Here is a 50482-nt window from a genome sequence, read left to right on the forward strand (position 1 = left end):
TTCTAAAATGGAATAGTTATAGGATTATAACTGGTATTATAGTCTCCAGTAGCCTTGCAAGCAAAGGCGTAGGATTGCCAATCCGGAGTTCGATTCTCGGTCCGGTCTAGGATGTTCTCGGGTTGGAAACATTCTCGACACCCTGGGCATAGTGTATCTATTGTACTTGACACACAAAATACATACTCATGCAATGGCGGGCATAGAAAAGCTTTCAATTAATAACTGAGGAAATGCTAATAGAATACTAAGCTGAAAAGCGCAGGCCAAGTTCCAATTGGAATGTAGAGCCTTTGAAGAAGTAAAAGTACAAATTTGTTTTATGGAAAGTAAAGACATTCTTCGAAAGAAATGGTTGTCATCATGTAGCGAATGCAAATAAAAAAGATTTCTTTTTCAAATTTCACTCACAAAACAATTTAATCATTGGTACTATTTTGATCATTTCTATACCGAGGTAACAGGAGCTTTCCTCTAATTATCCTACTAACCAATACACCAATATAATTCCATTGTCCTTAACTGTTTACCGATTGCCTTTCATTTTTCCAGTAAGGAAGTAGGTATGGAGAAATGAATTGATTGTATACTAAATCAAAACAAGCTGGCAAATACTCAGTAGTATTGATGATGCTTGTTTTTAAATAAATTACTTTTAACTTTTGCAAAATGGAACTATTATTTATAAATCTAAATCCTTACTTGCATTTTCTTAAAAACAGTTAAACTATACAGCTGCGTTACTATCGTTGTTGGAGAGTATATTAAGCTTCAATTAATTATTTAATGAGTGATTCTAAAAACTCAAAATAAATGTTCAACCATAGACAAATCGATGTGGAACTCAGTATGTATACTAGGGTGGCTAAAAAAATCGATTTTACTCCACAACGATTATTCGATTCTGTCCCATATTTTAAATGTGCGATAATCAGCACAATGAAAAATTTGATTTCCCCATACCAATTTCCGTGCAAACTTCAAACGGCTTGTGCTAAGTAAGTTTTTACCAAAACCAGCCCAAGTTTTTGAAGGATACTCAGAATATGGAACAGAATCGAATGAGCGTTGTGGAGCAAAATCAATTTTAGGAACCACCCTATCATATACTTTTTATAACATATACTCATATTTTTTAATGGAACAAAATCTTTCAAACATATCCGACATTGCTCGATTCTTTTCATTATTTGATTTTGTGAGAATATCAATCTTCTTCCTTTCGAAAGTGCATACGAAAATAAGCAAGAAAAAGAATGATAATTTGTACTCGAGCGACAACTGGCGTCGCAATATGTTTGATCACTTTATAAAAAATATTATATTCATGTGGGCAAACTCGATCAAATATATTGTGAGTACCAATTGTGTACCTGAGTCTTTAAATTTAATAATGTAGATTATCGCTTGTCAATGGTTATAATGTCGAAATGCAACGCTTTTTTGAATTAAATAAGATGAGAATTGATAACGAAACACTTTACATTCAATTCACCTTGACCTTATTCACGGTCATGCGGCAAACAATGGTGTACAATTTAGGGAAATGGAATATGGCTAAATAAATCACGGCCAGGTACGCCACAATCATGAACGTCAGAAACAAATCGAACACGGCTGGCTTGACGTTATAGATGTTGAGCAGACCATCGCGCTCGTCGTACAGCATAAAATCTGGTTCACGGGGATCCGGTTTGTCGTAGCTGACTTTTACATTCTTAAGGTACTTCTCGAAGGCATTTTTGAGATCATTATTCTGTTGACTCGAACGGACGTGCAACCACGGCCGAATGCTGTCTTTGGTGATGGCCATTGACCCGGTGAAGATCTCGCCGCTACCGGCAGCATTGTCCACGGGCAAACTGTAGATGTAGCTGGCGAGGGTTTCGGCCAGAATTTTCACGTTTGTTTTCAACTTGTTCAGTTGTTCCTCTTCGTCTTCATCCTCGAAGATTGTGTTCCGGAGGTAATCTTTGTGAGACTGAAATTAAGAAGTAAATATGCTAAAGTTAACACAACCAAATTATTGTCTATGTGACAGCGAAAAATGCCACAAATGACTGAGGCACCTTTCATATGTTACAATGTAGAACAATTATATTATCAATTCAGTAAAAAATCGAATTATAGCCGCCAACGAAGTTGGATTCTTCTCACAATCCATACGTTAAACCCAATTTCGGAAGTGGTGCGCTGTATAGCCACAGATAACAGACAAACAGGCTAAAACAAAAATTACTCGAAAAGCTGTGTAAATCAAAGTACGTTAGGATAGTGACTGTGGCAATACGTCGTTTGGTGGCGATAGTTGTCATTCATGGCGTCTTGCGTACCAGCTGTTACATTTCATCAAACAAATATTGCGCGCCAAAATAAAACCAAGCTTGCCGCCTCTTCCAGCACGTGGTTTCTGTTGATGTTTATTGTTCATGCACTATGGAAAAAATCGACGAGATGCATTTTCGTTCTTCCAAGCAACCTAATTCTATTACCAAGTAGAGGTTTTCGCACTCATGCCACTTCCTAATTCCATATTTTTGAATAAATATATGCTTCTAGGAGTCTATTCAGATAACGATTAGTTAAAACTGCTAACTACCATCAAAAAAGGTAGTCTTCCGAATCAATTTACTGTCGGTAATGCTAGATAGTTTTGTTTGCATTATCCGAATGGACTAAATAAACGAGACTTGTCTAATTCGTTAAATATTTATGAACATCCTCGAGCACAAATTATTGCCTTTTCATCCCTTTAGTGCTTTGATGCTAACTGGGATGAATGCTGTGGCCGAGGCTGTAGCTAATGAAAGACACGGTAGAGATTTAAAAGAATTACAATAATGAAAATACAGTCAAAGGTGGTAGCTGCTGTTCACCAACGAACATCTCATCACAAAACAAACCATGCGCTTCTTATTGCTAGCAAAGTCGCTTGCGTTAGTGTGAGAAAGCAACTTCGCATGGAATTGAAACCAGAGTGAAGAGGAGTATCTATTGTTTATATCCTTCTTCTTCTTCTTCTTCTCTTCTCCTTCAACTGGCACAGCTACAGATGCTATATCGCCACCTAGTATTCTTTATAGTCTCTTGGACTTTATCTTCGACACGCAGCGAGTTGTTTATTTTTCAATCGTCAGCTGCGCGGTCGAGCATGACATTTGACGGTAGTTACCATGGTGTTACATCAGTGCTGTCCAATGAGCAGCTCGAAGTAGCTCGAAGTTGTTCCCGTCCTGCTCGTTCTTTTTTGTCAACAAACGGGCATGAGCGTGACAGGAACAACTTCGAGCTACTTCGAGCTGCTCATTGGACAGCATTATCGATTACATCTTAATCAGTGAATTTTGAAAATGATTATAACGCTATGTTGACTTCTTCCAGGAATCGTATGACATTCTTGAGTAATTGAGTATCTTTCTTTGCGTAGATTTCTTGAAGTGAGTTGAATTTATCTAAATCATACTTGGCTCTAGTATTGAGGTATTTGATACAAAACAGAATAACATGTTTAGCATTTTCAACATCGTCGCATAACTCGCATATGCATTCCGGCTCCAGTTTTATTCTAAACAGACCATATTTGGAATAGTCATGACCTGAGAAAATTCTGTTCAAGGATCGAACTTGTTTGTTGGTTAACCCAAGTCCGTGGAACCATGGCTTTCGCGGTATAGTATTTTGTAGTTCGAAGTATTTTCTGCCCTTTCCTTGTTCTGAAGTGTAGGCGACGTACCAGTCTTGTGAATCTTGTTCTGCCGCGACTTGGAAGTAATTAATTGCATCATGTTTGAATATTTTGTTTTCTGCTATTGCTGTTTGGTTCAGCGCCAGTTTCGCCAACGTGTCTGCCATTTCATTTCCGGCAACGCCAGTGTGTCCTGGAATCCATTGTATGTTGGTATTGGATTCAGAAGCCATTTTCAGCATTTCTTCGACTACTCTATCTCGTGTTTTATCTTCTTTGGCGTTCTGTAAAAATTCACAGCCCGATCGAGAATCCGTAAAAATCGCCGCATTTGATATCTTGTTTTTCTTTATATATTGCAAGGCAATATACATTGCTTCTATTTCAGCTGACATAATTGTTACTGTGTTTTGCAATTTAAGCGACAGTTTGAAGTTCCTGTTGGGATGATACATTCCAACTCCGCAGATGTCTCCGTACTTGGACGCGTCCGTATATATTATTTGATTTCCAGAGTACTTCCCGTGTATTAAACCGAGCGTGAGTTGCTTCAGCACTTTAACTGGAGTATTGTTTTTTATCCAAGTTCCCTCGTGTAGTGTTGTCTGAATATTTACTGCAGTGGTCCCCAAAGCGCGGCCCGCGGGCCGCATGCGGCCCTCCAAGCCTTTTCCTGCGGCCCGCGAAGGATTTCAAAGAATACACTACACGTGGCCCATTGTTAGACGTTATATGACCAAAGAAGCTTTTCATTGCGTATTTTTTTTTCGTTGCATTCGGGTATTCTATCAAGATTGCACCATTGTTGACAAATATAGCATGAATCGTGTTATTATCATGATTTATTAAATTGATCACTACATCAATATTATGTAGGCCAAGCCCGACAGCAAATATGTTTCATTATTATTGTCCCGGGATATAAAAAATAGCAAATATGTGTTTTTTCTCGCTTAGTGTTGAACTTCATGTAAGATTATTGTTGCCTCACACTGCTCCGTAAGAAGAATGCTTTTACTCATAAAAATAAATTATGGTTCGGCAAAATTCAACTGGAAAATTGCTGGATTATTAACTCCAGAAAACACGCTGACTATCACTTGACACACCAACGTACTTTAAGCTACGGAAAATATAGAACTTTTTTTTTACTTTTTTCCAATCTCCGATATTGTTGAAGAAAAGGTTTCAGAAATTGATCAAGCAATTTGCACGAAAGGCTCGGAATGCAGATTCGATTTCGATTTCTATTCAACACTGCTGGCATCATTATCTGGATTCAAAAACTGTTTTAAAACATGTTGTCGTTATTGGCAGAAAAATAAAATTTTCATAAAAAATTTTCCTTAATAAAATAGGAAATTGACAAAATATTTATTTTATGTAAATTTGTTCAAATCTTTTAATTCATGGAAATTTTGTATTTTTTGTTCGTGGAATATTTAGATATTTTTTTATGGAAAACTCTTCTTTCATAATTGCAATTTTTGCTTTTAAAAGTGCTAATTTATTTTTGTTTTATGGAAAATTTTCAATTATTTGTGGAAATTGTATATTTATTTATTGCTCATACACTGATTATTATCTTATTTTTTTATGAAAAATTTCAATTTTTATTTTAGTCGTTGTCATGCCCGACAACTTATAGTGAACAATATATCCTTAAAAATAAATACATAAGGTCATATAATCATTTGGAAACAAACAGCTTAGAATATTTTCTGCTAACTGAACCGAAAAGATGGTGTTGCAAAATAATTTTCTCGTAAATCAAGTCTGAATGAGCAGAAACGGTCAGTCAGCTACGGCGATAAAACCTGCAGAATTGAATGTCCTTCCAAGTATGTTAGTCGAAAAAAAATTACGGGAATAAAATATTTTGTTTAAATTTTATTTTATGTATAAAAATCATGTTGCACTAAGATTAAATTTGAAATAAAAAAACAAATATTGTAAGAAAAATATATAGAGCTCTTTTAGTGGAATGTATTTAACCGTCTAAGACGAATTAAGCACTCTTCATTTAATTCCACTAGTTAATTTTCGTTATCTTTGCAGATACGTATTTCGACCACAACTGTGTGGTCGTCTTCAGTGTCTCGTACTTGACTCGACTCGACATACGACTTACTAAGTCGAGTCGAGTCAAGTACGAGACACTGAAGACGACCACACAGTTGTGGTCGAAATACGTATCTGCAAAGATAACGAAAATTAACTAGTGGAATTAAATGGAGAGTGCTTAATTCGTCTTAGACGGTTGAAATATTGTAAATATACTGCGGCCCGCTTCACCAGTTCGAAATTGCAATGCGGCCCTCAATAGTGAGTATGCTGGGGACCACTGATTTACTGAGTCCCAATTCTCGGTTGAGATTGTCAGGTTAGACATTATAGTGAATATTTCCCTATGCGTACTCAAAATTTCTTCAAGAAAGGTTGTTTTCTGAGCATTTTGTACAACGTGTTGATCCTGTAGCCATACTGCTGTTCGATTATAACAGTGTTTAACAAGTTCTTTGCCTGCTATAAGAATCCGACGACTTTGCGGCCGATCCTGTGCAGCTATTGCGTGGAGGGTATTTAGAGGAGTGCTTTTGGTGCAACCAGTGATTTTGTGAAGACACTGATTATTGATGGTGTTCAACGTATTTAATTAGCTCTGGCAAGCCATACTGTAGATTGTCGATCCGTATTCATAGTAGTTTCTAATCAAGGCATTGTATAGCAGATTCATCATTTCTGGATGACCACCTGATTTTACCCCGCTAATCACCTTCAACATGTTCAATCTTTCTTCTGTTTTTTGTTTCACTTCCCGGATATGACTTGAAAAGGTTAATGTTTTGTCTAGTATTATGCCCAAATACTTATGTCTTCTAACTGTCTCCACTATCTCGTCGTTGATCTTAATTCTCAGTTCCTTTCTATTAGCTTGAAAGATTATGCTTTAAGTTTTGGTTGCATTTATCGTGAAGTTCAAATTTTTGGTTTTTGCCTCAAATTGATTTAAAAAATCCTGTCCTTCGAGTCTAGCGTCTTCTAAGTTCTTACCCTCTATAATAACAGCAAAATCGTCGGCACATTGAACGAGTGTAACGCCTTCCACACATATGTGATGTAGGACGCTTGTGTATGCATTAAATAGGGTAGGTGATAGGGTATCACCCTGTGGCAAGCCATTACTTATTGTGCGCTCTATAGTATCTGAACCTACCTGCATCAGTAGCCTCCTGTTTGACAAGAAGGCGGAAAAGTAATTTATGAGGTCTTGGGGAGTACCTTGTTCGGCTAGAATTTCTATCATGGTATTCAGCTGAACCATATTGAAGGCGTTAGACAAATCGATAAATACCACTGCTGCAACTTTATTGCATCGTTTTATCCTTAGTATTTCATGAATTACGAAATTCAAGCACATTGTAGTCGACATTCGCTTGCGAAAGCCAAACGATAACGTAGGTAGTATTTGATGTTGTTCTATGAATTCCTGGTACTTATGTAGTACCGCTGTATTTAAGATTTTCAGACTGCAGTTTATTAACGATATGGGTCTCGCTCCGTCTACCACTTCGGGATTCTTCCCCGGTTTGGGGATCGCTACTATTCTGATATTTTTCAAATCGCATGGAAAACGCCCCGTTTTCCAGATGTTGTTCAGATTTTTGATTAGTTGCTCTTGTACCTCGTTAGGTAGCAATTTGACAATATCGTAGCTGATTCCGTCTGGCCCGGGTGCGGATGTTCTTTTTTTGCGTAAAAGGATGTCATTCCATGTTGCCTTGGATATTATTTCGTTTTTATTTTGATATTGTAGGGTTTCTATGTACTCTGTTTTCTCGTTTGGGAAGTGTTTGTTCAGAAATTGCTGCGCCATCTGACTATCCTCGTGTACTACTACGTTTTCTTTGTTTGATTTTTTTCTTCCAGTGAGCCTTCTAATGCTATCCCATATCACCTTCGATGGAGTGTTTGGATCAATTGAATCAACGAATTTTCTAAAGTTTTCTGTTTTGTTCTTCCTTTTCAATTGGTTGAAAATGCATTCTGCTTTTTTGAAGATGATTAGGTCTTCCATTCCACCGGTTCTGTTGAATCTCGCTCTCGTTTCCTTCTTATGTATCCAAGCCTTCTCAACTTCATCACTCCACCAATGCTTCGGAATATGTTTGTTTCTTTGTAGTGCCGTTTTGTTAACCGTTTTTATCCTGTCTTGCAGATCATTTATGGTTTCTGTTTCCGACGAAGTGATTTTTCCCAGTTCCTCTTTGAGAATCCTTTTGTTTATGAAGTATCCCGTTGGTTTGCTGTTCTTCCCTGCATACTCCGTTGTTATTATAAGATGACGACTGCCACCTATACCGTATTCCAAGACCTTCATTTTCAGATCCTGGAAGATAATTGGCGTTGAAAGCACTAGATCAATTGTCGATGGATTCTTATTGAGTTCTGTTGGCCCGAAAGTAGGTTCTCCTTGATTCAGCAATATGAAGTCAAATTCGGTGATTAGGTCCACAATTTTTGCGCCTTTGCGATCCGAACGGTTCGTATCCCACGTGTAGTGATGGGAATTAAAGTCGCCTCCAAATATATCTTTGGGATAGGGTTGAATTTCTTTGAAAATTTGCTTAAGGTTATTTTCTAGGTCATTGGCGTTAATACTAGGGGATATGTATATAGAAACTATTACAATATCTATGCCTAGGATTTCCCTTGCTAAACATTGTATTTGATCGTTACTAGTTATTCTGATTTCCTTTGATTTGTATCTTTTATCTATGAGTATGCCAGCTCCGCCATACCCGTCTGTTCTAGAGCAAAGGTAAGTATGATAATTTGTTATTGTATATTTTGTTTTTTCCAACTCTAACTTACTCCATGTTTCTGATAAGATTGCTACGTCAAACTTGTCTTGTAACAAAATTCTGCTTAGTTCCTCTTTGTTTTTATACATGCTTTGTATATTGCATTGTAGTATTTTGAAATTATTACTCATTGTCATTACGATTACTTACGTGTCTGCTACGATTCGTTTTCTATAGTGTCTGTTGCATCTTCCCACTTCGAGTATGTGTATATGTCATCTTTCAATAAACGGCGTTTTGGCGTTGTTCCTGTTTCTGCAATTGTTGCTGTTCCCTGCTGGAATTCCTGATTAAGAGTTTGCTGTCTGTGCTTTTCTACCTGGGTGGCGAGTCTATCGAATTCCGATACACGGTAGCGATTGAACAAGGCTACTCCTGTTGTCTCCGGTGCACCATCGCATGTTTTCTTCTTCTTCTCCGCGTAGATTGTCACTGTGTCAGCAATGTTGATTTCTTTGAGCGCTCTTTTACTTTTTTGTACTGCCTGTGGTTTGTATTGTTGTAGATCCTTTGGCTTGTAGTTGCCTGCCGTCATCGTTGCGAAACTCTCTGATGGTGTTGGGAAATCCGCTAGATTTTCCAATATGTCATACCGATTCTGCGTCATGATTGGATTAATCTCGCGTGCTTCTAGGTAGGTCATGTTGGATTTGGCCATAATCTTCTTGATGTTCCGTTGTTTCTCTCTCTCTGGGCAATTAGGGTCATTCGTGCGGTGATCTCTCTTGCAGTAGAGACAAGCGTTTTTGTTATTGCAGTCACCTGTTTCCACCCCTTCGTGATGTGTCGCGCAGACTGGACATCGTTTTTTGGACCGGCATGTTTCCGTTTTATGACCGTAGCGTAGACAGTTTTCACACAGTACGGGTTTGCTGATGAATGGTTGAACGCTATTGTTGCAACAGTACAATTTTACTTCGGCGGGTAATTGGCTTGTTCTGAACATGATGCTGATGCGGTTGGTTGGTATTTTCATGTTGTTAACGAATCGATGCAATCGGTAAATGTTCACGATTGGTACTTCACTTGTCATATTCTCCATAATTTCTTCATTGGACATTTCGACTGGCACGCCTGATACTACTCCAGTGAACGTTAGAAAGTTTTGCGGTACGTAGAAACTGTAGTTGTTTTTCTTCATGGTTTCATCCTCTTGTAGTCGGTTTGCAATCGTGTAGCTCTTGACGAAGACAAGCAGTCTTTTCTGGCCCATGGGTCGCATGTTAATGATATTGTCCTTGTACTCCTTACTCTTACATAGAAGTTTGCCGACTGTTAATTTGTTGATGCGAATTTCTCCTTTTTGATCGTCGATTAGTTCGGCAATTAAGCGATATGGTCCTTTGTCATTTTTGGTGTATTCGAATTTTTCGTAGACTTTTCGTTTTTGATTAGGGTCTCCTGTATCGGGGTTTTTAACCCCCGGCGGCATGTTGAGGTTATGTTACTCGCTCAGCGAGTAACTTTCGGTCTATTATGGTTCTATTTGATGTCTCGAGAAACTATCTACAGATTTACGTAGTCGATATATTTGTTAAACTTTTAACACTAAACGTTAAACTTGATTTCCAATTAAACAATTCCAAATTTATTCTCAATTCAGTTCACATGTGAACAAAACACTCAGAACTCTCCAACGATGTTTTTCCGAATGATTGATTATATCCATGATGGCTGGAGCAGGGTTGCCAAATGAAAATCTGTGTTTTTACCAAAAAAAATCTTTTCATCTGTATTTTTCATTAAAAAAATCTGTATCAATATCTGTATTGAAATCAAACTGTTAAAATTGACAATTGTTAATTGTGACAAAAATTCAATTGAGTGGGCACAAAGTGTTTCAATAAGTTATTGTTCCATACAAATTGTATGTAACTTTTAACATATATAATAAATAACCTATCAACAATATAATCATAATACCGCAAAGCCTTAAATCAAAAGCATTTCTCTTTATATTCAAATAAACTTTAAGCAAGATGTCACTTTTGCTAAGTTTTGACAGGGCAAGTGAATTTATCTTATCAAATCGATTAAATTCAATTGACTTGACAAAAGTTGAACAAGTTCAACTTTCTTTTCACTCAAGTCAATTGAATGAAGACACTTAGATATTCAATTTATTCAATTTGAGCGACTTGCCCTATCTCAACGTAGCATGACACCTCTCTGCTTACAGCCCTTTTTTCTGCATCTCTTCACTTTTACATATAGGAAAAACTCATTAGTATCTGTAATAATGTGAACGAAACAAGGCCATTTCCTGTTTCAGTTCTACCACAGGAAATTTCATATGAAACTATACAGCTGTCAGACATGGAGAAATTAAATTCGTAGTTCTGAAACGTAGGTCTATGAAACGCCAAAAAGACTGTTCACGGTGCTGCTAAAAAAATTTAAAATATCTGATAAGAAAATTATTTTATGCTTTTAGTGGAATGTCTTAACTCGTCATAAGACGAGTTCGTGAAATATCTGTACATGCAGATTGAGATTTCAAAAATTTGTATATCTGTATATACAGATTCTGTGTTTGAAAATCAGTAAAAAATCTGTATAAATACAGATTAATCTGTATTTTTGGCATCCCTGGGCTGGAGGCGTCTACAGTTTTAACAGCTGAGAGAGAGCATGAGATGAGAGAAACATTGAGATTCTCACGTCCGAATGTGTGAGTGGCGATAAAAGGAAAACAAACACTCTTAGATGGTGCAACTCAGCAAAGATTGGGTAAAAATGAGTATATTTCCATATATTTTTTGACTCTTTTGAAATCATTGTGATGACCCGATCATTTTTGAGGTTATGAGCAGAAGGAAAACAAACATGTTTTTACACATGACGAATTGCACATTAGTGTGCGAGCGCTAAACGTCACTCATCTCTATCCAGCTTTCCACGCTCGGTAATGGCGGCTTATCGGTGTGTAAAAATCAATTGGTCACTGTACTGTTTGACACTAGCTGGAGGAAAGCCCACTGGCGTTCCTGGGTGAGGGGAAGGGAAAAAGCGAAGACGGCTAATAACGTCTTCGGAAAAAGGCCTTTTCGGCAGTGAGTTTTCCTCCAGCTAGTGTCAAACAGTACAGTGACCAATTGATTTTTACACACCGATAAGCCGCCATTACCGAGCGTGGAAAGCTGGATAACGATGCCCGCGCCTCCATGAGATTGATACTAGTGTTTCGTTTCAAAATGGTCGTTGAATTTCTTACACACGATTGAGAACGAACTTGTATGTCTGTTCTCTGTGGTATAGCGCACGTATCATTAAATGAAAACAGCGCACCACTTCCGAAGTTAGGTTTAACATATGGATTGTGAGAAAAACCCAACTTCGTTAGCGGCTATACTTCTGGTTTCTACTGACTTGATAATAGAGCAACTGGGGACTTAGCTAAATTCTTCCTACAGCGTACCTATCCTGTCCTGGCTTGGACGATCGTACGATAAGGAGAGACGATGAATCAGCGTTATAGATAAAGTGACAAAAACAAGCATCGTAGTGACTATAATCGTTGATTGCAAGCGACCCTGAATTGTAGAATTGAATGAAACCTATATTTAGAGAACTATTTCGGTATGAAGAATTGAGTAAACTTTCTTTTCTGATTGCGAGTGAGTAGATGTTTCGAAACTATAAGTTTCACTGTTGGTACTTTTTATAATTTACAGATCCCACGAATTTCACCCACGAGCTGCACTGACCACTAACCTAGAATATTTCCTAGCTATTTCGAACGATAAATGTAAGTATAGGAGTGCCTCATAGATACTAGATGATTAATTATCATGCATCTCTATCAATATAGTCATAAATCGAACTAAAACTGATATCTAAGAGAAGAAACTGTCTGAAGTAGAAAACTGAAGATTTGTAAGTAATTATTATCTCGTTAAAACTAAGCCTTTCCTAATGTCAAAATATATTGTAGTTAAAGTTGCCCTGAAACCACGGTTCCGCTACTAAAGAAATCGGTCCGAACAGACTGTATATGGATTCAACATAAGAACAGCTATGCATCTGTTCTTAAGTGAAAATCTAATTTAAAAGAATATACCTAATTAAAAAAAGAACATGTTCTAGCATACCAATATCGAGGGCATTGTTCTGCAAGGATTTAGATAGGAATAGGTAACGTGGAGCTTCCTAATTTCGCGCACTTAAGATCACACAAAGTGTCAACCCTTGAAGAAGATAAAAATGGGTACCAATACGGCCGATTTGCTTTGGAAAAATATTAATTAGATCCAGTGCTATAACATAGACACGTTTACGAAATAAACTTGACTCGATTGAAAGTGCCTAATTCGTGCACAATTATAGGGAGGTTACTTATTTCGCACAAAGCTGGAATTTACTCTCTCGTCTGGTCCAGTCTAAATGGATTGGAAACCTCTGCACTTATGTACGTTATCTTTATAGCATAGCATTTATGTTCATAACTCATTCGGCATCTACTAATGTTACCAGCTATTGCATTTAATGTGATTTCTGCCGAATATTGATTACTTGTGGGGCAATCTATAACCTGCGGTTCTCGAGTGTATCTAAATTTCTGTGTCACCTAATTAAACACTTAAGTCAATATACAATTCACACAATGGTCTGTTATATAGAAGATGCTCCTCACTTTTTCGTCGTTAGCAATTCGAGATACGAATCACTCTATGGCTACAAAGAGTGTGATGCACTGTTAGTTTTTAAGCAAATAAATTTAATAAATTACACTTTTAAACCTAGAGGGGTAATTTGGCCACCCTAAGGAAGATATGGGCACGGCAAATGCTGGGTAAAGCGTACCATTGGTACTTCGCGCACCTGAAGGCATAAAATAGACCCCATTTTTTGGTCCTTAGCTGGTCGTGACACTGGCCGAGACACGAGCAACCTTAGGGAAGATCGGGTAACCAACCCCGGTGGGAACTATGGTTGTATGCTGACAGCGAAGGGGGGATTTGCTCCTCTCCGGAGGTGCAAATCTGATCGAGCGTCTGTTCTCCATGTTAGGGGCGGCTCACAACAGCGTCTGATCCCCATGTTAGGGGCGGCTGATCATCGTCCGAGTGCCAACGAGGGACTCTAAACAAAACTGTGCACATCATGCTGCATCGTGATTGATTCAACGGCAACCAATAAAGGACAACGATTAGAAGGTCGGATCTTAGAACGTGAGAACTTTGAATGAACCCGCACGTGTTGGGCTCCTGGCTCGTGAGCTGCAGAAGGTCGGCGTGAGTGTGGCAGCAATCCAGGGAATACGGTGGCCCAGAACTGGAGAACGTGAATTCCTAGCGGCGGATCCCATAGCGAACACTTCATTCAAGTACCACATCTACTATAGCGGCGGTGATAGAGCAGAACGAGCAGTTGGCTTCATGGTAATCAGGAAGCAGATGAAGCGTGTTATCCGGTGGAAGCCGATAAGCGACCGCATTTGCGTGTTGAGAATGAAGGCCAAATTCTTCAACTATAGCCTGATCAGCATCTATGCCCCAACGAACGATAAGCCTGATGGCGTGAAGGATGAGTTCTATGAGAGCCTTGATAAGACCTGCGGAGAGCGCCCAACACACGATGTAAAGATTGTCATCAGACTATCGGAGATGCAAATGCGCAGATCGGCACTATCATCACGGTCGCAGATGCTCCTAGGCTTTGCGGACGACATCGACCTTATTGGAATCGTTCGCACTGCAGTAGTGGAGGCTTTTGTGTCACTGAAGAGGGAGACGGCGATGATTAACTCTACCAAGACAAGGTAGAGATAGGGGAAGACCTAGTGATGTTGGTGCAGAGGTAGTGCTTGATGGGGATGTGCTTGAAGTTGTTGGAGAATTTGTTTACCTTGGAACGCTTGTGACATGTGACAATGACGTTTCCCGTGAAGTGAAAAGACGTATTGCTGCTGCGAATAGGGCCTTTCACGGATTACGTAACCAGCTTAGGTCCCGCAACATGCAGACGGAAACGAAATTCGCTCATACAAAACTCTGATACTACCCGTGGCCCTTTATGGACATCAAGCATGGATGTCAAAAAAGGCCGACCGGAGAGTTTTCGGGATTTTCGAGCGAAAAGTGCTGCGTACAATACTCGGAGGGAAACTAGAAAATGGTGTGTGGCGCAGACGCATGAATCATGAGCTGTATCAAGTACACAGGATTTTGCTTTTACACGATTTTTTTTCGCTCGTATTTTTGATCGTGTGACTTCAATTTGCCACCAAACTCTTCGCAACATGTATCAAAAAATTATGCGTTAAACATTTAGGATGAGTGGAAAATTGAGAAAATGTAAATCGCGTAAAAACAAAATCCAGTGTATACAAAGAAAATATTGTGAATCGTATAAAATACGGCAGACTTCAGTGGGCTGGTCACTTAGTGCGAATGTCGGAAAAAATAATATCGAATGGTTGGCATGTGTACAAAAATACACCTGTGTACCTGGTGCTGGGAATTTGGTTTCATCAGTACCCGCTAAGCTGCGGTGGACGACGGAGGTCCTTCGTAGCTTAGTAGGGAAAGCACCTGTCATGCGAACTGTGGTCGTGGGATCAAAGCCCACCGAAGGGGCTGTTACCCTTCAATACCTTTTCCGAACTAAATCTATCACATGTTGTACATATGCATAATCAAGTTTTCAGACATAGGAATTTTTGAAGCTATTCCTAATATCTAGAAATTTATTCGGGAAATCAATTAGGGATTACTTTGTAAATTCTTTTGAGTAATCGCTTGGAAATTCGTTATGAATATATTAAAAATTACTAATGTTAGGATTTTTCAAAGCAATTCCTGGTGGAACTTCCGAATTATTTGGTGATTTTCAGAAATTTTGACCGAAAACAGTTGTACACTTTGCTGAGATCCAGGTAAAGAAGTTAGGTGTGTAGTGAAAAATTATTAGTAAAACTGAGTATAGAAGATAAGTGCGATTAAGAGAGTAATAAGGTAATAAGCGACAAACGAGAAGTGAGAGATGGAAGTGAGCATTAGAAATTAAGTATTAAGAAGTGAAACGTTATTCTTTGTTTTTTCATATCTCACATTTTACTATCTAATCTCTCAAAAATCGACATTCTGCTAAACTGCCCTTATTCGCATAACAGTCCCATGCCAATTTTTCTATGCTGAGGATTTTTTGTTGAATTTTTCAAAATAAACGCTGCATTTTTCTGAAACTTTGCATGTATACAATGCTAAAGGACTATTAAACAAATAATAATTATATTCATTTTTCATGTAGCAGAACAATAAAAACTGGCATGTGACTGTTATGCTTATAAATATCACGATGGAACAACACAAATAAATTATGATTTTCAAATTTTTAGAACAAAGTCAGTAAATGGATTACCTAATATCACGAACTAATACTATAAGTAGCAATCAAATTACCTTCAAATTGGAAATTGTAAACGCTGGCATACGCTTCATGCTGAAGCGCTCATGTTCCCATGCCAGCAGGGTATCCGCCAGATTGATCTTTTTGTGCACACCCTCAACAGTGGCGTTGCCGTATCGCAGCGCAACGGTTTTCAGTGTTTTGTAGAACCCATTCATAGGCGTACCTTCCTTGGGCGGTTTGGAAACATGCATGAATATGTTATCATTGGTAAGTGTTTTGCTGATGGAATCTAGACATATGACAAACTCAGCCTGTTGGAGCTGAACGTTCTCATCTATGTTGGAGTCGAGCCACTTTTTCATGCCCTGGAAGTTCAGAAGACTTCCCGATTCAGACACCAAGAACATGAGTCGGTACTTGGGAATGCTAGCATGCAGCTTGCTGAACAATTCTGCTAGTGTGAGCAGCACAGCCACATCGACGTTCTTCAGGGGGCCGTTGATCAAACCGAACGTATCCAAGTGGGCCGTAAGGATGATAAGAGGCAGCTTGCTCTCGCCATCGTTAGTTTTAACGGCGTGCTTCGTAGGAGTAAGCTCCCCTTGGATGATTGAAATTTTCGTTTGCTTATTTGCGCTATGGCTCGTACCAGACACGACAATTTGGTAGCCATTGGCCGAGATTGATCCCAAAATTTCACTAATGGCAGATTCACGCTCTTGGGAAGACTTTTGTTGTTTTACACTGGTGGTTTTGGTAACATCGTTAACGATCTCGTTCATTTTCGGATTATACCGCGAAAAGTACACCGGAATGGAAATCTCTTGAAGCATCATTGCTTGCTCGAGCATATGAATGTGCTGAAAGAAAAAAGAAGGCAAAAAGTTAAAGAGGATTTAATTAGTCGAGCAACTATGTTAAACAACTTTGATTAAAGAGCATTGCTACTGAAACAATATATTTTTGGTTTAGGCTGAGTTATTTGCGTCGCTCCTAAAAATTGAGCCATATAAGCCATAATGCTACGAGGCGGCAATGTCCCACTGGGGGATGTAATGCCAATGAAGAAGAAGCCATAATGTAGGTGGTCGTTCAAAAATGATGTCCCTGGTTTCAAGAGGGGGAGGGGGACCAAGATTTTGTGAAAGTACATATACGAGGTATACAAAAAAGCGTGAAGGGGTTCCAGAAACCTGAAAAGGTAGTGGACTTCATATATATTTTTTTAAGCTTTATTAGGACTTCATATTTGAATCGACCCTAGAAACGTAATAGATATTAATTAAACAATAAAAAATAGCTTTATTTTAGGATCGTCGTAAATTCGATATAATAAATTTACAAAAATGCTGATTTCTGTATCCACATTTAAAAAATAGACGTATTTAGGGGCTGTTTATGTACCACGTGAAGAGGTTTCGATACCACTCCCAGCGTGAACACTTCACATAACATTTGTATGAATCGTGACATTTGTCATAATCCTCCCTCCCCCTAAATTGTCCACGTGTATATGGATAGCCCCTTAGGGGTTTCGAAACTTGGAATCCTATACATTAATGTTTACGTCTAGTTACAGAAATTAAGTATGAGACCAACAGTTATTATTTATTACACATTCACATGGTCCTCTTTTATGAGGACTTCTTCAAAATAGTAACCTATCACAAGTATTCAAAACTAATTTATCAAAACGCTCTAGAAACTATCGAAAACTCAGAATTAACTTACTTGTTTCTCCTCTAAACTGAGTGAGGAGAAATTCTCCGGTAGCAGTATAACCAAACCACCTGCTTTGGCACGGATTTCTCGGAATTGGTCAATGGTCATATCCTGCAGACGAGTGACAATACAGTGTCGGGAAGTTTGCCATGTGTAAAGGGACTTCGCTTCCAGATTTAACGTCGAAGCACGGCAACCTGTAAGCAAAGTATGGTTGAAACAAAAAAAAATCGATTGTTAAATTCACACTAGCGATAATTTAATTAGCGTAGTCTAGTCGATCACAAGCAATTAACAATTATGTGTACATTTTCACTACTACCCTTAATCTCGTTTACGAACGGCCGAAGCATTTGAGCACATGCAATCAGATTGTATTTGCTGGAGTAAATGAAAATGTGTTGGAATTGCATATTCACATTCAATATATTTATTTATAATAATCACTGTGTTTCTTCGATAAATCAGTAGCAGCAGAAGAAGTAGAACTTGTGAGCTACATATAATAATTATTATAATATGGTATAGAGATCCTATATATTGATTGACTTGATGTCAAAGTTTGCGTAAATGCATCTAAGTTATCATTTAAAATAATGGACGTTTCATTTCAAGATACGTCCTTAGCTGGTATTCTGAATATCCTAAAAGAGACTGACGGTGTTTGTTCCATGAGTCTTATACTGCTGGTGAAAGCATAATGATCCCATGTTTGCTGGGATTCCCCATACACATGGGACAATTATGCTTCCACCGGCCGTATAGAAATTTATCAAAAATAGCCTGAACATAATTATCTTGTCACCTTGTACCACCTCGAAGGTACGAATACCACAGGTCTGGACATAACATTGCTTACCAAGATGAAATTTCGCTAATTTTAATAACATGTTAGATATTCAGTCCATTTAATAATTAAGCCTGGACATTGTACAACAGGGAGAGATCTTGTAACTGGTCAAATTTACATTCAGCATAACCTCAATGATTAGTACCTATACGATTCCGATTAGAGAAGTTTTATCACACAACTGACCCCCATTCCCCACTCGAGCTTAAAAAACTCGGCACTTACCATACGGAGTTCCATGTACATCAAACTGGGACATTCGTTGAACGCCGAACTCACTGGCGGCCAGTACCGGGTTCGATGAGCAGATAATTAGAATTGGTAATGTGATTAGTAGATAGTAGGGCAATCCGCCGCGGAAAAGATCAGCAAAGTGATCGGCCTCTTCGAACATCTTAGCGCTGCTGCTGAGTGCTTCCTTTCAACGGTCTAAACTCCTCAAACTGGCGCACACACTGTGCTATTGAATAATAAATTAGATACTTTTACTTTGGCAATTATTTTGTGGAAGAGAACAAATTGAATAAAACTGGAGATTATGTGAAAAGACGGAAAAGACACGGAGGAGCTGTGTGATGATTGAACTGACAGTGACGTGACACTGTGAAACATCAAGTTCAACACGCTGAATAAAAACAATAAAAACATCAGTATTAATGAAAATCCAAAAAATATATACACGCCCGTTTAATACTACTCAGAGACTGAGTGAAATTGGTAAAATTTATACACGCTAACTTGAAATAACTCAATGGCCGGGTCGTTTGTACCCGGATTTTTTAATGTTAGCAGTTGTCAAAATCTGGGTATGTCAACAAAATGGATCTGAGTCAGACGAACCCGAAATCTGGGTAACCGGGGACTTGAACATTTTCGGATATAACAACATGGCGTTGACATCGTATGCCGGAGTAAATGCTAGGGGATTTTGCTGAATGCAGCAAGAAAAAGGTAAGTATGGTCAAAATAATGGCGGAGGAGCATTGTCGGCACAGCCGGCAAGTGATATGCGTTTGGGGAAATTGTTTTCTTTAACATTTTTTACACAATAATAATTTTCTGGAGCGAAAATAGCTGGGTACCGGTTACCCAGATTTTTTCGCTTCTTCGGTTACCCAGATTTGAGTTTAGGTACCCGAACCCAAATTAGAGTAACCACGGTTTTGCCGAATCTAGGTCACTTTGACATGATTCTGGGTAGGTCCAGGTTAGCGTGTATTATATATAGTACACTACAAAAATTCCGCACATTTTTATTGGCAAAAATCTATTAATTTAATTCATGATTCTAATCCAGCTTTCCACGCTCGTTAATGGCGGCTTGTCGGTGTGCAAAAATCAATCGGTCGCTGTACTGTTTGACACTAGCTGGAGGAAAACTCACTGCCGAAAAGGCCTTTTTTCCCTTCCCTTCGCCCAGGAACGCCAGTGGGCTTTCCTCCAGCTAGTGTCAAACAGTACAGTGACCAATTGATTTTTACACACCGATAAGCCGCCATTACCGAGCGTGGAAAGCTGGATTAGTGCACACATAAACACTCTCCACGCGAAGTACAAATATAATCTATAATCAAATAAAATGTATGTGTGGTCTCTAATATGCAGTTTTTGAATTTATGTGTGGGTACAAATTGAATATATTTGGGTCGCGAAATTGCAAAAATTTATGTGTGCGACAAATATATTCAATATAAAGATTTTTTTCGGTGTAGAATCTATAGATGAGCGAAAGCATGGCTGAGTCGATTTTTTTGCCCGTGCACACGCGCATATGACGTCACAGCCCTTATCGTTTCCATTGAAATCGTGACGTTATTGAGATTCTCACGTCCGAATGTGTGAGTGGCGATAATACTAAGGACACACCTGTGGCACTTGTACCATGGTACAAGAGGACAAGAAAATTATTCCAAGACTATCTTTGATAATGACAATAATCGGTACGAAACTCATTTCAAGATTCTTGTACCATGGTACTTATACCACCAGTGTGTCATTAGTATAAAAGGAAAACAAACACTCCTAGATGGTGCTACTCAGCAAAGTTTGGGTAAAAATGAGTATATTTCCATATATTTTTTGACTCCTTCGCAACCATTGTGATGACTCGATCAATTTTGAGGTTATGAGCAGAAGGAAAACAAACATGTATTTACACATGCCGAATTGCACATCAGTGTGCGAGCGTTAAACGTCACTCATCTCTATGCTCGCTCGGAGACACGTTTGACAGTTCGTTTGGAGACAGAGGATTTATCTTCGCTCATCATAAATACCCCTTGGTATTTACCTATTTATTTATATATAATTTTTACTATAGATTCTATAGTAAACATTATATATATAAATAAATAGGTAAATACCAAGGGGTGGGACGCTGAGCACAATGTTCCAAGCACACATTTGTTGGATTTGATTCACATGTGTGGCCCTTGGTGTGGCACACTCGGCACACTTTTGACGTTTGAATGATCCAGGACATGAAATACCGGCAACCTTGCCAACGCTTGTTTTCACCTGTTTTGACGTATTGAGATGAGTGACGTTTGAGAGACGCCATATCCAGCTTTCCACGCTCGGTAATGGCGGCTTATCGGTGTGTAAAAATCAATTGGTCACTGTACTGTTTGACACTAGCTGGAGGAAAGCCCACTGGCGTTCCTGGGCGAGGGGAAGGGAAAAAAGGCCTTTTCGGCAGTGAGTTTTCCTCCAGCTAGTGTCAAACAGTACAGCGACCGATTGATTTTTGCACACCGACAAGCCGCCATTAACGAGCGTGGAAAGCTGGATACGTTTGTTTTCCTTCTGGTCATAACCTCAAAATTGATCGATCATCACAATTGGGTCCTAAAATGAAGAATCGATATTCGATTTTCTTTCAGGGAACGATGAAGATAATCATTCTAAACGTGTCAGTTTTTCTTTAAACTCAAAAATCGAAAAGAACATTGTTTAATTTGAAATTGAAAAATAGATGAAAAATGCTTCCTCGACATTTTCGGTCTTGTTTGACGTACGGATTCAAACGCACTAGCAAAACACCGCAGGGCACTTGACTCAACCTTTGACAGTTAATATATGGGGCTGACGTTTTGAGCTGATGGTTCATTCGTTCTGAAATGTTGCACAGCCCAAAATTTGCCTTAAAATGTCTTAAACACAAATATATTATTTTTACTGATTTAGAATTTTACCAGAATTTTTATAACAACGGTACAAGTATTCTTGACCGATGCACTATCGTTTGCAACCATAAACGAGGTAGGGCTTTAAGACCCAATTATTAAAGAGGAGTCAAAAAAATATATGCAAATTAACCCATTTCAATTAAGTTTCGATGAGTTGCATTCGGACGTGAGAATGACGAATCGATTCATAATAGTAGATAAATATAAATATAAATCACACCAGATATTCTCCGGCAGCGGTAGTTTTATAATAATAAAATTCAATTGAAACCCCTGCACTGGTGATATTCGAATACAAAACATTATTAAAATCGTTCTCTTTCTATCGAACGCTCCTTGATTCATATTCCCATTGGCATGAATGAAGTGCTCATCAATTTACCGGATTTAAGCGGTGTCCTAATGACAAGCTTTATGACTGTTTGACATCCCGGCCAACCATTCGTCAAACTTCTTCGAAGTTATTTATCTAAAATTAAATAATTTTGCTGGTATTTCTTTACACTACATTATTCACAAAAATGATACAAATCTTAATGAATCGTTATCATAGTTCATATAAAGTATGATATCAACGCAATGATATACTTTGACAAAGTATTTGAAAGATGAACATCGCTACATCTTTACCATCAAATTAATCACAATAACGATATGAATATTCATGAAACGTTATCAGACTTCTGATAAAGTACGATCTCATCTTTATGATATATTTTGACAACGAATTTTACTGTCAAACATCGCTGCACCTTCATTACGTTTTAGCCCATCGATTCATATAGTTGGATACCAAAACACCGATGGATATTTTGCGGTTTGTTTACATCTAAAAAATTATGATTTAGAAATTTTCTAAAAATGAACGGATGTTGAATGAAACGACACTCGGATTTCAATTCTAAAAGCCGTAATATAGTTCCAATTTGCTAACCAATTAACAGCAGCTGTCATTTTATGTGCGCATTGAAGTAGGATGAATGTGAGAATGGTGTTAAGTGGGAAATAATCCCCCTATATGCAAGTAATATGCGAATGAAAATTTCAAGTTGATGCTTGATGATGCAGTTGATGTTGATGCAACTTAGCTGCTTACAATCATCATTTCATTGTGGGCTAGTGGTTAAGTTCTCTGGGCAAATTTTTAACATAATCACTTCTTCAGGTTCGATTCCCGATTAAGCAAATAAATAAACAAAAAAAGTAGAAGCAAACCTCTGAAGAATCTATTTTTGTTTTTGTTGGAAATTTTGACAGGTCGGTAAAGTAGAACTGTAAAAATAAATGACTTTTTGTTGGTATCAATTGATATCGATATTTTGGAAAAGATCGATAACAATTTTCCGTGTTTTAACTTTTGATTAATTTAAAATTCTTCATGAAATGGCATCGATCGCTATCAACGGTTGATTATTATTTATTCAGACTAAGGCCGAAGTGGCCTATGCGGTATATAAGAGTCTTCTCCATTCGGCTCGGTCCATGGACCACGCAGTCTACGGAGGGTCCGCAAGTCATCTTCCACCTGATCGATCCACCTTGCCCGCTGCGCACCTCGCCTTCTTGTGCCCGTCGGATCGTTGTCGAGAACCATTTTCACCGGGTTACTGTCCGACATTCTGGCTACGTGCCCGGCCCATCGCAGTCGTCCGATTTTCGCGGTGTGAACGATGGATGGCTCTCCCAACAGCTGATGCAATTCGTGGTTCATTCGCCTTCTCCACGTACCGTCCGCCATCTGCACCCCACCATAGATGGTACGCAGCACTTTCCTTTCGAAAACTCCAAGTGCGCGTTGGTCCTCCACGAGCATCGTCCAGGTCTCGTGTCCGTAGAGGACTACCGGTCTAATCAGCGTTTTGTAGATTGTCAGTTTGGTACAGCGGCGAACTCTATTCGATCGGAGCGTCTTGCGGAGTCCAAAGTACGTACGATTTCCAGCCACTATGCGTCTCCGAATTTCTCTGCTGGTGTCATTTTCGGCAGTCACCAGTGAGCCCAAGTACACAAATTCTTCTACCACCTCGATTTCGTCACCACCGATGCAAACTCGCGGTGGGTGGCTCACATTGTTTTCTCTTGAACCTCTTCCTATCATGTACTTCGTCTTCGACGTGTTGATGACTAGTCCGATCCGCTTAGCTTCCCTCTTCAGTCTGATGTAGACTTCCTCCATCTTCTCAAAGTTACGTGCCATGATATCTATGTCGTCGGCGAAGCCAAATAGCTGGACGGACTTATTGAAAATTGTACCACTCGTGTTAATCCCTGCTCTTCGTATTACCCCTTCCAAAGCGATGTTGAATAGCAGACACGAAAGACCATCACCTTGCCGTAACCCTCTGCGGGTTTCGAAGGGACTCGAGAATGCCCCTGAAACTCGAACTACGCACATCACCCGATCCATCGTCGCTTTCATCAACCGTGTCAGTTTATCCGGAAAACCGTGTTCGTGCATCGACGGTTGATATGAAAACCTTTAACGATCTATATGAAGAATTTTAAAGAAAATTGAAGAAATGGTTGGTCGGGATAAAACAAATATAACCTGAATCAAATCCCTCGCTCAAACGGAATGTCTACTTTTTTCCATCTAAATACTATAATACTATCATCACATTTGTCACCACCGCCCGCATAATAAAAAACAACATGTTATATGGTCAGAATCATTATTACGGTGTAAGATATAGCTTCACAGTTTACGTTGCGGTTATCAAATATTTTCGGTCGTTTCAACCATAACTACTCGACATCATCACTAAATGTCAATATACAACATGCTGTTCCTTAAAAGTTTTATATTTCCTGCATTATATGTCAACATTTTATCATACTGTCGAGCGAAAATTTTGCACGCGAAAACGGCCGATTTTTTATGGTGACATAACTTAACAACCCATTCAACATACTGTTATTTGTCAAATAACCGTACCACAAACTGTTGAAACTTTACATGAGATTGTTCATTTACTGTTGTCAACAGTAAAGGATACTGTGGCCGAACGCACGGGAAAATATCCATTTACAGTTTGTAATTATGCGGCCGAACTTCCGGAATTCCGGATGCTGCGAAGTGAACCGCATTATTGCTAAATTCCTCGGATTGTAGTAGCGATTAACCCGTTATTCAAATGTGAAGAATAACACTAAAGTTATATTGCTAATAAATACCTTTCGTGTTGTACTTTTCATCCGGAACCAACTTGTTACCGCTGCTACAATCCAGTCCAGCTTCTCCCCAAGCACCAGTTTCCGGTTAAGCCCCAGATACTTGAAATCAATTCATCGAGCCTACCTGTGCACGTTTTACGATCCTCCGTTGCATTAATTCGATTCACGTCGCATATGTTCATGATTTTGTTGTTTTTTCCTTTCTCGTATACTAAGTATACGGTAAAGGCTATATGATCGCTCCAAAACCAAACTTTTTATAGAAGGCCCGGAGACCCATAGTGTTATATACCAATCGACTCAGTTCGACGAATTGAGGTGATGTCTGTGTGTGGGTGTGTGTGTGTGTGTGTGTGTGTATGTGTGTGTGTGTGCGCAAAACTACTCAAAAAATGTCACTCATTTTTCGGGCACTTATCTTCAACCGATTTGCTCGCAACAAGTTGCATTCGACGCAGAATCCAGAAAAAAAAATCCATTGTTTCCTATTTGAAATTGGCCAGATCGAACTATGGGATCGAGAGTAATGGCCAAAATACAAGTTCATACGAAAAAATCGCGTAAAAAATGTCACTCATTTTTCGGGCACTTCTCCTCAACCGATTTGCTCGCAACAAGTTGCATTCAACGCAGAATCCTGTCCCATTGTTTCCTATTTGAAATTGGCCAGATCGAACAATGGGATCGAGAGTTATGGCCAAAATACAAACTCATACGAAAAAATCGTGTAAAGAATGTCACTCATTTTTCGGGCACTTACCCTCAACCGATTTGCTCGCAACAAGTTGCATTCGACGCAGAATCCTGTCCCATTATTTCCTTTATGAAATCGGCCAGATCGAACTATGGGATCGAATGTTATGGCCAAAATACAAATTTATACGAAAAAATCGCGTAAAAAATGTCACTCATTTTTCGGGCACTTCTCCTCAACCGATTTGCTCGCAACAAGTTGCATTCGACGCAGAATCCTGTTCCATTGTTTCCTATTTGAAATTGGCCAGATTGAACTATATGAATTCCACTCCCAGGGGCTTTTCCCTGCTCCAAAATAAAATAAAAATAAATAAAAATGTATCGTGAAGAGGAAAAAAAATCTACGGAATTGATGTTGAAGCAATCTGGCATCGCTGGTTGACATGTGTACAAAAATAAATATGAGAGAGTTAGTTCTGAAAATGTATTGCGAGAGATCGGCTGGTACCTGGTGCTAGGAATTTGGTTTCATCAGTACCCGCTGAGCTGCGGTGGACGACGGAGGTCCTTCGTAGCTTAGTAGGGAAAGCACCTGTCATGCGAACTGGGGTCGTGAGATCAAATCCCATCGAAGGGGCGGTTACCCTCCAATACCTTTTCCGAACTAAATCTATCACATGTTGTACATATGCATAATCAAGTTTCAGACATAGTAACTCTTTGAATTGCTAGTCTTAGTAGTCCTAGCGATATATTCGAAAGGTTTACTATAACTGCTAGAGTACGATTTACAGTTGAATTCTAAAAAATCAGACCTGAACATTTGTCATAAACTTGCACGTAATGTTTTCTTTGAAACAAATTGTTTGAACATAGTAGCTTTACTTTCATCTGTCAGATCAGCATCTTCGACTAGAGTTTGCATAGACTGTTCTCTTAACAGCTAGTATAGCCAATGGACAGGATAGTTATACTAAGGACACATTTGTGGTACTTGTACCATGGTGCAAGAGGACAAGAAAATTATTCCTATTATTACTATTTTTGATAAAGACAATAATTGGTATGATTCTTGTACCATGGTACTTATAAAGCTATGTCCATTTAGAATCCGGAATCATGTATTGTATTGCAGCGGCACGGAAAGTGACCGCTGCAAGAATTCTTTTACAGCGGTTTGTCTAGCTAGGCGCCCACTTGCTGTGGTATAAATTTCACGATGTTTCGTGCAGCGAGTCAAAAATTATTCCAGATGTAAGCCGAAAGGAGAGAAAAAAAATCTGCACATCCACGTTGATAATCCTGCTCATCGACGATGGAACCTACGTCAAAATGGATTTCGGACAGCTTCCTAGCCAAAAATTCTACATGGCGACGGCACGAGGAGTAGTTCCTGCGAAGTTTAAGTTTGCTTTTTGGACAAACTTGCAAAAAAAAACAGATTATTTTGGCATGGGATATGCAGCTGTGGAGCAAAGACCTAAGTGTTTGTGACGAATAAGACGATGAACTCGAAGCTGCAAAAGGAGAAATGTCTTAAAAACCGCGGTCTACCTTCCATAAAGCCCATAAAGGTCCCGTGAACTTTTGGCCAGATTTGGCGAGTTGCCACTACAGCCGGGAAGTCATCCAGTGGTAGCGCGATAATAACGAAGATTTCATCGATAAAATATATCCACGCAACTGCCCACAAATAAATTCACGCAACTGCCCACATCTCCGGCCCATCGAGACATTTTGCGCAGTAATGAAACGGAAGCTTAAGAAAAGTGGAAAAACAGCTCGGGACGCGACTCAGATGACCAAAATGTGGAACAAATGTGCCAAGGAAGTTGACTTCGGAGGTGTGTAACTTTTGATGAGAGGAATAAAGAAGGTGCGAATTTTCACTAGAAACAAAAAGAAATGATTTGTATCATAATTGTTTCCTTAAAGTACAGTAAATAACCTTTGTTTTGATGTATTAACCTTATTTGTATGTCAATCCGTTACCGAGATACAGATGATTTTATTATTCCGGATTCTAAATGGACATAGCTTTACCACCAGTGTGGCATTAGTATTATACAACATCCAGTAGACCAGTGGAGAATTTTCGACGATACGAAAAGTTTTCTCCATACTAGGACAGGAATCGAACCCACCTCGACAGCCTGGGAATGCGCTCAGATTACGGACACCGCCAACACTTAACAATGAATCTACTAAATGTTTGATCAATGATCTTACTACAAACGACTTCCAATTTTAGTTCATTGCACTGTAGTAAGAATTATACATTCACATACACATACACATACAGACATCAAAACTATGGGTATCCGGGCCATCTATTTTTTTAGCGAACATATGCCTTAACCACTTAACGTACACTCAGTGCAGGAGAAAAGCATGAACCATACAGGAGCCGTAACAAAACCACATGTTGCAGGTCATAATAGGCTCTCACCGAGATTGCTCACGAATACCACCTAAACCTGGTCTGGAACTACTAATGACAATTCACGAAACACTGATCGATAATTACGGTGGCATGGAACTGAAAAGAAAAATACGAGCAAGAACTGAATCATTGGATCTCCATGGCAACATCAACAAAACAATTTTAAAACTCCCTACAGGGAATCACCACTGAGCTCCCACTTCGCAGTTGTGTTTAGTCCTTACATCGAGAACATTTAGCATTCTCTTTACCATTACCGGTTGTTGAAGATAATTAATTGATTATTCATATAGAAAACTGATTGTATCGCTTTTCAATTCTTAAGTGCTTGAAATGAAAAGAATGAGATTTTGGCAATGGATGATATTTGGCTATGGAAGAACGATAGTGTTGTCTGTGATATTTTTAATAAAAAGTGCTATCATTCGGGCAGACTCGGATTTCTTCAACATCAATGAAGTTATATTTTACACAACGCCAAATAACTGCCGAAGTGGTGAATATTTTGATACTTTCACATTCAAGTGTAGAATATGCGATGAAGGATTACAACTTAAAGTGGCAGAAGACCGTGAGTTTTGAATTACCATATATCATATGTTCGTGTTAAACAATTAAAAAAATAATTACGTCACCTAAAAATTGTATGTTTGATTGCGGGGGTGGTTACGGAAGGAAGCATCGCAGTTCGCGAGCAAATGCATTCAGTATCGCAAGAGGGGAAGAAACAAGTTTATTCGACTTTAAACTTTCTGTATGACGTTATCCAGTCTGTATAGCTTAACAATTTGATGATTGGCAAACTTCGTTTTTATTTTGGGCTGCAATAATGTTCCGAAGGTTACCACATCTACCTTGATTTCTGATAGCAATCTGAATAAAGATCACTAGTATCCAATCTATACGATCTACTCCCAACAAACAAGTTTACATTGGATATGTAATCAAATTGGATTGAATTGTACGTACAAGCTAGCACAGTTTTAAATTTATTTCGAATTGAAATAACTTTACTTTTGTCAATTGAACTTTCGTTAAATGGCATGTTCCAAAAGTATGCATGAAAATACATTTAAAATCACATAATATTTTTATTAGTGTATGTTATGTTAGGCTACTATGTACCGAAGGTGATGAATTGTGATAATTACAAGCAGCTGGGCCACACATTGCAACGAAAGTCATCCACGTGCTCTCGCCAACCCTACATGACATAGTTCTTTTGTCTTTATTAGCGAGACTTTTAGCCCTAGGCTGGCTCGTCTCGCCATGACATAGTTATTTATAAGTTATTTTGATCTGCTCGGGATATAAAAGTCGTCCTTTCCGGCTTCTTATCAAAACATTGTTTTTGGAGTGGACTTTCTAGCCTTTTCGTTACACCTTCGTGTACGAGAATGGTAGAACAGCTGATTCAAAAGTATAAGCACTGTGGTATAAGATTGCTAATGTCGTTTCTGTTTGCGTGACTAACATCTAGGTTACTTCGACCTGGCAGCCAAAAAGTACCGGTACTACACGTGTGAACCGATGTTGGTGATGAAACCAAATATGCACTACCTAATGGCCAAATGAAGCTTGTTGACGTATAATTTGGCAACATAATTTAAATGACTACAGTGCCACTAGCGTTCTAGTACTTATGCTTCTACTGGCAAAACAGCCTTAAAAATTGCTTCAAAGTGAGTCCCAATCCAAGATGGCAGGTGAAAATGTTCAAAAACATCCAATTCGTATGTCTTCACCACATAGTGAATGCCCAATAGTGGACCCCCTAGTAGCGGAATTTTGCTCTTCCTGTCATAAGGAGTATTGCGAGAAGATAGAAAAATTCGAACGAGGGTCCGACGGTCGACCGTCGGAAAGTTGTTCCGCAAACGTCAAATCACTTGATGCACGGAAAATAATGTTGGTTGATTTTTTCGGTGTGAATGATGATTATTGAAATCAAAGAAAATATGTAACATTAAACGAGTGTTACGTGCCGCTATATATTTTAAATAAGTTTTATGATACTTTCAAGGCATTTCTGAACGTGTTTATGCGATTTTGAAGCATTTTGGACTTCTCGAATATCCTTGATATCAAGGAATATCAACACTTTTCGCACAGTGCATGTCATTTGAAGTTTCCGACACTCAGTCTTCTTCTTCTTCTTTGCTCCGCAAGAATAGAAGTTTTCTCTGTTCTCGCAATAGAAATGTTCAACATAATAATTCTGCTTGACATCTAATACCAAGTTCTGCATCTCCTCTTCACGATACATACATAAAACACTTAAATACACGACGTTATTCGTTGAAACAAATATTATATATTACAATATAGTCCACTCTTGCTAAAAGCGAGCGAACGCGACTGAAGCGCTTCAACGGATGGCGGTCAAACTATTTAATCACAGCAATGCGTGGCAGCAGATCGTTGCCTTTCCAACAACAGGCAGAGGTGCATCGTTGCTTCCAAGATGAAACATACTTGGTTGCTTCCATAACAACGCGTGAAGGTGCATTATTGCGTACACAACAAACAAAATAAGTTCCAATGTCAGTTGTTCTACGGTTCTGTTCATTGTATATTTTTCAATGCATTTTATTGCCGCTCCCATAATTTCGTGCATTTTTCAGCATGTAGCTATCCTTACGCCTCAAGAACCTCCCGTCGTGTGTTTCAAAAGAAGTAGTGTCCTCTACCAGTTTTGCACATAAAATGAAAAGTTCGATGCCATTTGTAATGAACAAGGATTATAATCTGGCAGAAATTTTTCCCGAGCTGTTACGCTACGTTAATTTCGGATTTACTCAAAGACTAGGGTTTCAAAGATTCAAAATAGTTTTATTAAACATCGTTTTTGCACTACTTAAAACAAAGACTTCAAAATAAATTACAGTACCACGATACCTCACGATACCACCTACCTCTCATTACCTCTTTGAATACAAGTTTGAAAAAAAAAACACAAAATAAAATAAACGCATGTTGCGATATTGTTTAAACATTTTATTATATTTAAAGTATTGTTTTCTACAAGAAGAGTACCAAACGTATGCAACCTGTTGCGAGCAATCCGGGTAATGATATGTACCAAGAAATGTGTCTGTCAAGTTTTGGAGTGTTCTTCAATTGGCCGCATGCAGGATAACCGACGTCTTATGTGCAGAAGGTCGAAGGTTTTGGTTAGCATATTACGAATCTGTAAAGAATGCAAAAAGAGAATTAGGGGAAACCGCCAAATGTTGAACGGCTAATTTTGTCGCCTATTGTTGAACTCCCATAAGAAATGCACGTGCGTTCAACAATAGGCGAAGAAATTAGCCGTTCAACATTTGGCGAATTACCCTAGATCTCACTCGTTAAGTAGCATATCGGTCACTTACCTTCTTGTTATCGTAATCGGTTCACTTCAATTCGTCAATACCGGAGGACGACAGAATTTCGGAACAGAATGTGAAACATTTAGGTACATTGGCGTTTCAATATTGATTTCGTAAACATTGAAACGCAGAGCATACTTGATGATTTAAAAAAATAGTTCGACTTTGAGTCACGAGTTGGCGCTGCTGTCGGGAAAATCTGTTCGCCAAAAGATAGTATGGGATATTAGAGAGTGGACTATCTTGTACTTAAATATTTTTGGTTGAAATTAACATTTTAAAGTCTGACTTAATTCGCCCTAGAGTAGACCCCCTGGGGGTCCATAATAGGAATTTGCTTCCCTATAGTCGACACTTAATTTGATTTTTATGTTCCGTTTCGGGACGTTCTGCTTCCCTATTATGGACCCCCCAAAAATTCCTATAATGGACACTCTCGTGTTTATTTTTTATAGAATTGTAAAAAATCATCTTATTTTACTTTCTATAGCATTTCCATTGGATGTAATCAAATCAAAGGACTGTAAGGTAGGTTCTCCTGATGGAATTTCATAGCAAAATGTTTACATTGTGCTGTAATAATGTAAAAATGGCTGAAGGGTCCACTATTGGTTGGGGGTCCACTATTGGGCACTTTACCCTAGTGAACGATACTTTCCACTGCTTCCGAGAACATCAGAAATTTCGATTCCTCAGCCAGTAAAAGCGCATAGATAACGACCTTCTGGCAGTTTATTCACGCTTCCTGTTACTTATAGTGGAATTTATCAACAACTTCTCCAATGCTTCAGATCCGGTGAAGGTGGTTGATCAAAGAAGTACTTAAAAAATGATCCTCCTCAAATCATTCGAACCTTCGATGCCTAATTTATCAACAAGGGAAATATGATCCTGGTTCAATAGTAAAACTGTCGAAGAATTTTTCCCCAATATTAGATATTCTAAAGTTTCTAATTACAAAATTATAAGACGATATGAATATTTGCTCTAAATGAAACATGGTTAGCAACTGATGTGAACTTTCATTTTCCTGATTTTAACATCATTCGCGAATCTATGCTTTAAGGGATTAAAATACAGCTCTCGTTCTATGGAGCTGATGCCGATGTCTGGCATAAGCTGTTGTATGATAGGCTACTATCCAAATTCTTAACAGTCTTGGGAGACCTTAACTCGCACGGGACAGTCAGCTTAATTAGTTTACCCGAATCAAATCTTCCACATACTGTGCATAAGCATTATATTTTCGAGTGTTCAAACATCATTATTGTTAATGTCCTCAACATCTCATTCGCCTCCTCGTAGAAACAGGGACACTAACGGTAGGTGTGTGGGTACAATATGCTACTGCCTTAGCAGTCACATCGCTGACCATTTGTACCATCATGTGAGGCTTACTTGGGTGCTTACTCATACATTCAATCACTCACTCCATGGGGGCATCACTGGTAATACCCCAACTCCCTTACGCTTGCATCACTTGTGCCCCACTAGGGGTGTGTCACCCGCTCCGAAGGCCGACCCACTAAACCTACCCAAGGAACAGAAGGTTACTTGAGTTACCCTCTCTTCTAATACCCTGAACCCCCCCGCGGATTTTATTTTTTTATTTTTATTTTTTTTACAAGGAAGAATGCATTTACACACTAACCCAGCACACGTGCTTAGTAGTTGCCAAGCTACCACACGGAAGTGTACTGGTACTTCTATTTACATTTGAGCCCTTTGGCTCCCTTGTTTGTGCCGGTAAGCACACAGAAGCCTTGAGCCCTTAAGCACTTTAACTTTTCCTCGTGTCATTCAGCACCATTTCCTTTTCGAGCCATTTAGCTCCCATCGTGGTCGCACTCTACTGAGATAGTTTTCGGTGCCGGATCTATCATACTACGACGGGGAATCCCCCGGCGACGGACGCTCCCCCGATACCCCGATGACCCGCATCCGTGGTAGGCTACTTCGAAATTAACACTACTATTTCATCTGGTCAGCAAGTCCTATGCACTTTCTCACGTCAACACGTTACTGGTCGGGTGCCGTAGTCGGTGGAGCATAGCGTCCGGCTTAATATGGTGCCTCAACGATCCGAACCCGGTCCTTCAACTCGTCGCGATCTACTCTGCCCAGTCCCGAGTTATGTATTTGGTATTGAAATAGAATTTAATAACTGAGTATAGTATTGTGCATACTAATGTTTGGTATTATTTCTCTGGTATTTTACCTCTTATGCAGGACTAGTTCATAATAGAGTATGTAATCAGTAACAGAATTAGGTATTATTGAGCCGATTTCTCCTGCTCGGGGTCCCCTGGCAGTGGATCTGGCCTACACCGACGAAAAGTTCCCGGCGGCGAAATCTGCCCAGAATCCGTTCTCCCTTGTCTATGATCCATTCAGCTCCCAGCATGGTATATAGGTCTAATCATAGTCTTTCAACTACATTCTCGTGCCATTCAGCACCAATTCTTACGTTGAGCCATTTAGCTCCCAGTTCGGTTGCGGACTACTCTCCGACAGTGAGTTCCCCGGCGAAGAAATTTTCCTCGAAACCGACGGCTTGCTTCCGTGGAAGGCTGTTGCGTAGCCTAAACTACTCTTAAACTCTAATTTGTCTTCTCCAATCCTCAAGCCCCAAACGCAATACAACGGAACGGCGACGGAAACGGAAAATTTGACAGAAAATATATGGGCCAACTGTCAAATTTTCCGTTTCCGTTCCGTTGTATTGCGTTTGAGACTTCAGTCCTTTCTCACTTCAGCGAGTGACCGGTTGAGTGGCGAAGTCTGTCCAGAGATTCCGGTTGGGGCATAACGTCCGGTTCAATGGCGCTCCGACGACCCGAAACCGGTCCTCTTACGCGTCACTGTCTACTCGACTTTTAGTTCCCGGCGGTGGATCTAGCTTACACCAACGCACCTCTGGCGGCGGATCTATCCTACTCCGACAAAAAGTTCCATGACGATGGAACCTTCCCCGTTTACCGATTGTGTCATTCTCTCCCTATCTATGTGTGGTCGCTGTCAATTCGTTCACTAGTCCCGTCTCCAAATTCTCTGCAACTCCGTAATAATGTACGTTACTACATTTTTGAAGACATCCCAAGTGGCTTCCTTGCAACACATCTCACCGACTATGTTCTCCGCGTTCAGAGCTGGTATCACTGTTCTTATGGTCTTGAACCTGAGGAATTCGAATAGAACGTGTTCAGACGTTTCCTCCGCATCCTCACACTCTTCCTTTGTCCGAGTTATCCCTCTCATGTTGCCATTTGGCCATTGACTCTATTAAATATCACTGTTTTTTCGCACATATTTTTATATCTTCAATATCCTCAGCCTAATTACATGTCCTTCGACTGTTATGTTCACCCTCTGTGCGGCTTTGCAGTTACTCACCAACACAACCTCTGTTTTGTGGTAGGTCAATTGTAAACTGACACTAGCCATCCAGTTTTCATATATCGATCGTTTCAGCTGCCAGCATTTCCACCGCCTCTATATTCTCACCCGTTATCGACAAGACTACGTCTTCGGAAAATCCGACAATTACGACTCCTTTGGGCCACTTATTCTTTATTGCTTAGAGGCCATATCGGCCCTCTGAATGGCGGCCCGGATTGCGTCCACGGTAGATATACTCTTCCGAAATCCAAACTGCATATTAGCATAGACAAACAGAAATAACACTTGTCAAATTTCCATCGTTCACTGATTTACTGGTCAATTCAAATAATCATTAGTTGGCCAATCGATCACTCGTGGCGCGCGCATTGGATTTGTTCGAGTTTGACATTTGCTCACTACCGCCATCTGGTTCGTGTTTAGCCCAACTAACTGAAATCAACAGATGTCGTTAGTGTTTGAATGGGGATGAATTTGATGAGTAAATGTTCAATTTGTTATGTCTGTTTGTCTGTGATATAAGATAGACCACGCCTGCCTTCTGGGCCATTCAGCGGAGTGGCGACGGAAACGAGAAATTTGACGGAAAATATATGGACTAACTGTCAAATCTGCCGTTTCCGTTGCCGTTCCGCTGTATTGCGTGGGGGCCTTAACCCTTTCTTTCCTATGGTAGCTCTCCATCAAATTTTGCACTTTCCAATATTATCGTCCTAAACATGTCCGAGAACGCCAGTTGAGCGGTCCTCAATTTCACAATGGGAATTCCGTCCGGACCAGCAGCTTTTTTCAAGCTCTTCATTAGCGACTTGAGTGTCAACAGTGTCGTCTTCATCATCGTACGGAGTTGACCCGAGCAGGAGAAATTGGCTCAATAATACCTAATTCTGTTATTGATACCATACTCTGTTACACTACTAAAAATCCACACTTATTTATTGGCAAAAATCCATAGCTTTAACTTATGATGTATATCAGCGCTCACATAACCATTCTCCACGCGAACTACTAATAAAATATATATCGATCCAAATAAACTTCATGTGTGGTCTCGAATTAGCAATTATTTAATTTATGTGTGGTTCTATATCGATTATATTAGGGTGGAGCTATTGCAAAAATTCATAACGGCGACACATATATCTTATATAGATATTTTTGGCAGTGTATGAACTAGCCCTGCATAAGGGGTAAAATACCAAAGGAATAATACCAAAAACTAATATGCACAGTACTTGAGCCATAGCATACTCAATTATTAAATTGAATCTCAATACCAAATGCATAACCAATTATTATTCGCTTGATATTGAAATACCTAAGCATGTTATGCATCAGGTATTCTGCATAAAAGTTTTTGGTATTATTTTTTGGTATTTTATCTCTTATGCAAGGCTAAATCATACCAATTTCTGTTATCGAGGTCGTCGCTCCTGCTCGGGCAGCGTTGGGCTGTAATGCGAGAAGAGACCCTCCAGGGTTAACTTTAGCCTCTCCGGGCACATTTCAACTGGAGTCGTTGTCTTCGCCATTACCGCCCGATAAGCATATTGTCTATCCGGAATAAATTTATACCGCTTTTTATACCGAAGTTGGATTTTTCTCCAGATACAGGCAACTTTCCCAACTTCGGAAGTAGTGCGCTGGATTCGCCTAAAGATGCGACAAACAACGCATCAATTAGTTTGACAAATAAAACTTCGGTAGAAAGTTCGGTTCGGAAGTCCCGACTTCCGAATTCTAACTTGGTGCTACGCCAACAATATCCCCACGGATTGGCATCAGCTTCGCGGAACAATTCCTTGTAGCAGTTGAACTTGCTCAACTTGTACCAACTCATCACAAATTATTATTCGTTTGGTATTGAAATACCTAAGCATGCTTTGCCTAAAGTATTTTGCATATAAATGCAAATATTATATATTAACAATATAGTCCACTCTGGCCAAAATCAGGCGAACGCACGACACTAGCGCTTTAACGAATGGCGGTCGAACTATTCAATCACAGCAACGCGTGAAAGTAGGAACATCGTTGCTTCGATAACAACTAAACAAATCAAATGTCATACGCTATTCTTGCTTATTGTATTATTTCTACACTTTCTTGGGAAATTTTTTAAGTTTTTGGAAGTGTTTAGAAGTGTATCGATCCTTTAACCACTAACGTGATTTCCTATAACAGTAGTGGGCGCAAATAGTCACTGTTGTTGTTGCTACAAATGATCTACCATCCCAATTCAGTACTCTAATACACAACCTAAAGCCGCAGTAAAGATTCAGTGATATCTCCGCCCTCTTTTTTATATCCACCTTTTGCTTCTCGAGCGTATCGTCATCGGTGTCACTATCATCGTCATATCCTTGGAAGGACGATAAGGAAGGCTGGACGTTCAATAACAAGTTTGGCGAGATCCCCTTATTCATCAACGCTCATCAGCTTATCAAATAGAATGAATGAGTCCAAAGATTACCCACACGGTAAAAAATCAACACGCTCAATTTAACTGTTCCATCTATTGAATGATCAACTTTACAATCACTATTATTGAAAATGATATTCCTTCGATTTTGAAGTGGTGTCACTCCTTTCACAAGTGTGTTGAATGCAGACAATTCCATAACATCAACACAATTGATCAAAGTGCTACTCACTGGATGTTTAAATGATTAGCACTTCGATCAGCACCAATGATGTCTCCACTAGAATTGAAAGTGCTATGCTATTGAATTCACAGGTTCAAGGCTATTGATTTAAGAGTGGAGCTATATTGGTGTTGTTCTAAAAATAGATGACAGTTCTTTCATCTGTTCTGCTTATTTCAAGAGGTATTTCGAAGTGTGAGATGGAGTCATGGTATGGCGAAGGACTTTCAATCAAAGGTATGTTATTCAAATCTGAGTTGAGGCAATTCTATTTTTTTTTATTTTGTTGCTTTATATTCAAAATATTGTGCACGTCAAATGGAAGTGGTGGTCTTTGAATGCGATGAGCTCAGCTATTGATATTGATTTGATTCCAAAGTAGTGCATATTCAAATGCAGAACAGTTCACATGGGCGTGTATATTTTTTACCGTGCAGTCATAAACTCACGGATAGTAAATGATCGGCAAGGAATTACCGTCCTTTAAATGTTACAATTTAAACCTAATTAAAAAGTAGTAGTTAGAGTGCAATAGCATATGTAAAAATAAATAATTAGTGTTGCGTTACTTGACCGTAGCGGTTGCTTTATTTATTATAAGATTACCGACATGCTTTTTAATGAAGACTCAAGATAATCCAACTGTTCCTACTAGTGAGCTATTCAAAGAAGGTATCAGGAACATCCCCTGTAGTATGATTTTCAATTTTGCAACAACCGTTTGTTGCCGTTTGTTTGAATGTGAGACAATAAAACATTAAAAAATTAGAAATCGGCAGATATTGTATACACACTTAAATCGAGAATTTCAGCTCGGTAATATTTTTTACCGATTTCATACGGTAAAAAAAGATTTTTACTGAGTGCTTAGTTGATTTTGGTGAATTTACTGAGTTTTGCAATAATTCTTGCCGATCTCTCAGTAATTTAAAATTAAATACTGAGTTTCGGTAATATTTATTACCGATCAACTCAGTTGTAAGATAATATTCTGTACTTGTCAAAAAAAAACCGATAGCTCAGTAAAAATCAACGCGCTTTGCTGAATACCCGGTATAGTAGATACCGAGCACTCAGTTCCGAACCACGTTCCGCTTGACATGACGCCATATTTTTTTGCAAAAAGTTCTGCAGTCCATTCTGCATACATGTATTTTGTATTCAGTGCGTTATTAGTGCTACTGGTACGAATTTGGTTCCGGTTTCAGGCGGTTTCAGGTTAGTTCAAACATGTTTTGCCTGTAAGACCCATCAAGAAACTTTTACCCTTTTACCAGTTTGCAAATTTGGTTTGATATTAACTTATATTCATAAAGTTCCAGACAATGACCCGCAATGACCATCGTACCGACAGTTTTTGCAGATGCTGCTTCGATCGCTGGATTGAACCGTTCAAAACAATAAGTTGTAATTGAATTAATATTGTGTATTCAATGGATGTAATACTTAAATAAAATCAAAAATTCTCAATATAGCTTTTTATTATTTACTAATTTACATTCCTTTTATTACTAATATTACCGAAGTCCGCATTACTTTTTGCAGAATCCCTCAGTATTTTTTTACCGAGCGCTCAGTTATTTTGTACAGAACAACTCGGTAATAATTGACATTTCACCACCGGGCATGCAGAACCGGGACCTCGGTAAGTCTTCAAACTTTTTACTGAGGTAACTGCCGAGAGCTCAGCTGTTGAGAAATCGGTAATTTGATAACCGAGCTCGGTAAATAGAATTAAGTGTGTAATATTAACTACTTACCATGACCGAGAATATACTTAATCTTTCGTTACATAAGTGTCAAAAATACCAACAAGTTGTTTGTTGATTCTGTCGTTAATCAAAGTGCCGTGAAAATCCAAAGCTACTTTGATTATTTTCACTAAAATAGTTAGACTTTGAATCACCAGCTGGCGCTGCACTATAGAAAATTTGTTCGCCAGCGACTTGTATGAGATATTCAAGAGTGGGCTATCTTGTACTTAAAAATCTTTGATAAATGCTTGCTATTTTCCTCCAATTTCTGTTATCGAGATCGTCGCTCCTGCTCGGGAAGGGTTTTATCAGAGTGTATGTAATTAAGAGTGGCGACATGTCCCGCATTTGACAGGTCTCCTGCTCGTAGATAAGATATTTTAGTTACTAGATAAAGATTGTCGCTGTCGTCGCTGTCCGAAACATCTTTTGCTGGCGAGGATAGGGAGCTAAACGTCAAAGAAGGAAAATCCATACGATTTGACAGGTATGTACCACACATGTTTCGGACAGCAGAACAAAGGGAACCGAAGCGACAATCTCTATCTAGTAACTAAAATATCTTTTTTTGGAACACGATTTTGTATGGGAATGACAGATGAATTTTGTTCCAATTCTGACAGTGTTGCCACTCTTAATTACATACACTCTGGGTTTTATCATGTTAGTGGTAATGCGAATCATGGAAAATAATGGGATGTTATTTTAACCGCCTTTCATTACATCTGATAATGCACGAGAATGGAAAATTCACCACCCTATTAAATGTTAGAATGCGAGAACTAGTTTTAAATAATTAATTTAAATATCATATTGCGATTTTCTAACTTTTTCAGATTTATCATGCATCTGTGACGAACGATCCTTTCCATGGCGTGATTACGACAACTTTAAGCAGGCTCCGATTTGTAGCAATCTAACGGAGTTCTTCAACAAACCGGGTCCTAGAATTGAAATAATAAAATTCTGTAATACTCGCCACGTGAGCCAGTTGAATACAACCAAAACAGGTGGTATAAAAATTCAAGTATATCGTAAAACTTATCCTCCGGGAAATGAAAGTACTGTTTGCGGTTGCAATGAACCTAACTCCATTTCCTACGAAGACCAGCTGCGACCACGAGAAACAGTACCCTACTGCTTACAACAAACTTTGCTAAAGGACGCTCAAACGCATCCATTCAGATTAAACCATAGTCACAACAGTAACGTGTTTCGAAGCATTAAGTATTTAAATGTGTTTTGTCATGTGATGAGAAGCACGCGACACTGCCACTATTTGGCAAATCTATGCGTACTTGCTTTCTACAGTATGGATAGATATTCACCGTGCAATGTGTTTTACACGTATCAAACATACGATGTATCTACGGGCGATAACCAAATCCTAGGAACAATAAGTGACAGCTTATTAGGGCAGAACGATGCATCCAGAAAAGCGGCTAATCTTTTCACTTTAAGTGATACCGTTAAGCCTCCTCTGTTCTATCGCCGAGGAAAATATGTCAACGATGTGCTCGATAAATTTCTAGACTTCAGCTATGATGTCAACGCTACCAATTCGGTAAGATTTTTATTAGATTCATATTTATATAGACATGCTAATGAGTTGCCGTATGGTCGCTAAGTACTCCTTCGAATAGAATTGCCATAAACTGCATGAACGAACATAAATTTCTAGCAGCTCTTTAAGTTTTCACTGTGAAAATAGCAATCATGAATTGAATAAAAAATAAACCTTTCCCTATTTTAATACTTCCTCTCATTATCCCTCTTATTTCAAATTAGAACTAACACCACCTAACACACTTATTTATGATACATTATGGAAGCTCGCATGCTCTACCGAGTTTTAAGCACCCATTACAACCGCTTGCTGACCCCTTTACATTATTAATTGTCCGCTCTATTTTCGTCCAAACACGTAGGTAAACAACACGCTAAACTTGACTCTCGTTAGCTTCGATTTATACGGGCACTTGAAGAATTTCCGAGTCATGCGCATAACCGACTTGAACCTTTGCGAGCGATACTCTGCCAGTCAGGACCTACGCATTCTATTCCCTCGAGGCTATCACCGCCGCTGTCGAATCAGTTTCCGCCAACTTCTCCACGATTTCAGTGAACCGGAATTCATAACACTCTACGCCGATTACTATGATCAAAAGATACACCTACTGAAGTCTATTCCCGTACTGATAAGAAAGGCAATATTCACCCACAATGATAATTCCGATCCAGAGAAGTGGCAACTAGTCCGAAGATTTCTTATGGTCGATGCTTTATCGGGTATGAACGATAACTTTAAACCCAAATTATACGACGAAAGTACCCCGCAAGAAAAGTACCACTTTGTACGATACGTAAAACGTGTTGAACTGGAATGCCGATTACATACAGATCATGTGAAGAATCCCAACCGATTAGCGGTACCTCTGCTGAAACTAGAATACGGACTGGTGAATATTTCTAGAGATTTGCCAGTTTCTTTCTTCGAAGAGGCTGTGGATTTTGAATTTAGTGTGACGTTTATCAAAAAATACAGTTTTGAGTCAGTTCTAGAGGTAAGGCACATACACTGACATCACAATCATGGGTCACACACTAATATGGGTCATTTCCATTTGATCAACATGCAAAATGGAGTGACTAATTACTGTTACAAAGTGACCCATATATGTGGGGTCAGTGTAGTCACCGACATCAATTGGCGGTGGTCTTATTATATTAACTGCATTAAATTTACAGCGAGTTTTAAATTTCAGATAATCTTACCAATTTTCTTCCTTCTGGCTTTGACCATGACGGTCTTCCAAACATTCTGCCACAAATTGCGCCAAAATAAGTTGTACTACGATATGGAATTGTTCTTTAATTTTCTTGTATATCTGTGCTCCAACGTGGCTACAGCGTTTCTGACGACAACGATCATTGTCGCATTGCACGTATTTGTAACGTACAAAACACAGATCAACGTTAAAATATTGCTTCCAGTAGAGGTGCAGTATAGCTTGGAGATATTTGTTTATCTTGCTTGTGGCTTTAAGGTTAGTATTCCTGTTTTTTACTTCTTCGTGATCTTAATCTTCTTCCTTCTTGCAGTTATTAAAGTTATTAAAGATATTTGTAACAATTTCTGGTATAGATATATTTTTCATTGATTGGGAGCGGCCTAAGATCTTCGATGCTGGTATAGGAAATCAGCGATCACATATACTAGATACTCCTTCCATTGCGTCAAGTACTACGGTAATTAAATGCATTTCCTTGATAGTAATAATAGTGGATCTTGTTTGGAATGTCAAGAGATTGTTTGAGGTTCTTATTTTCAAATGCTCTACACTCCGGATTAGCAATCCTATGCCTTTGATCGCAAAACTAACTGGATACCCCAGTTCGAGGTTCAAAGAATTTTAATTTTGGAAATAGGCTAGGCTTCTCCGAAAATCTTTTGAATGATTTAACAATGTATACGTATTTAGAATAACGGACGCATTCGATAAGTAGAAAGAAAAAGATGAGCGATGGTGTTAATTATCGAAATTATCCTTTGAAAACTGTATGGCGTATACTAATGCCTGTCTATCTATAATATATGGTATTTACAGTATGATAAAGATGGACATTGGAGAAATCCAAGAACAAATTAGAAATTAGATGCAAGGGGTGGGGCGCCGAGCATAATTTAAATTGTGTTCACTTAAATATTTATGCCACATTATGTGTTTGGCAGAATAACTTAATGATAAAGTTTGGCAGTACTGTTCGAGAGTAAACATTATGACTTCTGTCAATCTGAAGTTGAAGAAGCGACCTTTGATCCTCAACCTGAACCACCCGATCACACGCCTTTGCATATCGCCCATCACTATGAAAGCTGTTCCCAGCTCGTGTGTGTTGCAGCAGCTCTGTTAGATGGTATGATTACCTCTAAACGTTCGCACCAGAGTTGGACAACGGCTCAACACACGCCGACTAGAAGATGCCACGATGAAACGGTCCTTCGTTGAAGAACTGGAGACACGTGCTGTAGATATTCCGGAAGATGGCAGCGTGGAAGATCAATGCGAATCAATCAATTCTCTGTCAGTGTTTTCCGGATGGAGATCAAACACCCGGACATAGTGTACATTTTGCCCTGCAACCGTCATCCGTCAACGTCCGTCAATTTTTGGTTGGCGCGTTTTTGACCATTGACTCCGTCATTGCCTCATTCGTTTTGTATTTTATACAAATACTTCGGTTCTCCGGCATTGTATGCACTGTTTCGACGTATGCAACATCACCATCCAATTGTTTAACAAAATTTGTAATTTCACTCCATGACGGGCGCGGGTATTGATGATTTCCATCATATCGTGCTGTTCCTTTTTGGATATCTTTGCAAACAAATCCAGACGAGTGAAAATAATTCGGGACCAATTTGCGATTTGAGCGACTTATTCATTGTTTTGTGTATTTCGTCGAATGCAAGCAGTTTTCTTCAAAACTAATTCCGTTACCCGCAAGAGGAAAGCCTATTCTATCGGATACATACCGGGGTTTTCTCAGGAAATGCTTGCTGTAGCTGGAATTTGCCTTCCAATGTTTGTTTACAAAATAAGTTACGCCCAAATCACAAATCAGTCCCGAATTCTGTAGAGCTATCTGCAATCGCGTGCATCGAACACGACAGATAGAGAACAACTAACTCATCGCATCAGGATGCATTTATTGGGGGGTGTTCTGACTTGTCCATATCCCCAACTTAGCCATCTTGGATTTTTGTATGGAATTTATGCTCGTTTGTTTACGTTTGCACTGAAAATTTATGTTTCCCCTCCGTCGGATAACCTGTACATAAAAAAATCTTATATGCATATATTTATTCAACAATATAATTCAAAAGTAGCATGAGAACGAAAACCTCTAGATACTTTGAAATCATCATTTGCCACATAATTGCGAATGTCTGCCCGTACTGGAAATTGTGGTTTTTCAAGTGTCAATAGAAGAGTAGGTGTTTTCAATGAATTTATACGGAATTTACGAATTGAAGTAGGTAAATGTTAACATCATCGGCTGTCCATTCTTTTCACAACCTGGTAAATATTTTTTTAAATAAATTAGAATCGACACTTAACAATTCTTGACATCCTTTAAAGAAAGTTTACGGCATTTGCATTTTGAACATGGTCTATCATTGTATATCTTTAATACTCTTTTCTTTATAGGCTCGCCAGACATGTGATAGTGTTTCAGCTTGGCGCAACTATTTTATTGCCAACGAGTGGCAAGAGTTGACAACAAAACGTAAAATATCTATGTTTGCTCACATTATTCTTTTAATTGGTGCATTTTACATTTGTGGTCTTCAACACTGGTCTTCTAAAAATTTCTATTTACATTTGCATAAGCAGGAGGAGTACCTGGGAGAAGAAGATAAGATTCTAAAGATAGCTGTTGGGATAATTGTTTACGTTACAATATATTTAGCACAGCGAATATACAACTTTCTAATCTACGAACGATTCATTGAAAACGCTATCCAACAGTTTATAGATGTGGCATCCATTGCAAACATTTCCGTATTTATTTTATGTATGGAATCTTATGGTTTCTATATCCACGGTCGATCTCCACATGGTTTCTCTGATACGGATATGTGTTCCATGATACTACAGTTCAAACGAGAAGAAGATAACCTTTGTGGTAATCGTGGATTGCTGCCTGGTTCGGAACAGCAAACTTACTCGATACTTGTGCCGAAGAATTTACGAGATTTCTACGATAAACTAATAGCACCACTGAGGAACTCTTCCAACTTCGGACCGCATCAGCATCTTAATCAAACGCACCTGATAGGTGGCGCCAAATTGAGTAATTCAGGTGTCATCAGTGGCCCTGGTGGACATTATGAGTACACTTTCGAGAAGACTATCCTGACATATTATAATGTAAATCGGTTCTTCGCAGCTTTTGTAGATCACGTACGTATGATGTGAAACTAGTTTAAAGAGATTGTAACTCTGAACGTGTTTACTTATTTGACAGGCTTTGAAAGACTTGGACTACATCATTCAGGAGCGAAGTATTTTGGAAAGCATCCTCAATTGTGAATTTCAGAATTATGTTACAGAAAGTATGTATGCGTTTTCCTTGTTTAATATTTTCGCATACTAACCTATTTTATTCCATTCGCAAAGATAAAGGCGTGTTTTACATCGATAACGGACATTCATTCGATCAAGTCCTATTCTACGGCAACGAGTGGACATTCTTCCAACTAGAGTTAGCTTTATTCTTACTAGTTGTACTGTTGAGTAACGACTACCTGCTAGCGATAATTGTGGTCGGAATCGTGTACAAGGCGTTCGAGATCGTCATGAACTATCTACTCAAAAACAATTTGGCCAAAAAGACCCTCATCGACAAAAGGTTTCTTATATAAAGTAGATTTTTATCATAACAATAAGGTCTAGCGTATTATTATTGTAATTGTAGGTTTAGTTTGTGTTTTAATAAAATTGAAAAAAAAACTATCACAATAGTTCTGTGTAATTAGTCATCTTGATCATATATTTAAAGGTGCCACTTTGAAAGGCTGTCAATTTTTAGCTTTCAATAGATTTTCCTAACTTTTGGTAGTTTTGTAAAGCTAGCTATGTTCGGCCCCCTAGGTGCAAAATCGCTTGAAAAATCTTGGCAATAAGCGCTACGGTGTACTTTTTCCAGAACACATACGATGTATGTCACTTACGTTGGGGTCAAATTGACCACAAATTGAAATTGTTAAAACATTTTTTAATTGTTTGGTCAATTTTGGACTTTTTGAGCTGTTTCGAAAGATAATTTAATCTTATTTCAGGACGGGCGGGTACATTGCGGGTAGGGATTTTTGAAAAAAGGTAGGGGAACTGTCCCGATCTCCATCTCGCTGAATATATATTCAACTCATCGCTAAACAAAGAAATACAGCATTCAGAAACAAACAAATTGCCTTCTATTGCTTTGTTTTTGATGGGATGAATATCGGAGCCATGAGGTGAAATCCAGGATCAGTTGCCCTATAAAAACAGCGATATTTATGCTTATTTTTCTTATATATAATCTGATATATCTGATACATATATCTGAAAATCCTACCCATTTTGAACTGCATCTTTTCAAAACGATTATGCAAGAAGGCGTGCGCTTTGGCATGAGGCCTTGGTTAGTAAGAACTCGTACGCTAGATGGTGGTATATGTATGTATATAAAATAATTTTGTTAAACTACTCAAGATATTCCGATACATGGAATTTGCCACATTGTTCCACATACCTATTCTTATCGCATCAATTTGAAATTTGTAAAGATGATGTCTTTAGCAAAGTTCGTCTGGTGGGAATGAACTATCTTGTGACGAAAAAAAAAGTAATTCGGAATATTACAAATAGGCGGCGCTAGAGTGCTTGCAGATGTTCATCAACAGATGCTTGCGGTATATAATTCAGGCCTGGTGGCCTCATAGCTAGATCTCAAACATCGAACTCCATTGTCGTTGTCACCACAGACTGATAGCATCAGAAATTTGGGATCGGAAGTGAGGCTGGGTCGGCCACACTCTACATAGGGACTGAAACGAAATCTGTAAACAAGCATTAGACTGGAACCCAGCGGGACATCGCAGCAGAGGCAGACCCAGAGGCTCATGGCAACGAAGCCTTCATAAAGAAATAAAAGAACCGACCGTTACGCGTGTAGACCCAAAGGCCTCAACTCCAGGAATTTCTTGGTTTACGAAGAACATGTACTGTGAACGCATTCTAATCTTAGGGTCTGTCTCATTTGGAGAATTAAACTTAAAAGTGCCAGTTCGAAAATTAAAAAATCACCCCGTTATAAGAATGGCTGGTGCTACCCAGCAATTCCAATAGGACATCGATGGAAAATGATTCGATATCTGTCAAAAGTAATCTTGCTCTGCGAGCAGGGTTATTTGATAATTATTGAAATGTCACTTTTAAGTTTAATTTCAGTTTAATTGTCCAATTGAGACAGACCCTTAGTTTAACTAGATCGAGATTACCAGTGGTGAGTATAAGCCGTTTGGCAGCGCAGTATCATTACATGATACTTTACCGATCGTTAGAAAACGGGGCCCTTCTTAGCCGTGCGGCAAGACGCGCGGCTACAAAGCATTATCATTATCGGCCGCGAGCATTTAAATCACCCGCGCAGCGCTTTCATTTTAGTATCGTCACTCGTTTCCGTATCGGTCACTATTTTCGGATTTCATTTTGGTTGCTGTATTCCGTACCGGTGACGTTTGACAGTTGACAGTTCATCAAATAGCAGCGCTCTTATTGCGCTACCAAATTTGGTCACCTGTCAGTCGCGCTACTGTTATAGCAGCGCGTTTAGTAGCGACCGGTAAAATGTAAAATAATGATACTGCGCTGCCAAACGGCTTAAACTCACCACCGGTAATCTTGCTCAAGGTAGCCTTACACCTCGGGAATTTGGTTCGCGGATTTTTTCCCCATGTATATATTTTTTATTTATATATAATATTTTTACATATGCGATGTTTTCGGGATTTGAGCACGGAAAATCAAAACCCCGGCCCCATTTAAAATGCACGGTGATAACTTGGTGTAAAGGCTACCTTACACCCAAAATAATCGTCACGTCATATCTACGTGAAAATATACGTGGATTTTTTCCACAGCACTTTTCACGAAAAAATTAAGAGACTCAAAGGTACAGGAACTCAATTCCACTCAATCGGATGTCACCAGCGTTTCACATGAAGGCTACGTGACTGCTCCTTGGATTTGACGGTTGATTTGAATTTATTTCATTGTTTTTTTGCTGCAGCAAATAAGAAAAATGGAAAATAAAAGTCATTCCTAATTTTTATTAAAGAACTAAGAGCGGAAATGTACATATTGAAAATATATATAATGTACACACAGAGAACAAACATAGTTTTTGTAAATATTTTCAACTTTATATTTAAAAGTTGATTAGTTTTCATGAAAATGAAAGTTTTTCTTTTACTGTGGAAGTAATATTTTCAATCTGAAAGTGTTTTTCTCCTTTTTGTAGTGTAAATTTAAAGTGTAAAAATGATAGAAGTGTCAGAAAGCGCAAAAAGCAAAAGCAAAAAAAAAACAAATTATTCAGTTGTCAACAAAACTTCACGCACAAACTTTGAATCCGGTGCCGGTGGTGCCTTGACTGCAGCATTTTTTCAGATTGCTGGAAAAGATAGAAAAGGTAAGTCGTAAAGGTTTTTAGTCACGATTTTCCAAAGGTCAAAGCCGGGACAATGAGGAAAAATAAATTGATAACAATATGCTTCTTTTTCCACATATTCCCCTAGGTGTATAGAACGCGCTACTATTAAATCTCAGCTATTAAAGCGATGACCAACTTATCATACAACGGAAAACGGAAGGTAAGTTTTCTATCAATAAAATTTTGCTTGATGCATATTGAGTTGTTTCTCCCGTCCTTTTCTCTATAGATTTTCTAAAGCTATGACGAGGCGGCCCATCTTATAATTCGCCCCACATAACGCCGAATGCGATATTGATTGGCAGACAACTACTTTGATTTACCGGGGACACAATTTTGTTACGCGAAAACTACTTCAAGCTTACATCGCTGGCCATATCCTTTATCCTCGGAAGTCGTCGTCATTGGATGGTAAGTAAATATTTGTTGTCTATACATCAACCACATAAGCCCCCTACGCAATGCAGCGGATCGGCAACGAAAACGGCAGGATGTCACAGCCCATATATTTTCTGTCAAATCTGTTTCTGTTGCCGTTCCGCTGCATTGCCTTTGGGGCTATCTTATTTCATATTTAATCAGCAAATAATCGACATAAATAGATACAAATAAACTAATGTTTATTCATTGTTCCAGCGGAAAAGATGTGGCACCCATCATCGACTGATCGGAGGATCTACCAGAAGAGAGCTGCCGGAAGGAGAAGCACTCGGTGAATACAAGTACATATAATGAAATAACAAGTGCATAAATTCAAATCCGAATGACAATTAAAATACATCTCTCTAAAATGTGTTCTTGATTTTATTATTGTATTTAATAAGGAAAGCTTCTCACAATATATAATAATTATATCACCAATTGAAATAAAAGTATATTAAACTTTTGTTTCTTTTTTACGGCGCAACCTTTTCTATTTGACAGTTCTACAGTTTATTTTAAAAGTTTGAACTTTGAAATTCATGGTTTGGGGAAATTTCAGTTAACTGTTGAACCGAAAGTTGCTATACTTTTGTTTTGATTTTTTACAACTCTCTACGAAAAAGAACCAACGAAACTTTTTATTTTTACCAATGGTTTTTTTAATTGTATCAATGATATTTTTTTGTGTGTATAGATGAATAATTACGTCTGGCAGATTTCCTTAATTGTAAAAGCTGTTAAACCCTTGATGGCCAGAAACCGGAGGAGAACGCCACAGAAAGTGAGCGAAAACGTGGGTTTAAGTTCGCTGATTTCACCATGATTCGATAATTTGCTGCAAACGTATATGAATGCATTATTGTGGTACATATAAAAAGATATAGGAAATAAATTGTACTAACCTTATGAGCAATTGATTTCTGGGGCAAGTGGGACTTATTTTCACACAACGACAACACTGACCTGTGAGGTGTTGCGATGAATGATTCTGACAGCTGAGTGAGTTCTCATCCAGTGTTTCAATGATATGAAATTCACGTACATCGTATAGTTTATATTTGTGAATTTTATGAACATTTCATTCAAATTTTACGCTACACCGCTGCATTTTATTTGCATCAGATAAAATTAGTGGTGTTTGTGAAATTTATCGGTTACGTGATTTTTCATGTAAAGTTAACGGGTAGATTATTTTGCGTGTACACCTCGGATTTTGTTCCCCGTGCATTTTAAATGGGGCCGGGATTTTGATTTTCCGTGCCCAAATCCCGAAAACATCGGATATGCAAAAATGCATGGGGAAAAAATCCGTGGATCAAATTCCCGAGGTGTGAGGCTACCTTAAGGCTACCTTAAAATGCACGGGGACCAAAATCCGGCGGAAAAATTTCCCGATGTGTATAAGGTAGCCTATAAAAGTACAGCTATTTTATGAACTATCAAACGTCAAACGTTATCGGTACGGAATGAACCCACCAAAATGATAACCGCAAATATTGACCGATGCGAAAAAGAGTGACTAAACTAAAATGACAACGTTGCGAGGGTGATCAAAATATTCGCGCCAGTAATGATGCACTTACAAAAGTTATTCACAAACTGCAAACAAGTGTTTTACTTATTGCTACCAGAGTTTGCAGAAATTGCACT

At 38.8% G+C, this 50482-nt stretch overlaps 2 protein-coding genes and 2 long non-coding RNA genes across 5 annotated transcripts; 3 read left to right on the forward strand and 1 right to left on the reverse strand.

The window, feature by feature from the left end:
* Positions 1-388: 388 nt before the first annotated feature.
* LOC134219775 (BOS complex subunit ncln) lies at positions 389-19081 on the reverse strand. Its single transcript, XM_062698645.1, has 4 exons — positions 18701-19081; positions 17635-17822; positions 15954-16763; positions 389-1981 (listed from the first exon to the last, which is right to left on the reverse strand). Exons 1-4 carry the CDS (start codon positions 18867-18869, stop codon positions 1487-1489), a joined length of 1662 nt encoding a protein of 553 aa, XP_062554629.1. The 5' UTR covers positions 18870-19081; the 3' UTR covers positions 389-1486.
* An 8930-nt stretch (positions 19082-28011) lies between these two features.
* Positions 28012-45989, forward strand: LOC134219774 (meckelin). Of its 2 annotated transcripts, none has more exons than XM_062698643.1 (8): positions 28012-28472; positions 39982-40709; positions 41074-41709; positions 41911-42192; positions 42248-42394; positions 44359-45114; positions 45179-45266; positions 45331-45989. In XM_062698643.1, the coding sequence occupies exons 1-8, from the start codon at positions 28310-28312 to the stop codon at positions 45573-45575; spliced, it is 3045 nt and encodes a 1014-aa protein (XP_062554627.1). In that variant the 5' UTR covers positions 28012-28309; the 3' UTR covers positions 45576-45989. The 2 variants fall into 2 exon arrangements, with proteins under 2 accessions (XP_062554627.1, XP_062554626.1); XM_062698642.1 differs by having other exon boundaries at positions 28013-28547; positions 45331-45987.
* Positions 38476-38863, forward strand: LOC134227826 (uncharacterized). Its single transcript, XR_009983773.1, has 2 exons — positions 38476-38609; positions 38708-38863. It is a non-coding gene; the product is annotated as an uncharacterized LOC134227826 (long non-coding RNA).
* A 2418-nt stretch (positions 45990-48407) lies between the features above and the next one.
* LOC134224363 (uncharacterized) lies at positions 48408-49208 on the forward strand. The gene is made up of 3 exons (XR_009982924.1): positions 48408-48569; positions 48639-48820; positions 49046-49208. It is a non-coding gene; the product is annotated as an uncharacterized LOC134224363 (long non-coding RNA).
* The last annotated feature ends 1274 nt before the right edge of the window (positions 49209-50482 follow it).

Source organism: Armigeres subalbatus, chromosome 3 (genome assembly GCF_024139115.2).
Source record: "Armigeres subalbatus isolate Guangzhou_Male chromosome 3, GZ_Asu_2, whole genome shotgun sequence".
Taxonomy (NCBI): Eukaryota; Metazoa; Arthropoda; class Insecta; order Diptera; family Culicidae; genus Armigeres; species Armigeres subalbatus.

Bases quoted from the DNA above. Each gene is read 5' to 3' on its own strand.
- LOC134219775 (XM_062698645.1), bottom strand. From the start codon at position 18,869: ATGTTCGAAGAGGCCGATCACTTTGCTGATCTTTTCCGCGGCGGATTG. The intron at 16,764-17,634 runs GTAAGTTAATTC...TTTTTCTTTCAG, and splicing joins TCAGTTTAGAGGAGAAACAA to CACATTCATATGCTCGAGCA. The intron at 1,982-15,953 runs GTAATTTGATTG...TCTTAATTTCAG, and splicing joins TTACAATTTCCAATTTGAAG to TCTCACAAAGATTACCTCCG.
- LOC134219774 (XM_062698642.1), top strand. From the start codon at position 28,310: ATGAAAAGAATGAGATTTTGGCAATGGATGATATTTGGCTATGGAAGA. The intron at 28,548-39,981 runs GTGAGTTTTGAA...TAACTTTTTCAG, and splicing joins ACTTAAAGTGGCAGAAGACC to ATTTATCATGCATCTGTGAC. The intron at 42,395-44,358 runs GTAATTAAATGC...TTTTCTTTATAG, and splicing joins CCATTGCGTCAAGTACTACG to GCTCGCCAGACATGTGATAG.